Genomic DNA, 72,089 nt, shown 5'->3' with positions numbered 1-72,089 from the left:
AAATCTAGATTATCACAATCTTATTGTACTTTCTCCATTCAGATCACAATATGATTCCGCCTGCCTTGGTACCAATACTTGGGATGGACCAATTAAGGCAAGGGTGTAAAATAAACCATGGTTCTGAGTTTCCAATTAAAAAATAACCTGCATGGAAGGATACAGTGAGATTGTGAGTGTGTTGCCACTCTCTTTCTTCCTTCAGCAGCTTCTAGCACAGCATATTCTAGTGGCCCTTTCCTCTCATATTTCCTTTTGCTTCCCACCCTTCCCATAGGTGCTGCTGATATCTGAATAAGGCATATCCCACCTATCCATCTAACTTCAGCTGCCCTTCCCTACTTCCCTCCCTGCGACTGTCAATATTTCATCTTGGCAATCCCACCAACCCACTACCACCCCTCCAATCTTTTAATCTTCAGGGTTCCTTCCCTCCATCACTGCTGCCACTGATGTTCTAGCAATATCAGATCTCACTGGCTTGCTTGCCCCAAATCATCCCTGAGTCTTTCCTTCCTTCCTTCCTTCCTTCCTTCCTTCCTTCCTTCCTTCCTTCCTTCCTTCCTTCCTTCCTTCCTTCCTTCCTTCCTTCCTTCCTTCCTTCCTTCCTTCCTTCCTTCCTTGCCTTCCCCAGTTGTAGAGTTGTAATTGCAGGAATGTTCCTATCTCGGATGGCAAACCTCAGATAAAGAATGTTTTCAAGCAAATACAACTCAGGCAAACAAAGTCACTAATCTAAAGGAGGATTAGAGAGAGGAAGTAAACATATGTTAGACTTTAACTAGAGATAATTAATTGTGTTATTTACTATGCTAAACAGTAACGAAAGTTAAGCAGTGACCAAAGTTAACCAATGATTGAGGATAACTAAAAATGTGTATAAATGCAAGACTAAACTCCAATAAAGTTCATCATGATTCAGTTGATCATGATCAAACAACTCGACTGCCTCGTCATTACAACACCCAGTATTGGACCTTGGTTTTTGTCCAGCTCCTCCCCTCTTCTCCTTACTGCCTTCTGCTTGAAATAAACCAACCTGCCTTGTTCAAGCACCAGAAATACAGGTTTTGGTTGGAGACTGCCTGAAAACATTATTTATTTTATTTATTTATTTATTTTTATTTATTTATTTGATTTGCCAATTGTTTACAAGATAATAAGTATAAGCGTATACATAGTTGTGAATACATGAAATGGGTACATATAAGAAAAATAAAAGAATAAGAGAAACAATAGGACAGGGACGGTAGGCACGTTGGTGCGCTTATGCACGCCCCCTACAGACCTCTTAGGAAGGGGGTGAGGTCAATAGTAGACATTAGTTTTGTGCATGGAACTGTTTGTTCATGAATGTTATCTACAGATCCTGATCAGCACTGCTCCATTTTGTCTATGTGTCAACAAGGAAAAAAACAGGAGAGAAAGAGAAAATGGAAAAGCAAACTTATTCATTATAGAACCCAGTTCTAAGATTCGTTGGCCTGTTACTGTCTACCTGGCCAATGGGGAAGGCATAAGGATGTTATGAAACTTAGTCAATATTCTTCTGATGCAAAAGATTGGGGCTATCATGTGTTCTTGGAGCAAGTGTGCAGGAATCTGTGCTGTCCGAACCATCAAGAAAGATATTAGTCTGGGCCAGAGAACACTGGAACTTCATTTACACAGTATTTTTTCTTTTACAGAGTGTTTATAAAATAGTTCATAACAGATGTTTGCCAATGAAACACTCACTTATGTCTACTGCTATCCATAACATTTAGATAAGAAAGCCAGTTTGGTGTAATGGTTAACCAGGCTAGAAATTTGAGAGCAGTGAGTTCTAGTCTTGCCTTAGGCACAAAGCCAGAAGGAAGCAATGGCAAACACTTCTGAGAAACTTTGCCAAAAAAAAAAAAAACACTGCCCAGGCTTGTTTAGGCAGTCACCAGAAGTCAACCCTGACTTGAAGGCACAAAGAACTAAATCAATAAAAATAAAATTCGTATATGAAAAGGTAAAACAATTTGATGATGAAACCACTCACACAATCTTACCAAAACACTCCAACTCCAAAGAAATGTTATTAGTAAGAATTGTGTTGTTTTTTCCCTCCCTAAGAAGCATGACTTCTGATCTTTTTCTTTTTGGTCTTGTTTTATTTTCAAGAAAACAATCTTATTTATCCACCGGTTAAGAGTCAATTTTGTGTAGCATGTAGAACTCTATAAAGCTGACCGAGGTTTCTAATATCAATTAGTTTGTTCCTGCAACCAGTCCTGAACAATATACTGGTAAATTGTAAAGTAGTAGTATACTATCTCCACAGGAGCAACCTCAGGCAGGTTAGAACTTGAAGACATGTTGAAGAGCACTTGCAAACAATGCTGTGTATATGTGTAAAAATGAAGGTTCAAAGGCTTTCCCTTTAAGAAATCTTATTACCAGTGGTTCTTATTATTCTCAGTGTTCTCAGAGAAGGGTTGAATAAATGGCTTTGTAAACTTGTCTCTCTGGACCTTTTGTTGTGTCAGGAAGTATTGTGCTAAACATTTTCTCATTTAAAGCAGGATTCGTTGCTTTCAGGAAAGGTGGGAAAAGATTGGTTTTAAGAAATTCCACGTTGATTAATAGAGAGCAAAGCAATCCTGTTAGAAAATTTGGAAGGGATGGAAGGGGGGGGGGGACAAACCAATTGCCTCATCTCAAAAACATTAAAATGATGGTATACCTGACTAATATTGGATTACAGACCACTATCCTAAGTTGAAGTTCAAAAGTTTAGGATGGAATTAGGAAAGAAAAAGAGAAATATTATTATAATTTTGAAAATTTGTAGCTTTCTCCTAGTCTAGATATAACAAATGACAAATGGAAGAAAATATTAAAGCATATGTTGTTTCTGGTGTTTGCTGAAGAAATGTCTAATTATTATCAACAAAATTTGAATGATTTCCTCCTATTTTATGATGGGAACCATTGGCCTATATTTGACCTGATCTCTTCCCGAGGCTTTAAATTTAAGACGGTGACAGTACCTATGTTATTATTATGGTTCTTCCCAAGAAATTTTCATAAGGCTGCCTTTTCACCAAAAGCTTTCTTGCCTGTGAAAATAATTAGACACTATTGTATAAGACAGACAGACAGAGATAATCCTTAACTTATGGCTGTACTGTATTATGTACTGCATGACAGTCGCAAAGCAGGTCACCCACATCACCAACCTATTTTAATGAACCTTTTTGTAACAGTCCCCATGATCACTAATTGTTCCCTATGGGCTGGTTTTGCTGAAGTAAATGCTAGTTTTTGGCAATAACATTGTAAAATGTAGTCACAGGACCGTGGGATGCTGCCAGTGGCCTTGAATGAAGACTGGTTGCTGACTACCCAAATACGGTCATGGCTGTCACAACATCAAAGTGTAAAGGCACTAAGCAACCAGTCATAAATTGACCACTACCTGTAGTTAAAGCCTCTTTCGAGTTAAGTTAGCATCCTGGTGGCTTCATGGCTACATTGATATAATTTGCTTAGCAACAAAATAGTAGTGGTCAGCCACTCTTTCTTCCCAGCATATCTATATCTGTATCTGTATCTGTATCTGTATCTGTATCTGTATCTGTATCTGTATCTGTATCTGTATCTGTATCTATATCTATATCTATATCTATATCTATATCTCTGTATCTGTATCTGTATCTATATCTATATCTATATCTATATCTATATCTATATCTATATCCATATCCATATCCATATCCATATCCATATCCATATCCATATCCATCCATCCATCCATCCATCCATCCATCCATCCATCCATCCATCCATCCATCCATCCATCCATCCATCTATCTATCTATCTATCTATCTATCTATCTATCTATCTATCTCCCACATCATAGACCCTGATCTTCTTCCAAATATTAACCAGATTTGATTCTGCTTATTTTTCAAGACTGGAGAAGATTGGTTAGGAGTTGCTTTCGAGCCAGGCAAGATGAAGTCAAAATCAATTCCATACCTTGCATCAGTTCCCTAGGTAATCAATTTTCAAAGATTATTTTTTTTATTGAGGTAACAAGATGTGAGCATAAGGTGAGATGTTTAAAACAATAAAGGAATCAGAAATTATTCTCTGCTCTTGTTTGTGACCCAGTCATGGAAATCAATGTTCCTGAAAAGGTAAATCATTAGGTTACATACCTGAGCATGGTCAATGTGCTATTATTAGCCTGTTCAATTATATTAGCAACCAGAGTTATATTTACCAGCACACTTTTTTTTTGCCGAGAAGAATGTTTTAAAGTATTGATGGGGATGTCTAATAGCTGTGACTGTCAGCACTGTTGAGGCAGCTTGAAAGCTTCAACTAAAAGAAGTAGGCACCAGGTTGGAGTAGAAGGCAGGAAGAGAGGCACAAATCACTTGAATGTCAACATCCTGAAAGACAGCACAAGTGTAAGGAACATGGACTCATTACAGAATGGGAAAAGAAAGTCTTTGATCTGTGACTTTGAAACAGGAATAGGAGTCATTGATTTGGTGTAGTTCATTTATATGTCTGACTCACCATCATGAAAAATCCTCAGCAAGAACTGTAGTTTCTTCCTCGCAAGGATGATTTAAATAAATGTAACTGCATCTGAAGCTTTTACCAGCAAGACATCTAACACACAGCAGTAGCACTTAGACTTATATATCGCTTCACAGTGCTTTACAGCCCTCTCTAAGCAGTTTATAATGTCAGCAGATTGCCCTCAACAATCTGGGTCCTCATTTTACCGACCTCGGAAGGATGGAAGGCTGAGTCAACCTTGAGCCTGGTGAGATTCGAACTGTCAAACTGCTGGCAGCCGGCAGTCAACAGAAGAAGCCTGCAATACTGTATTCTAATACTGCGCCATCATAGCTCATCTATATATATAAAAGCAAAAAACCACTCACACATCATCATGAAATCTCCAGAATTGTAAAGCTTACAAACTTGAAATTTGGTCTGTATGTTCCTCTTAGCTTCTAGGTGCTCGCCAAGAAAGGATTTTTCAAAATGACTATCAGATCATTAGTATTTCTTAATACAGTAATTAACATGCTCTGATGCTAAGGAGTTCTACTCCCCCGCCCCACTTGAAAAAAACTCTGTTCCAACTGCCAGTTCCCTTACATTCCATTACCTCACATTCCATTACCTTAACATTCTGTTAACTCCACAGCTATTTGCACCATTCAGGTGACCAGAGGAAACAGACAAACCTCCATGTTGTCTCAACGATTCTCTAAAAGGATGCAAACTATATTTCCAAACCGGAAGCTACTTTGGCATCAAAGGTTGTAGTATTTTTATTACCCACCATCCAGTCAGAGATGAAGAAGCTCCTTGGATGAGAAGCAAAACACCTTCAACAAAAAAAAAACAGAAAGTCCAGTTGCCTCCTGAAAAAATAAACCACCTTTGGGACAACAGTTGGAAGATTGTATTTTACAACACTTTTGCTGGATAGATAGATAGATAGATAGATAGATAGATAGATAGATAGATAGATAGATAGATAGATAGATAGATAGATAGATAGATAGATAGATAGATAGAAAATGAAAAAGGAAGGGAAGGAAAGAAGGAAGGGAAGGGAAACGAGGAAAGAAGGGAAGGGAAACGAGGAAAGAAGAAAAGGAATGGAAAGGGGAAAGGAAAGGAAAGGAAAGGAAAGGAAAGGAAAGGAAGGAAGGAAGGAAGGAAGGAAGGAAGGAAGGAAGGAAGGAAGGAAGGAAGGAAGGAAGGAAGGAAGGAAGGAAGGAAGGAAAGGATAGGAGGAAAGAAGGAAATGAAAAGAAAGGAAAGGAGAAAGAAAGGAAAGGAAAGGAGGAAGAAAGGAAAGGAGGAAGGAAGGCAATGAAAAGAAAGGAAATGATGAAAGGAAAGAAAAGAAGGAAGGGAAGGGAAAGGAGGCAAGAAGGAAAGGAAAGAAGGAAGGTAAGGGAAAGGAGGCAAGAAGGAAAGGAAAGGATGGGAAAGGAGGAAAGGAAAGGAGGAAGTGAAGAAGGAAAGGCCGGGCTCCTACATAGCCCGATCACATCGTTTTGTTGCAAAGCACACGGGTATCCAGCTAGTAATCCTATAAACAGCAGTTTCAGTCTTTTTTTATATGCTAACTACTCTATTGTCACTCAAGGTTTTTATGGCATTCCACATAGACTCGGAGCTCGCAAGATAGTACTGGTGAGTGCATGGTACTTGAGAATCCACTCAATGCCATTCAGAGTCCAACACCCCAAATTTTACACAACCACCCAGCCTTGTGAGATTTCAGTATTTTAATACAGAATTAAATGTTTCAGAATTTCAGAACTTCACCATGTAAAACATACTTCTTATGTACATTCTGAAAAATACTTTTTTTTTAATTTATGAAAATGGCAGATTAGAAACACGAATACTACAATAAAAAGATATATTATTAGGGCTGTCACAAGTAGGCTGCAAAAATCTGGATTGTCGGTAGATGGCTGCAAAGAGGCCTAAAAAAACCCCTGAACTCTTTGCTGCCACCCAGTGGTTTTTTGTATCTTTGTGATCCAGATTTGGAAGCTGAACTACTAAGCCTGGAGGAAAAAATATAGTCCTTATGTATGCTTTGAGCATCTAAGGTGCATAAATCAAAAAGTTATTTTTGTCACAAGTTGTTAGCTAAGTTGCACATATGCACTGCTAAATAATTTGATAAGCAAGAGAGCCTGCTTTTTTCCAGCCTTTGGCAACAGCATTTTGCAAAAACTTTCAAATTACTTTATGTCCTATCTGCCTGTCATTTTCAGCTTGGCCCAATTGTAATCTCCTGGGACATTTTCTCTCTTATAATTATAGATACAAATCCTAAACTAGTGTGTCTCATACTGTGAGGACTTCTTTGGGGAAAAAGGTATCTGCTCTTCTAATATTTGCTTTTTTCTAAAAAATCTGTTTGCGCAAATCATCCTTGCCCATCTTCATTACATAGCCCAGGCACATTTATTTGCTTATTATATTGATATCCCACCACAATCCATCAACTCTTGGTGGCTTGCATGATGCATAATACAGTAGAAACATAAAATGGCCATTGAAGGATTCAAACACTAATGAAAAAAATAATCATAAAATCCCAAATGAAAAAATGTAATATAAACAAAACAAAATAAAAAAGAGCAAGAGAACAAAAAATAAGGAATAAAAGATAGTACAGTGCTTGCTAAGAAATTTTCCAAAATAGTTCCATTTTAAAAAGACTACCGAAAGACTATTCTAGAGCACTGGGGCCACCATCAAAAAGCCACTCTCCTTCTGACTTCATCTCTCAGAAGTGTAGGCCAGGAAAACATGTCCCCTGACCTAGGTCAAAACCAGCACTTTAAATTGTACCTAGATATTAATCAAGCAATGCATGTGCTTCCAGCATTGGGTGTAAATGACCAACCAGGCTGCTGCATCCTAGACCAATTGTAGATTCTGAATACTCTTTAAGACAGTCCCTGAAGAAGGGGTTGCAGTAGCCTAACCAGTGGTGGGACTAAAAAATTTTTTGTACTACTAGTTCTGTGGGCATGGCTTGGTGGGGGTGGCAGGAGAAGGATACTGTAAAATCTCCGTTCCCTCCCTACTCCTGCAAAATCCCATTCCCTCCCCACCCCACTAACCTGCTTTCCAGCTCTGTTCTCCTGTGCAGGGCAACAAAAGAAGACCTTGGGAGGCAGAGAAAGGGGGTTGGTACTTACCTGATACGCCCGTTCTCTGTGAGCTGTGAAGAGCATCCAGAAGTGGGAGGTGCTTCAGTCTCTTCTGGAAAGGCTGGGCTTAAAACTCCGGGATGCTCCTCCTCCTCCACGGGACACCTCCCCAGCGTCCCCCAGTTTTGCGAAGACTGAGTGCCAAAGTCCGGAACTCATCACCTAATCTAGATCCCTGACCGGAACAGAGCCCCACCAGATGGAAAGAAATGGGTGGGGCTGGATGCTCTTCACAGCTCACAGAGAACAGGCATATCAGGTAAGTACCCTTTCTCCCATGAGCTGTTCAGAGCATCCAGAAGTGGGACGTACCAAAGCTTGGCCTGTCCTTAGGGAGGGACTCCATCTGGATCGAAATCCACTTCTAAACTCTATGGACCCTCTGCAGGACTCTTCTGCCAAATGAAGCGTCCGCTGAGGCATAGACATCAATTTTATAATTTCTGACAAAGGGCAATGGTGAAGCCCAAGTTGCCGCTATGCAAATTTCATCTATGGAAGCCTGTGTGGCCCATGCTGCTGATGTTGCCGCACTCCTTGTTGAGTGGGCTGTAATGCCCTTAGGAACTGAGATGGACTGGCATTTGTAACTTTTAGCTATGGTGGCTCTCAACCATCTACCAATGGTCGTCGACGACACCTTGTGTCCTAAAGTGGATGGGTTGAAGGATAGGAATAGAGCCTCAGATTTTTGAAATGCCACCGTGCGGTCTAGATAGATGCTTAACGCCCTTCGAAGGTCAAGTCGATGCCATTGATGCTCCAGTCTATGAGATGGTTTTGGACAAAAAGACTGAATTTACTTTAGGGGTGAACGATGGATCCAATCTGAGAACCACTCTGTCCGCATGAAACACGCACAGGTCCTTTCTCATTGACAATGCTGCCAATTCGGAAATCCTCCTTGCTGATGTGATCACAATTAAGAAGACCACCTTATATGTCAGGAATTTGAGACTAGCGGTTCTTAAAGGCTCGAACAGGCCAGTTGTAAGTGCGGTTGACACCTTGTTGAGCTCCCAAGTGGGATAGCGGTGAATTACAGGAGGTCATAAGTTTGCAGCACCCTTAAGAAAGCTGCAGACATGTGGATGGTGTGCTATGGAATGAAGGTCACCCCAGGATATCACCGAGGCTAAGGCCGCCACCTGTCTGTGTAAAGTATTTGGAGATAGGCCCTTGGTCAACTCCTCCTGTAAAAAGTCCAATAATTGTCCTATTGATGGGGCGGTTGGGTCGACGCCCGGCACCAGCGACAGAAAGCGGACCACGTGGCCTCGTATATATGATTTGTTGAGGGCCATCTGGATGCTTGTATGGTGGCAATGGCATCCTCTGAAATCTGTTGGGTCCTTAAACGGCTCCACTCAACCTCCGTACGGCTAGGCTGAGACATTGTGGGTCCAGGTGAAGTATCGGCCCTTGCGAGAGGGAAACCTTAGATGGTGGAATTTTCCAAGGTTGTTCTCTCGACAGGTCCTGTAAGTCCGCAAACCACGTTCACCTGGGCCAGTAAGGGGCGACCAATATCAATTCCGCTTGTTCCTCCAATAAATTCTGGATCAACCTGGGTATTACAGGGAGTGGAGGAAAAGCATATAGAAATCCGGGAGGCCACTGACATTGCAGGGCATTGACGGCCTCCACCCCATGAGTCGGGTACCTTGAAATATACCGTGGCAATTGGGCGTTGAGGGGAGAGGCAAATAGATCAATCACCGGTTGCCCAAACCTCCGCACTGCTTCCTGGAAGAAAGACGGGTGTAGGCGCCACTCTCTCTGATCTATCGTGGCCCTGCTGAGCCAGTCCGTGTGTGTGTTTAAGGCCCCTGCTACGTGCTCTGCCTTGAGCGAAAACAGATTGGCATCGGCCCACTTGAACAACCTGGCCGTCTCCAGCATCAGAAGTTTGGAGTGGGTACCCCCTTGTCTGTTTACGTGGGCCTTGGTTGTGATATTGTCTGTCAAGACCAGAATGTGGCGGGATTGGAAAAGGGGTAGAAAACTGCGTAACGCCAGATGAACTGCTCATAGCTCCAACAGGTTGATGCTTTGTGATTGTTCGGAAATAGTCCAACTTCCCTGTGCAGTGTGGGATTTGAAGTGAGCTCCCCATCCTACCAGGCTGGCATCGGTTGTGATTGTTGCCCTGCAAGATTCCTTGAAAGGACACCCCTTGTTTATCATGTTTTCTGACCACCAGCAGAGTGATCAGAGAACATTGTGCGGTACCTTTATCCGGACGTTGGAAGTGGCTCTTCCGGATCACTGGAAAGGTAGCAGGAACCATTGCAGATCTCTAGAATGGAATCGAGCCCAAGGCACAATGGAAATACAAGAAATCAGTTTCCCTAACAGTTGAGACAGAACTGCCAGGGAAACCCTCTTTAAGGCTCTGATCTCTCTGGTCAAAGACTGGATACTATTCAACCTGTCCTGAGAGAGAAAAACCTTGCCCTCCATGGTATCTATCACTGCCCCTAAATGAACTAACCTAGTTGAAGGGATCAAATGGCTTTTATCCCAATTTATGGAAAAGCCGTAACCTTGAAAGGTCTCCAGAGTAATCTTGGTATCCAAATTTGCTTGATGTCTGGAAGATGACAAAATTAAAATATCATCCAGATAACATTGTAAACGAATAGATTTGATCCTGTGGGAGGCAGCCAAAGCCACTAGGACCTTGGTAAAAGTCCTACGAGCCGAAGCCAGACCGAATGGTAGGGAGATATATTCATAGTGCCGATCACAATAGCAAAATCTAAGATATTTGTAGTGAGCAGGTCTAATTGGTATATGTAGATAAGCCTCTGTCAGATCTATAGAGGTCAGGACATCGTTTTCTCTGATGCTGAGCAGAATGGACTGGAGAGTAGTCATCTTGAATTTTCGATAAACCAATGATCTGTTCAGACGTTTGAGGTCCAGAATTGCCCTCCAGCCCCCTGAACTCTTTGGGACCACAAACAATAGGGAGTAACAGCCTTGACCCCGTTGTTCAGATGGGACCTCTCTAATGGCCCAAATATGCAGAAGATGATTGATAGCCTCCTGCACCAACGCTCTCTTAATGGGGTCTGTGGACCTAAGGCTCCTAATGAAAAAGTTCAGGGGGGAGGATTGAAACTCTAGCGCCAAACCAAACCTAACAAAGTCCCTGACCCATGCATCAGAGGTGGAGCTGTCCCATTGATCAGCAAACAATTTTAGCCACCCTCCAATGGGAGCTGCTGTCAAGGACTCACTTGGGGCGACGAAAAAATCGGCCTCCGGTACCTCTGGGGTTTCTTCTGTTTTGGCCTCCCCGCTGACCTCTATCAGAAGATTCCAACCTATCCTGTCTAAAACTGGGCCTGTAGCCTGATGTTTTCTGCGATCTGGGAATGTTTGGGCGTTGATAGTAGGGCCGAAAGGAACCCCTTCGAAACGACTGGGGCGTTCTGTTTTCAGACCTTCGAAAAAGGGAGGGAAGCACTTTTTTTTTTGTTTCTATTCTCAGTAAGCAGGGGCTCCAAGACACTGCCAAATAATTTATCCCCGATATTGGGGCTGATGCCAGTCTGCATATATGCTTGGTATCCGCCTGCCAATGTCTGAGCCATAGCAGTCTCCGTGCTGATACGTGAGATGCTATAGCTCTAGACGAGAATTTGACTGCATTAAATGTGGCATCGGCAGAGAATTCTGCCGCTGCAATAATCTTAGCAATGTCCTGGTGGGCTCTGACATTTGACGCTGGCAATATGTCCCTCAAGTGGAAGAACCATCGTAGGGAGGACCATATAAAAAAGGATGCAGCTGTAGCTGCCCTAATGGTCCAGGCATCAGAAACATGCGCCCTACAGAATGCCAACTCTGCTCTCTTTTCCTCCGGTCTCAGGGCTTCCTCGGCCTCATTGGGAAAGGTTGAAGAAGAGGCCAGTGCCACAATGGGCTCATCTACCTCTGGCGTTCTGAGAAAATTTGAAAACTCTGGTGCCAAATTATAATATTGTTTATCGTACCCTGTTGGGGCTGGGTAGGATTCTGCTGATGCCCATTAATTTTGTACTAATTCAGCAAACATACGAGGGACAGGAATAGTTTCTGCCTCATTAGCCGATTGTGAGAATATTAGATCCTCGGATTCGTCCTGAGAGCCTCTTGACAATGGATGAGGGCTTGATGTGCCTAGTTTAGCGGTGTTCTTTGCTTTGAACAGTAAAGATTTAAAGAGGTGCGGATGAAAAGGCCAGAAAAGGTAGGTTGGTCTGGAATGAGGCCTTTGTCATCTGACATTCCTCGTTCTATTGGGTCAGCCTCTGATAACCCCAAGTCCATCTGATGGATCGACCCCACCTCCATGGGAACATCCTGGTCATCTAATTCCACCTCCTCCCGAAGACCCTGGACTGGTATGTCAGGAATATTGGGGAATACCTGAGTTTGATGATGTCCCATATGTGCAAAGGATTGAGCAGACAGGGATCCCGCTTCCAAAGTAGCTGAAAAGTGTCTGGTCTGGATGGATTGCTGAATTCCAGCCGCAATGCCCTTTTGTATGGCCATCTCCATCCATTGCCTCATTTTGATGGGAATAGTCTCAGGTAATCCCTCCTCCTGTCTTAAACCGGCGACCGTAGGGGTGAAGGTTGCCTCTGGGATTCGCCGGGCAGTGCTCATTGGAGGAGATATGCCTTTGGGAGGCTGTCCAGAAATAGCCTGTCTGGGCTGGGTGGATAAGTCCAAGGGCCGCAACAATGTACTTGGGCCCTGATCCGATTGTTGTGTCATAGCCATCTTGTCCACCTCCCTGGCCCATTTCTGCAGCTGCCTTTCCAAGGTTTGGTGCCGTCTATGGGCATCCTTATCCGCCACCTTAGAGGCCTTTTTGGGGCCCACTGACTTATTTCGGGACTTATTTGTCTTGGAGTGGAAGACGTTGTCACCTTCCATTGTGGAGGACTGATTCTCGTGCCTCTAACTTTAATTTTTATAATAATAATAATAATAATAATAATAATAATAATAATAATAATAATAATAATAATAATAATAATAATAATTTGTACTTAGGGGTGATGCCTACCCCTGTGGTTGAAAGTAGAACGCTTCTCCAGGAGTGTAAGTCTATATATATATATCTACACACACACACACACACACACATACACACACATACATATATCTGTATCTCTCTCTCTCTCTCTCTCTCTATATATATATATATAGATAGATAGATAGATAGATAGATAGATAGATAGATAGATAGATAGATAGATATAGATACACACACACACACACACACACACACACACACACACACATACGTGCCTATATCTACATGTAAAACTGTGTATATGGGAAACAGTATCTAAGGGTCCCCCAACAAGGGAAATCCCCAAGCGCTCCAAGCAAGAAATATTCTGGATCCCTGGTCCCCAACAAGGGAAACCAGCTATACAGAGCCTGGATGTTTCCTTTCCTGTCAAAAACGTCCCACTGTTTGAAATGGCACTTGCGGCTTCACTCCAATGTAATGATCCAAAACCAATTGCAAAAAGAAAAAAAATTCCTGTTTAAGGACTAGCCTGCTTATCCAATGCCAGCAAGATAAAAGAGAAATAATGCCAGGGAAGTGGAGTGGGAAGGTACTTGCCCCGGTCCCCAAGAAGGGAAACCAGTGGGGAATGGCGTCTGTGATATTTAGGCGCGAACTTGAAGCAAGCCATTGAAAATGGCGAGAAGGCAGAATCTCCGATGTTAATTGCCTGAGCAGTTTAACGAGCCACTGCTGCTGACTCTCTAAATTGTCAGGTAAATGATCCTGTCAGTCGAAACGGCAAGGAGAAGTGAGCTGCGGCTGCGAGCACTCCACTAAGATCGCAGAGATAAGACGATCGGGGGATTAGATAAGCTAATTGCCTGAAGCGGCTGTCTCAGGCTGCCTGCGGAGTGGCAGGCTCCGCCAGCCACAAAGAACTGCTCTCAAACTGATCGGGGGGATGACCTAATAGAGCCACAAGCCTTGAAGTCGCCAAATTAATTGGGGAAAATTTACAAGCCGAATTAACCCAAGAGAAAACCTGAATTTTGACTAGCTGAATCAGAAAACCATTCCAGTCAGGGAGTGCACAACCTCTTACCACGAAGGCTGAGCTAAAACTGGGGGACGCTGGGGAGGTGTCCTGTGGAAGAGGAGCAGTGTCCCGGAATTTTAAGCCCAGCCTTTCCAGAAGAGACTGAAGCACATCCCACTTCTGGATGCTCTGAACAGCTCATGGGAGAATAGATGGGGGGTGGGGCCAGTCTAAGGTGATATTTGCTGGTTCTCAAACTACTAAAAATTTCCACTACCAGTTCTCCAGAACTGGTCAGAACTGAATACCACCTCTGAGCCTAACCAAGGGATTATGGGGTTATGCACTATGTAGCCTGAACTTCCTGCAGAAGACAGAAGACCTGCTGCTGGAACACGAGGCATAAATCCAGAAGGACCCTCAAACTATTGATTAGCAGTTTGAACATTATATTACTTAATATTCACGTTAGATTTAACATAACACAATGTCACAGAGACACGTTTAGAACCTTGATTAAACCTGCTATGGTTCAACCATGGTTCAATGAATAAACCATGGTTGGCTGCATTTACATATCACACTAAGCCATTAATTATTTTTCCAAGATACAGTGGCCAGATTCTCACATTGTTTTTTTTTTCTTTTTTAATATTATTGAACTATAACCAATATAGAAAAAATGCCATGGTGCTTATAGGTCAGGAAAGAAATTAATGTGTAATTGTAGGTTAATGAATCAAAACTGGAAAACATAAACCTTGCTGAATGCCAAACTGGACCATTCCAGAATCCCAAGAATGACTTTCCCCTTCAATCTAGATCTGGATTATATTGAGACCTGGTTTAGAGCAAACCATGATATATATTTGTTTCATTTTGTGTCGTACAATCCCAGCTATTTTGGTAGATGTTCTATGATGAATGATTTAGTTAGTATATGAACTTGATAGTTGTGGTTTATCCCATATATCTTAATTTAAAAAATAAAGGATTAGCATGACATGTAAACTCAGTCATTGGCTGAAATGGAGAATATCAACTTTAATATCCACAATTAAAACATAATGCCAAAATGGTATTGAAAATTATTAATATATTTTACTAAAGTACAAAATAAATTATTAAAACTATTTTTTTCCAGAGGAATATTTTATTTCCTTTTGTGAACAGATACTACATAGTCACATATAAATGGACTATAATCAATTTATAGTTCAGAATTAGAAAAAAATAACCAGGAAAAGAAAAAGAAATGGATATTTTCATTGATGCCAAAGATTCAGATTTCAAATACCTTATCACACATCATCAGCTCTCTTTATTTCCTATGGGTTCCTATTAAATGTTAAATATTCGATTCCAGTACTGAATTGAAAACAGTCTTGTATCTTGTTTTTCAACAACTATATTTTGTGGTAGTTCAATCTTCTACGTCTGTGTAAGGTACAGTTTCTCCTTTTGCTGTATTCTATTTTTCTGGATTCATTGATTTTTATAGTTATACTATATTTTCCGCTTCCTAATGGATTTTCAGTCACCGTTCTTATATCTAAATCAATGTTGTTGCTTTTTACACTGGAAAAAATTAATCAGTGGTGGTACATTTACAATTTAAGCTTTCTGACCAATATTGTTATACTGATCCTAATGTGATGGTCATCTTGGATAAGTCTTGGACGAGGAGGGGGAAAAGCAAGACTGAGTAAAGAGCATATAAAGTCTCATTCTGTGGTGCCAGGAATAGAAATGTGCAGTTGGTAATGCCATTCTGCTTTGTTTTAACTCTAAACTTCTCTGGCCTTGACACAGTCATTCCTCTTCTAAGGCTATATGAAGATTGATGCCATCCCATTGTGGGAAGAAATATTCATCAGGTTCAGTTCCAAGCTGGAAAGAACACACTGGAAATAAATGGAGGCTGATCGGAAAGAGGGTCCATTTATTGATGAAGCAGAACCACCAAACACATATGATTCTGGGCAGCTGACAAAATGGAGTTGAGAGTGGGTGGTTTTTATACCTTCTTTGGGCTTTGTATTTGAGCTTCCTGTTCCTGTGCAAGAACAATTCCTTTAATATTCTATTGGCTGATGTCAGATTCTTATGGGGTCATGTAGAAGTTATGTAGGGGCCACAGCTGGCTCTATAGGCAAAAGAGGAAATGCAATCACTAAGTGTTTGTCTGAGCTAATCTGGTCAACCTCTGGCTTATTGTTTATCTGAGCTCCTAGGTGAAGTTTGAACTGCTCTGGGATGATACAGTGAAGGGTTTTGGACTGCTCTGGGCTGCTTCTAATCCTACCACTCTGCCTTTGTTTCAAAATATCTTGTCTTGAATGGATTACCAAATCTGCATTTCTAAAAGGTGGTCTCATCAGTTTCTGCTTGGGGACAGGGAGACTGCAGCTGCTTCCTGCCTCTAAAAAACATTTTTCATTTAGGGAAATATAATATTCTGCCTTTTTAAATAATCCTCAAATATTTCATTCTTCTAGGAGAGGGGGGCTGCCAAACTGCTTTGAAAAGCACCTGAAATGTAGTCATCTATTTGGGAAAAACATATTGTGTGAATAAGGAGTCATTCCTGAGTAAACCAGCTATTGTGATTAGCTCAGATCAATATCAGGTTTCTTTGAATGGAGGCAAAATACTGCTAGTGTTTAAGCCTCTTCCTGAGAACAATTGAATGCTGAGACAAGTTCTCTGCTTATATTGTTGTGATTGTAACCATTTTCCTGGTTTGGTGGTCTTCAGATGTGGTGGAACTCCAACTTCTAAAATTCCCAAGCAGCACATTTTGGGGCATGCAGTCTTCAGAGTGATGCATTGCAAAAATAGCTAAGGCTGGTGGCCTCCTTTCACCAGGGTCTTCTCCAGTTTAACAGTTGGGAAGAACCAGGTTAGGGAAGGCTAATCCAGAATGTGCTTTTTGAATAGGAACTATTTATTTTTTAATCCATTTTTTATGGCTGCACCCAGCCAATTTTGGTTGATCTGAAAAAGCTAAGTAGGATTTGATAGGTTAATGCTTTGACTGGGAAGTTGAAAAAAAAATCTCAGGAAAAGACCGTGGTAATAACCTTTCTGCACAGATGCTAAGAAAATTGTATGGGACAGATCTCTGTAACCATCAGGAGTTGAGCTTGTTTCCAAGTTTTTAGCTTTCATATTGTGGAGTTCTTGGTGGTTTCTGAGCTCAGTTGTTTGCCTGCCAATGTATCATTATCTGAGTAGGTAGCTAGTCAAATAATAAAACATCAACAGGCAAACAACTAAGCTCTGAGACCACCAAGGACTCCTCAGTTCAAACCTGAACTACACACATTCTCCTTTGTTGGATATATTGTGTTTGTTGCCAAGGCTCCAGCTGTAAATGAACAGGTCTGCCTTAATGTCTGCATATTTCTAGTTTGATATGCATTTTGACTGCAGTTATCTTGAATGCTACCTAGCAGAGTCTTCTTCTTGCTATTTCACAGCTTAGAGAAAGGTATGATCTGCTTCGATAATAGAAAAGTCTTCAATGGGCTTGTAGGAGTGCTGCTTCTGCACAGCTTTCCTAAATCTGCTCATACTAAACCTGGTGGATTTGATCTTCTGAGAAGAGTCAACATTGACCAGTTTCATTCAATTCTGAATAGAATAGAATAGAACAGAATAGAATAGAATAGAATAGAATAGAATAGAATAGAATAGAATAGAATAGAATAGAATAGAAAATTATGCATATGCCCACATATATTATATGACACGGAGAAACAACACAGTCTATTTTAGATGTATACATGTATCTGGTGAGAGAAACAAATTTTGTGAGTTTACCAGATGGATGGCATAGGAACCAAAGCTGTTACAAAATCTGGTAGTCCTGCTAGAAACACTTTGAAACTTCCTCCCAGAGGGGAGCAACAGAAATAGACCATGAAGTGGGTGTGTGGGGTGTCTAACAAAGCTTTGAGCTCTAAACACATAGCGCTTATAAGCCATATCCTGAAGTGAGCTTTCTATAATCTTCTTGGCTGTCCTTACCACTCTGAATTGACTTTCCATCTGAAGCACTGCAGCCACCAAACCAAACAGTGATGCAGTTTGTTAAAATGCTCCTGACTGTGCCTCTATAAAAAGTGGAGAAAGATGTGCTCTCCTTATCCGATGCAGGAAATGACGATGCTGGTGTGGAGAGACCAGTTCAGATTGTTAGTATCTGTACCCCTAGATACTTAATACTGTTGACCACTTCTACAGCTGCATCCTTGATATTGAGTGGAGTATGACCAGGTCGGCTCTTTCTAAAATCTATGATGATCTATTTTATTTAATTAACATTATGAACCAGGTTACTTTTATTGCACCAGTCCACCAGAGCCTTCACCACTTCCCTATAAGCATCTTCATTGTCATCCTGGATAAGACCCACCACTGCAGTATCATCCACATACTTCGCAATATGATTTGTATCAGATTTGGCACAAATCTGTCAAGGTGAGCAGTAACAGAGTCAAGACACAATCCTGTGGGGAACCTGTATTCAAGGAAATGGAGTTGGAAACTCTTCTTCCAACTCGCACAAACATCTAATCCAACCCCTGCTCAAACAGCAAACCTTATACCATTTCAGACAAATAGTTGTCCAATCTCTTCTTAAAAATTTCCAATGTTGGAGCATTCACAACTTCTGGAGGAAAGTTGTTCCACTGATTAATTGTTTTGTCTGGAAATTTCTCCTTAGTTCTAGGTCGCTTCTCTCCTTGATTTGTTTTCATCCATTGCTGCTTGTCCTTTCCCCTCAGGTATTTTAGAGAATAGCTTGGCATTCTCTTCTTTGTGGCAGCCCCTTAGATATTGGAACACTGCTTTTCCAAGACATTCCTTCCTTCTATATAAACGGAAAGATGCTAAACATGGAAACCTTTGTATTTAACTCCCTGGAAAGAGTGAGAGAGATTTGGATTTAGATTTTGGGTTGAACTGAGCTCTGTCCAAGGAGATAGCCAGCACTGTCAAACTGATTTTTGTCAAGGCCTGCCGTTAGAGAATAGAATAGCAACTTTAGAAAGCCCTAAGGTTTGAGATAGCCCTAGTCAGTATGGCCAAAGGTTCAGCTATTGTAATCAATATCATCAGAAAGTCCATACATTTCTATCCCACTAACATACCATTGACTATCTAATAATCACAAAAAGGTCATACTAGCAAGACTCAACATAGTAGTTTCTGATGTCAGTTTCAAAATAGTTAAGCATTTAAAAAAAAAAAAGGAAGTTAGCTTTTATTTAATCTTCTCAGAATATGCATATGTTAGTTGTATTTGCTTTTATGTAGATATTCAAGAAATATTATAGATTGCCTGTGCATATTCAACAGGTTTTCCACTTTGTGTGTATTTTTATTTCTCTAAATTCTTCTTTCCAGGGTTCATATCAGAGGTAGTATTCAGCAGGTTCTGACCAGTTCTGGAGAACCAGTAGTGGAAATTTTGAGTAGTTCAGAGAACTGGCAAATACCACCTCTGACTAGAGATTTTACAGTATCCTTCCTCTGCCATGCCCACCAACTCACGCCCACAGAACTGGTAGTAAAAAATAATAATTGAATCCCACCACTGATCCATAAGTAGTCTGATTTACTCAGAATACTGCTTTTAACCCTCCATTATAGATTGCTAAAGCAGCAGTTAAGACAAGTGAGATTACAAATGGATACAGCCAGAATCACTTGCAAAATGTGGAACACTGTTCCTAAAAGCATGATTTCGCCTTCTGCACTACCAGTTGTCTTTATAAAGAAATATTTTATTTGAATTGTGTTTTATTGAACATGTTCACTTCACAAAACAAAGTGCAATACTGTTATCCAGTTCTTTAGAGGACCTAAAAGCTGGATGGAACTAGATTACTTTTCTACTGACAAATTAATTAAAATTGATTTTGGCCAAAATTAGTGAAAACATAATTAAAGTGTTTTATAGATGATGCTTAACACCAAGGAAACTCAGCATGATAAATGGTTGCCAATGTGCCAGAGAAAATATACAGAAATAAGCTCATATGATCATAGGTGTTAGTCCTATAAAGCTGAAGTCTGTTTGAATTGTTGTTTTTATTAAAATAGGACAAATCATAACCTAAGTTCTTATATTATATTCTAAGTTGGCCTTTTATTTTGTTTTATTAATACAAACAGTACTTTGCAACATAAAAAATTAACATTTTCCTTATTGCCTATATACCACAGTATCTGCAGTTGAACAAATACTAGGAAAATCCTGGAAAACAGGGAAGGATTTGAATATTTTCATTTAGTAGCAAATAAGCTGGAAATTTGTTACATTGGAAGAGAGAGAGAGAGAGAGAGAGAGAGAGAGAGAGAGAGAGAGAGAGAGAGAGAGAGAGAGAGAGAGAGAGAGAATTAACACAATAACACAGAAGACTGCTTCCAAATTCCAGGTTCCTAGATTATTTATTTAAATAAAGTTGCACACATCCATTACTACTGTGGCATTACCTTTATCTGCTGGAAGTATGATTATGCTGCTGTCGTTCCTTAGGGTTTGCAGGACTTTTAGTTCCTAAGGAACAACAGCAGCATAATCATACTTCCAGCAGATAAAGGGAATGCCACAGTAGTAATGGATATAAAAGACTACGAAACAAAATTGACAGACCTACTCCAGGACTCCACATACAAAACCATAAACACAGACCCAACCACATAACTGGAAAAAATAACCAAGAAGAAAATCATAACCAGCAACATGAGCAAAGAGATCCAACAGACGATCATCCCAAGAGAAAAATCTTCTAGATTCCCCAAACTATATGGCCTCCCCAAAATACACAAAGAAGGCATACCTCTCAGACCCATAGTCAGCTCCAGAGGGGCACCACTACAAAACCTAGCCAAATACCTAGCAAAGCAGCTACAGCCCCATGCTGAAGCAGCAGCTTCACATGTACAAAACTCATACCACCTCTTGGAAATGATCAAAGATCTACATGTGGAACAAGAAGAGCTGCTTGTAAGTTTCGACGTGGTTTCACTATTCACTCAAGTCCCAATAAAAGAGACCCTAGAAATCATCAAAAATAAATACCAAGCACCCAAACACCTCATGGAACTAGCAGAACACTGCTTAACCAATACATATTTCATATACAAAGGACAAAGATACAAACAAATTGAAGGAGCCCCTATGGGATCAGCACTGTCACCTGTCATTGCAAACCTGTTCATGGAAGAATTTGAATCCAGAGCCCTAGCCAATGCTACCCACAAACCCAAATTATGGTTAAGATACATCGATGACACATTTGTTATTTGGCCCCATGGAAAAGAAAACCTAAACAATTTCCTAACACACCTAAACAGCACATACCCCAAAATCAAATTCACCATGGAAACGGAAACAAACAAACAACTACCATTCCTAGATGTACTAATCTACAAAAAAACAGATGGCACACTAGGACACACCATATAGCAGAAGAAGACACACACCAACCACTACCTCAACACCCAATCCCACCACCACCCAGCACAGATAAACTCTGTGGCCAAAACACTAATTGCCAGAACCAAACGCCTGGCAGACAAGACCCACATAAAGACTGAACTATGCACCCTGACTAAAGTACTGACAGCCAACGGCTTCCACAAAAGCAAAATCACAGGCCTGACCCACAAAAACACACTGAGACATAATGAAGACCTAGAAGATGAACAGACCTATGGAACAGCTGTCCTGCCCTACATAAGAGGTACTACAGACAAAATCAGTAAGATACTATGCAGGCATCACATCAAGACTGCCTTTAAAACAGACAGAAAAATAGCAGCCATCCTAAGAAACCCCAAAGATAAAATTGACCTGGAAAACCAAGGCATATATGAAGTCCCCTGTGCATCATGCCCTGCCACATACATCGGACAGACCAATAGAAGAATAAGTACCCGCCTGGATGAACACAAAAATGCAGTAAAAAAGCTGGAACACACTTCCTCACTAGTCCAACACATGAAAGCCACAGGTCATAGCATCAACTTCAATGGCACCAAAACTGTAGCCACTATAGAAAACCAGAGCTACAGAATTATCAGAGTATCCATAGAGATTGAAAAAAGACCTGAAAGCATGAATAGAAGAGATGACTCCACCAGACTGTCAATTATCTGGAAGCCTGCACTCACAAACAAAAAAATCTCTACACCACAAGCCAAGCAAACACTTGAGCACAGACAGACACACACACACCCCGATACTTCCAGCTCAAACACACCCCAACCAGGCACCCAGATGAAACCTAGCTTCCTAATAAGTGATAGTCGTCCGTTTACCCGAAGCCAAGCTACACTAAAAGCCTCCAATATAGGAAACACAATGTTGCCAGCCAATCAAGACAAAAAATATGCTACAAAACAGACAGAAGATATTAGAAACACCAATCAAGCAGAACACAGCAAACTCCAAGACCAATAAACACAGACCAAGACTCTCAACCAATCAGGATGAAGAAAAAACCATTCTGGCACAGCAGTAGGCTAGCCCCAAATTTAAAACTGAAACCACTGTAAAAGTCTGACTCACAGACGAACACAATACAGAAGCCTGATGATGGCAGATGAGATTCTGCCGAAACGTTGCTACAACTTTAAAAGCACAATTATAATGACGTGGGAAAATACACGAACAAAGCTGAATAACATACATGTAAGTACCCGCGAAAACTTAAGAAAACATATATGTATGTATGTATGTATGTATGTATGTATATATAATGGGAGTTATGAAATCAATAAATGCACTATTCAGGAAACTCACTATATATAACTTAATGGCTGTGTAAAGTCTTAGCTATTAAATGAAATGGCTCTAAATTGGTCAGAGACTAAGATAAATTTTATTCCATCAAATATTTCTTCAGTGACCTCAATATATAACTTTCCTGTTTATATACTACTAATATACAAAATAATCAAACTCAATGTAGTATTTTCAGCTTATGTCCATGAGCCATGGTGGTGCAGTGATTAGAATGCAGCACCACAGGTTACTTCTGCTGACTGCCAGCTGCCTGCAATTTGGCAGATCAAATCTCACTAGGCTCAAGGTGGACTCAGCCTTTCAACCTTCTGAGATCAGCAAAATGAGCCAGATTGTTGGGGGCAATAGGCTGACTCTGACTCTGCTTAGAGAGGGCTGTAAAAGCACTGGGAAACAGAATATAAGTAAGTGCTATTGTTATGTTCGGGAGGTCGGGCTCATAGAGACAAGAGACTCAGATTAAGTGAACAACAGCTCTTTATTTAACAGGCTAGTTCTGAGTAAAAAAGCAGCGCTCGCGGCGGCTCTTCTTATAGAGCTCGCCGCGGCTAGGCGGCCAATGACATCGCTTTGAGTTTCCCGCGATTGGTTTCATCCAATCGTGGTAGACTCTTAGCGAACCAATCACAGCCGTCCTGACTGTCCAATCATGTAGCGGTCTTAGTGGACCAATAGGAATGCAGGGTTTCAAGCCTGCTAATATGGAACAGCTATTGCTATTCCTCTTATTAAATGCTCTGATCTAAAACAATATTGTAGGATATGTTATTTTCCCTCATGCATTTGTTAGTTTTGAATATCCTAGATTTGAATGTCTCTTCTTGCTAAACTGACACCAGTTTTGCAAGTCACATTTCAGATTTCAATGGAAGATCAAACATAAATACATAATAGATTTCAATGTTTTTTTTTAAAAAAAAAAGAACTTCAAAGAGTGAAAGCTGCCTTATCTCCCTCGGACTTTCATTATTAATAATAAGATAGTCATGATTAGCCCACTGCTGGGTTAAATGAAATGAAATGAAAATGCTGTAGAGTAAGTTGATCTATTTTTCATATAGAGGTGATATATCTTTATTGAAAATCAGAGTGGCATTCCTTGTGCCATATTTGTATGTTTGAGTGAGCAAGCACAAGTAAAAGTTGGTTGGAGACTTAAGTGAGTTAAATTATTTGAATTTGTGAGTTCATGTGGATAACAAATGGAGAGACCAGAACTGAGTTCTCATTGATTTTCAGACTGACGCCAGGGAGGCTTATAAATAGTAAATGTGGAATCTTTGGATTATTGACAAGGGAACAGATCCAGACAATTATTGAAGAAGGACTGAGAACACTGGAACACAATGGCTCATCAGGTATGCTGCTATACAAAAAGGGGGATCATCCAACTATGACTACACCTGTTATGGTGGTGTACCTTGAATGTATCATGTTGATGGGCAAACATTTTTTCAGGCCTAGTTGTGCTTATCAAACAGTCAGAGATGTTTGGAAGAAGGAGTCAAGGGGATCAGACTTTGGAAGAAGGAGTCAGGGGGATCAGAAATATCTCAATAGGGGCCATATTTTTCCTTTTGAAAGAGTGATGTTATGAAATGTGTATATGACCACTTATCACACACGTTTTTAAACCATTACCTCCTTTGGCCTAGCAATAGCATGCTGTGATTTAGTTTGCTGTTATACTGAATAATTATAAAGTATGCTGTGTTCCTAAAATTTGAAACAAGCCTAACAAAAACTTGAACATGCTGTCAAGAATTTGGCACCCTGCTCAAGTACACAATAACTGTTTAGAAAAAATATTGTAAGATGTTGAATCAAGGGCTTAGTCTTTTTGCATTAATTGCAATTGGGTGGCCGTTTGCATAGCATATTAGAGTACGTTTCACTGGTAGCTAATGGTTTGGGTTTATTTGCTTCCTTGGCAGGCAGTTAATATCCCTGTGTACATTCCAGCCATTTGCTATTCTAATATTTATTTATGAGAGTTCCTTTCTTTGCAAATTACCTCAATTTTGTATTAAATAACAAATGTAACTCCTAAACTACAGCTGGAAAACAAAACCCAGATGCCAATGAAGATCGGAATACAAGGCGAGCTGACAGTGAAAAGGAGATTTAGTGTCTAAAGGCTTGTCTTCATGCAGCATTGAATTAAAAGAGTTGGAAGCCAAAACATTTCATACAACTAATACCTAAAAGAGGAAATAAATACAGAATCTTTCAGGAAAGAAGTAATAACATAGAAGAGGTCTCTGATAGCCCAGCATCCATTTATAATTGTGGCCCTAATAAAGACATGAGAGTTAAATTAGTTTCTTAAATTTGTTTCATGGGAGAGGTATTATTGGATACATCATCCCAACCCACCAACTTGTTAATAGAAGGAATAGAGGAAGGATCACCTGTTGTCCTTTTTTCTGTCTCTATTTTGCTGCTATTATGTGCATTAAAAGGCTAAGATTTGAGTAAGCTAATGACACTTTCTTAGGGACTGTCCATGCTATTTACTGGCAGTATTCTTTGCAATGGCTCTGGAAAGCTCAGAGCCATTTGGTAGAGATAAACAGAGAGAGAGAGAGAAAAAGAGAGGGAGGGAGGGAGAGGAAGGGAGGGAGGGAGGGAGGGAAAAGAGAGAGAGAGAGAGAGAGAGGGAGGGAGGGAGGGAGGGAGGGAGGGAGAGGGAGAGAGGGAGGGAGGGAGGAGAGGGAGAGAGGGAGGAGGGAGGGAGGGAGGGAGGGAGGGAGGGAGGGAGGAGGAGAGAGAGAGAGAGAGAGAGAGAGAGAGAGAGAGAGAGAATATAGATTACTGATATTATTTCCTCTGTCTTTTAAAAATATCTTTGTCACTTCACAGTTTTGCCTACTTTTGTCTCATTTTGCCAGCTGGCTTTTAAGAAATGTTTGCTGATATTTAATAAATAAACAAGAACCTGTATTATTTTTTTTAGCTGGTTGAACTGAATCACATATGTGCTTCCTCAAATCTGCATACAGGGATTGAGTGGGGCTATACTTGGTGTAAAATAAACAGGAAATTATGCACAGTAATTTTCCAACAAAAGGGTTACAGGTCTAGCAGAGAGCCAGGACTAAAAACCCAGCATCCAACCTAACTCAACATCATGAAACATCACATTTTATCTAAATAGTACTCAGACCTCACTTATCATGCATGCTCATTACAACTTAATTAATGCTGGCTATATACCTAAAATCAAATCACTTATACCTTTTTAAAAAGTATTACAATTTGCAATTGTTGCATGAATTATACAAACTCTCTTTTCCAGAATCTCTTTCCCCATCCTCATTATAAAGAAATGATGTAAGAAGGGTTCTATTCAGTGAGTCCCTTGACTCACTGTTTTGATACTGACTTCTGGACATTCTTCTAAGCTTTTGATGGAGAATTTCCTCCTCTTCCTCCCCCTCCCCTCCCCCTCCTCTCCACTGCCATGGATTCATGATGAGCAGTGGTGGGATTCAAATATTGTTGTCACCGGTTTGGTGGGCGTGGCTTGGTGGGTGCGCTTTGTGCACATGCACACACTCTGCACAGGCGCAGAGGCGTTTGCGCAGGTGTAGAGGCGTTCTCACTTGTCTCCTGCAAGCCTGCATGATCCCAGTCGCTTCAGCAGCTGCCATGTGACACTATTCTGTGCCGCGCAAAGCAGCTGCGCTTCAGATTCAGTGGATAAAGGTGAGTATGGGAGATTGGTGGGCGGGTGGGCCCAACAGCAGAGCGGTGGAGAGAACCGGGTCGGTCTCCACTGCTCATCATTCTACTGGCTCACCAGAACCGGGCAGAATTGATCGAATACCACCACTGATTCTGAGACCTCATATTGTCCCTTGAAAAGAAATGCTGATATTTAGAAGAAGTCTAAAGTGTATTGGATTTAGTGGCTACATGTGGCTTATGGATTGCCCTGAACAATACTTTATTATTTGTTTTAATTTGGTTTGTCAATTGCTTACATGGTAATAGGTATAAGTAAAAACATAGTTATGAATACATGGATACATATAAGAAAAATAAAAGAAACAATAGGACAGGGATGGTAGGCACAATGGTGTGCTTATGCACGCCCTCTACAGACCTCTAAGGAAAGGGGTGAGGTCAATAGTAGACAGTCTAAGGTTAAAGTATTTGGGGTTTGGGGAAGAAACCACAGAGTCAGGTAGAGTATTCCAGACATTAACCACTCTGTTGCTGAAGTCGTATTTCCTGCAATCAAGTTTGGTGCGATTAACCTTGAGTTTGTATCTATTGTTTGCTTTTGTATTGTTATGGTTGAAGCTGAAGTATTCCTTGACAGGTATACTGTCAATGAATACTATTACTGTTCAATAGAATACTTGTAATGGATAAGAGACATTCACTTGGCAAATAGTCTTCTTTTTAGACAAAAAAAAAGTTAAGGTTTATGCTTGGTTGAGCATAAACCTGACCTAGCTCTAAACCATTAAACTGGACTAAGCAGTCTCCACATGAGAACAATCACTAAGAATTTGCCTTGAGTTACTGCTGAAAGAACCTGGAAGCTTTACTGTTGCTTTCTCAACCCAACTCTGTTAGCCAAGTACATATGTTTAGGGAGTAGGTAAGGATTAAACCAGTATATCTCTCATGTCTGTTTGACTGCTTATAACCTTTAATTGGGTGAAATTGGAAGCTACAGGACAACAATTATTAAACCAAATGATTCAAATGGGCTAATTCACAGAATGTCTGGATGGATCCATGACTTCTGTGGAAATGAAATTTGGAGAAGTTCTCTTTCAGCACCACTATGTGGCTGCTGTTCAGTCAGTAGCAGCCATCATAAGATTGATCATGATTACTGATGTTCCTTGCCACCTTTCCATTAGCAAAGTCTTTGCTTGTAGGAGGTCAGCAGGGAAGGTCATAAGTTGCTCAAGTAACTCTCTCCGACCCCTGAAATCTCCCCAGTCCCTTTCCACTCATGCTGTGCACCACCATGGTCCCTCTTCCATCTGACAGCGGCCATATATATGAAGGAAGAAATGAGGAGGGAAGGAGGGAAGGAGAAAGGATAGGCAAAAAATAAATTTAATATACTTTAGAGCCTTTCCAAAGACCAGCCTTTCCTTTCAAGGGACAGTGGAGACATCTTTTGACCATCCCTGCCAATTTCCTACAAGGAAACTCAATGGGGAAGCCAACAGGAAGTTAGAAGTTGATCCAGCTCATACTGATTATTATCCACTCATTATCATTCTTTTTCTCTGTTTAGATAAGGTAATTCTATGAAACAATGACCCAACAGGGCACAGGTTGCCTAGTATATCTTTGGTTATTTTGGAGTCGTAAGTATTTTTTTTTTAAAAAAAAAAATTAAAAAGTATTATTGCATAAAAGATTTATACTTTTTTAAAGAAGAATTTGAACTACCATGCTTTCTCTCATTCTGATCATTTATAGAACTGAACAGACGAACACCACTGGCATAAAATAAATAATTCATGCATGCAAAATTAATGATTAGTTTGCAAATGTGCTATCAAATATTTAATTTGATTGAAATAGCTAGGTTGCCACTCACATTATGCATTTGAGATAATAAGAATTTCAATCAAACAATAAGACAGTTATGTTTGTCATACTGTTCATAGACTCTTTCCTAGTTCTAATCTTTAATAAACAATTTTGAAATCTAAATTACATGAAAATTGTTAAGGTTGATTATACAATTTTAGAAAACTGATTGCAAGGCTAGTTGCTTATTTTTCCTGCATTATTCCACATTCAAGTGTTCCTAAAGAAAAACATGTAGCTTTAGAAACAATATTTAAAACACAATGGGTAATTTAACAATGCAGAGGCTGCTTCCTGAACATTTCATCAAAAATCTTTCTCCCCCTCTCAAAAAATAAGATCTTTCATATGAGACAAAATTAGTTTTTATTCAATGTGGCATCCTAAAATGTGAATTTAATAGCATCTGCTCTCTATCAGTACGGTCTAGATTTTCTTGATATGGCTAGTTAGAATGATGGTCCTAGTTCTGAGCAAGAACCAGTAAAATGGTGTAGGAATATCATATTTTGAGGGGAAAAGTGGTGAGATTGGGTAGGAAAAAAATGATGTTAGTTAATCAGGCTTATTATATTTGGTTTTAAAAGGAGACTGGATAATTCCTGGAAGATAGGTCTACTTAAGACTATCAGTCTTAAGGATTCTATATATATAACCAGATGTGTGGTTTTTTACTTCACTTTGAACTAGATATTTTTGTCAATGTTGGGTTATGAAAGTGAATTAGTTAATTACTTGACCCATACATTTTCTCTGGGTGTATTCAGGCATCATTTTCAAGCAAGCAACCAAATAATGTTGACTTTAAATTTGTTCTGGATCAACAGCAAGTGAAAGTAGTTAAGTATACTAGTGAGACTACAGAATACCTGAACACTATGTATAAAAAGAGAAGTACAGAGCTTGATATTAAAAAAAAAAGTCCATGTCAAATGAAAATGTCTAGTTTATCAATAAACTCATGTTTGTTGTCTCTACCTCACTTTTTCCAAGTAGCAAATTAAAAAGCATTATTTATAAGTATCATTGTTCTATTTTTTAAAGGATACAATATTCATATAGAAGAACTCATTCACTATTGGAAAATTTATCTTAAGGTATACTTTTTTTCATAATTTGTGACTGTCAAATAACTTTTACTTGTTTTTGTAGGTTTTTGTTTGTTTGTTTGTTGACTGGCACTGGAGAATAATTTGTAAAACAGGGATAGAGCAGAGAGGAAGATGTGCCAATATAACTACATGCAATTCTTTCTGACATTTAACTGCCTCTTAAATCTGTTGTATTTTCCACCACTTCAGCAATCAAATATTCAGTGCGCAATATAGTGAAACTATTTAGAGTGGGAAGCATTCATCTTTTCAATTTATAAACAATCCGAGACAATTCTGTTATTGTAATTTTATTTACATACCAGTCCTATCAAGGAAAGATTTTCATCATAGCATACACTACAGATTCAAAAGAACAAACAATATTAAAATAACCTACAACTATCCAAAGTCCAAAAGAAAATTAGGTAAAGTATAATATTAGAAAAAGAAGAATAAGGAAGGAAAGAAAGGGGGGGGGGGGGCATAAGGATTTATACAAACAATACCTAGAGGGAGGGAAGGGAGAGTTTCAAATACCTAATATAATACATCATAATTAATTTCCATTCAAGTATCAGGGGGAGAATGGATATCAGCAGGAAAAAAACTTTTTCCATGTAGTATCAGTCTGATCATTGATTCAAAGCAAAATGTCCCTCTCGGATGATCTAAACAATAACCTAGAAGACCATTTGTAGAATAAATTGATCTCAAGTTTTTCAGTGCCTGAGTTTAGCTCAGTTTGTTTGTTTGTTTGTTTATTGAATTTATATTGCCACCTATTTGCCCATGGTGACCCAAGGTGGCTTACAGAATATAAAACCACTTTTAAAACAATAAAAACTAACAAAAAGTATCAAATAAATTAATATAGTACAATATAGCAAAATCACTCCCCAACTCCCACCCCCTGCTGCTGGCAGAATCAGGTCTTCAGAGCCTCCGGGAAGAGTATTAGAGTGGGGGCTGTTCTCTGGGGGAATGATGTAGAGAGGGAGCCACCACAGAGAAGGCCCTTCTTCTGAGTACCGCCAGATATATCTCCTTTGGGAATGGAACCCACAACATTCCCTGCCTTCCCGCTCTGATGGGCCAGGTAGATGTGACTGGTAAGAGACAGTCCCTCAGATAACCTGCTCCCAAGCCATGAAGGGCTTTATAGGTGACAACCAGCACCTTGAATTGCACCCGGAAGCAAATCAGCAGCTAATGCAGCCCCTGCAGAAGAGGTGATATATGTGCGCACCAGAGTCTGAACAAAACCATGTGGGCCACTGCATTTTGCACCAACTGGAGCTTCCAGATGCTCTTCAAGGGCAGCCCCATGTAGAGCAGGTTGCAACAGTCAAAATGGGAAGTGACTAGGGCATGAGTGATTGTGAGTAGGGACTGTTGGTCCAGGAAAGGGTGTAATTGGTACACAAACTCCAGTTGCACAAAGGTCCTCCTGGCCATGACTGCCACCTTCGAGCAGGAGTTGTGAGTCCAGGAAAACCCCTAGATTATGTACAGGGTCTGCTTGGGGTAGTGCCATCCCATCCAAGACCAAAGGTGGCAATTATTGGTCTTGCAAGGGTTTGGTTTCAACCCAGTGCTCCCCATCCAGCCCCTGACAGCCTCCAGGCACTGTGAGAGGGAGGACATGGCATCATTTAACTCACTACAGGCTGAGACATATATACCTCAGTCCATGGTGATGGATGATCTCACCCAGCGGCTTCATATAAATGTTGAACGGAAGCGGAGAGAGTACCGAGCCCTGCAGAACCCCATAAAGCAGTGGGTGAAGACTGGATCTCTCCCCTCCTATTAACACTGACTGAGAGTGGCTGCAGAAGAAGGAAGTGAACCAGGACAGCACAAAGCCTCCCATCCTCCCAGGAGAATCCATGCTCAATGGTATCGAAAGATGTCGAGAGGTCAAGTAGAGCAAGAATGGATGCACTACCCCCATCCCGTTCCCACCAGACATCATCCAAAAGTGTGATTAAATCCAAGTCTGAATCCCAAATCCAAGTCTGAATCCTGACTAGTAAGGGTCAACATGATCTGTTTTATCCAGAAACCTCTGAAGCTGCCATGCGACCACCTTCTCAACAACCTTCCCCAAAAAAGGAAGATTGGAGACAGGTCGGAAATTATCCAACTGGGTGGAATCCAGGTATGGCTTCTTAAGAAGAGGGTAGACCACTGCCTCCTTAAAGTGCTGGGGCACTGCCCCCTCCTATAAGGAAGCATTAATCACCACCAGAGTCCACCCACCTGGGAACCTTTCACAAGCCAGGAGGGACAAGGGTCTAAAACATAGGTGCTGGTGCGCATACTCCCTAGGATCCTGTCCACTTCCTTGAGAGCAACAGGGTCAAACTGTTCCCAGATAACTGGGCAAGAACCTGCCTCAGGGGCTTCCACCAGACCAGCAAACACACACGCATCTAACTGGGAATGAAGTCTTCCAGAAAACCTGCAAATTCCTCAGCACGTCCCTTCAGATGGACCTCAATCTCCTTCCCCAGGAGGAGGAGGCTTTTCTTAAAGAGGCCCGCTGGGTGATTATCTGCAGACACAATTAGCATGGAGAAGTATTTACACTTCGCCGCATGAATCGCCATAAGGTACACCTTAGTAGCACCTCTTAGCCAAATTGCCTTATCAATAGTGCATATAGGTAATCCTTATGACTCCAGTTGGAACCAGAATTTGTGTTGTTAAACAACGCAGTTGTTGAGAGAGTCATGCCCAATTTTGCAGGTTTTTGCCCCCATGGTTGTAAAGTGAATCACCATAGTTTTTGAGTGAATCATGGGCTTGTTAAGCAAACCCGGCTTCTCCACTGGCTTTGCTTGTTGGAAACTGGCTGGGAAGGTTGCAAATGATGATTATATAACCCCAGAACACTGCAACTGTCAAAAATACATGCCAGTTGCCAAGTACCAGAATTTTGATCATGTGACAATGGGAATGCTGCAACGGTCATAACTGTGAAGCCTGGTTGTAAGTTGCTTTTTTTAGTGCCTCAGTAACTGAAGTTGCTAAATGGGTGGTTGTACGTGCAGGATTACTTATAAACTCTACTCTTCCAAAGCAGGACAGATATCCCCATTTTAAAAAGAATCTGTGCAAGTAAACTGTCCACTCAAGAAACAGAAATACATATTTTCAAATGCAATTCAGCTATACTAATCGTAACTCTATAGCAGGGATCCCCAACCTTTTCGACGCCGCGGCCCGGTTCCGACATCAGCTGGGCGCTGCCCAGTCCGGCGTCAACTGGGCGCCGCCATCTTTTATGACGAACGCAGCGCTTCGGTGGCGTCACGAGCGCTGTTTCGTCATAAAAAGATGGCGGCGCCATAGCGCTTCTGGTGAGCTTTTTCGGGTAGAAATGGCTTTCTACCCGGAAAAGCTCACCGAGCTGGCGCCGCCATCTTTTTATGACGAAACAGCGCTTCCGGTGAGCTTTCTACCCGGAAGCGCTTTTTAAAAAGATGGCGGCGCCCAGCAACCTGCCCGGTAAGGGTTGTTCCCATGCCGGTGCACCGGTCCGCGGACCGGGGTTGGGGACCCCTGCTCTATAGGACATTTTGTCAATCCTTAAAGAAGGAGATAGAGAATGGTGCTTGCAAGATAGTTCTTTCTGGCTATGCCCATTGAACCAGCTTAATAGATTGGTTGTCAGAAATATAGAAAAGGTTTGTGCTGGTTCAGAAGGAAAACACATCTGAGAGATGTTAATAGCAAGAATTTTGTGCCCAGGATATATAGCAATTGTTTAAAACTCAGTCCTTCTTGAGATGACCCCCCCCCTTTTTTTTTTTTGGAAGAACCTGCTATATCAGTAAGAGAAAGTACAATTCTATTTTATATCCCTTTTTAATAGGGTCATTCTGTGCCTCTAATATATGGATGTAGGTGACCTCATGGTTCACTTTTATATTTGGTTTTGACAGATGTATCCTGCTACCTTAGTGACTCCTCCGTCAATTCACAGGCTTAAGAGAAATCACTAGCAGAAGCATGAATGTCATTGCTCACATTTCAAGAAAGGGTTCTATGTGAACACATCAGGAAGTGCCGTAATAGCGCACAGTCTCATAGCATTCTCCATTTCAACAAGTTTCAGATGGACAAAGCTCCTCCAGCTGAAAGTACCAGTGGCATTTAATTTGATCCTCCTCCTCCATTTCCTTTCCAAAATGCAAAAGGGAAAAGGAGATAGATAATTGATCTACAGTACAAGACCCCTTAAGCAAAGACTTTCCTTTCTCCTGGTAGGCTTATTTCCCCCATTTTTCCATAAATATTTTTTAAATGCTTACGCCTAATAGGCTGCATACCAATACCTTGTGTAAGCAAACCCAGCTGATAGTCCTAAAATAGACAGCTAATTCTCTAACCCAATTAGATGTTGATGAAACGGGCTGCTTTACAAATATCAGGCACTATGCCCGAGAGATTATATTTTCAAAAATAAATATGTCAACATGTGCTGTATTTTTCTACCTTGTACTGTGTGACAATATGAAGCAACTAATGAGAAGGAACTAATGAGAAATCAATATTTGCTGGTTTTATAGAAAAAATAATATGGAGGAATGACAGCTGAATAATTCATCTTCCACCACTTCTTCCATCACAAAGTTGGCAAATAAAAAAAAGGAAGCCATTTATGCATGAATTTGGATGATTGGGGGGGCAGGGGTGGTAGTTAGAGCCATACAGGATAAGGCAGTAAGATGAAACAGACAAGAGCATATATAACAGTGATGCTGAACCTTTTTGTTGTGGTGTGCCAAAAGCATGTGCGTGTGTGCTGGCACTCACAATGCAACTCCACCCCCCACTCCTTTACCTGCACTGCGCATGCGCATGCCTCCTGGCTGATTTTTGGCCCGTTTGAGGTCTTTTTCGCCTTCCCTGATGCTTGAGGGAAGCCTTTGCAGCCTCGGGAGGCCGAAAAACGGGCCTTATGGAAATACCAGAAGTGCTTGTTTTCAGCCTCTGGAGGCCTCTGGAGCCTGGGAGAGGCCATTTCTGCCCTCCCGGGGGCTTGAGGGAAGCTTCTGCAGCAGTAGTGGGATTCAAAGTTTTTTTTTACTACCGGTTCTGTGGGCATGGCTTGGTGAGCGTGGCAGGGGAAGGATACTGTAAAATCTCCAGTCAGGGTGGTATTTGCTGGTTCTCCGAACTACTCAAAATTTCCACTACTGGTTCTTCAGAACTGGTCAGAATCTGCTCAATACCACTTCTGCTCTGCAGCCTTTGGAGGCTGAAAAACAGGCCCGTTTCGGCACTTCCGGTATTTCCGGATTAAAAATAAAAGTTTGGCTGGGGCTCATGTGCCTGCACAAATGGCTCTGCATGCCACCTTTGGCACATATGCCATAGGTTCGCCATCACAGATATATAGCAATAGCACTTATACTTATATATTGCTTCATAGTGCTTTACATCCCTTCTCTAAGTGTTTTACAGAGTCAGCATATTGCCCCCAGCAATTTCGGTCCTCATTTTACTGATCTCAGAAGGATGGAAGGCTGTCAACCCTGAGCTAGTCAGGATCGAACTGCTGGCAGTCAGCAATTAGCCTGCAATTACTGCATTCTAACCATTGTGCCACCATGGCTCTTATAGATTGGTATGACTGAGCCATTCACTCTCTCTCTCAGCACAACCCATCTCACAGGGTTGTTTGTTGTAGGAAATACAGAAGGAAGAAGACGTATTAGTCATCTTGGGTTATTTATAAAAATAATAAAGCCAGGGTTAAAAATGAAACAAATGTACATCTTGTACTGCCACCACTTAAAAAAACAACAATAAAGATTTCAATGCTTTATTTTTTTTGGGGTGGGTGGGGGGTGGGGTGGGGGTTGGAAGTAAGTTTGGGAACTTTAGTCTTTAAAACATTTAAAATTTTTGCCTTCCTCAAAATGTTCCAATTGTAGTTGGAGATGGATACAGGAGTTCATGCCTGCAACCTTTCACAAAAAAGTCAATTATTAGTGCGACATTTATTTATTTACATTTCACTATTTTCATCATTTCTCTAAAGTTGATAATTTATTTGAGCTACTTCTATTTTGCATTTCTTGACTACAATTACAACAGCTTTTCTTTTAGTTTTTGGGGGAGTATGTAGAACAGGCTTTGAATATTTCTTCCTTTAGTTCCTTGAGTCTGTGAGCATGTTTGATGTTTTCTTCTAACATATTTGTAATATGATTTGTATTAACATTGGCCTGCCAGTATGCTTCAGATATGTGTTCTTCTACCTTTTCTATGGATTCCAGAGTTTGTTTAATTTCAAAATGTAAGGTGTGGAAAATATGAATTTAATCTGAAGAAACTTATGAAAAGTCACAAAACTCCACGAAGAAGTTAGCTTGGACTTTTTTAAAGGAAGGAAGGAAGGAAGGAAGGAAGGAAGGAAGGAAGGAAGGAAGGAAGGAAGGAAGGAAGGAAGGAAGGAAGGAAGGAAAGAAGGAAAGCTATATGTAGATGAAATAGAAACTGTTTGTGAAAGTGCCATCATTGCATTTAGGAATATATTATATTTTTCAGTGGTAAAATAAATAGAACATCTCTGTCTGTTTTAAGATTTGGATTATTTCAAATCATGTCTCATGAGTTTTTTGTATTAGTGTGGTAAACAAAATGAGGCAAATAGAAAATGTCTTTATATATGAATATGTATTTATGTGCCAAGAATACCTAGCAATCTTTAAATCATACCTACTGCATCTTCAATATGGATGATGTGACTAATATCAAAATATTGATATGATTTGCTTATGGAATGTCTGTGTGACTTGTTTAATATGTGTCTGAAGGCTACATCTGGGCCTGATAATGTTAGAATGCTGTTATTGTTCTCCTGTATAAAAAAGAAAGGCAACAAGCAAGAGTGAATGCAAAAACTACTGCTAGAGTTGTACATTTTCTAAATGTATCTTAAAAATAATTAGCCAAATTATGACTGAGAAGAAGGTATAAGAGCAAAATCTGAGAAGTACAATATGATTTTATGCAAGAAAAGAGCTGGATTATATGCATATAAGCAGGATTTTTCTCATTGCCAAGTTGAGAAAAGTATGTATGAGAAAAAAAGGCATTTATTGTGTATGTATTGATTTATCAAGCATACATCATAACATCCATAACTTTGAATTAGGAAGTACTTTCCACCAATATAGAGTTAAAAATGGTTGCTGAATATTTGTGTAGGATGAAAGTAAAGCATGCATAAGAATAAATGAAGTGCATAGTATGCAGTTCCACATAGCACACAATTCTCCTAGCAGGGAAAATAGGTGGGTTGTTTCATTGGTCTATTGGTGTATTACCCATGTATTTTTGGATACATTTATAGGAGAAATGTAGTGATGTTGGAAATGGGTAGGGCAGGGTATTTGAATATGAGTATATATTTTGCATGCAGATGATGTTGTAGAACTGACTGGTTGGTAGCATGTTAGAAAGTGGCACAATTCAATCAGTGTAAGAAGCGGTTCATGTGCCAAATGCGCGCTCCACATTTTAAAAAGCCTCTAATATTTATCTTCAACTGCAGCCTTTGTGAATGAAACAGCTGAAGTGCGGCAAACTGCTCCACCATGTGAATCAGCTGTGCTCTAATCAAATGAAATAAAGCACAGGAAAGAGCAAGGGGCAGGCGGGTGGGCCCACATGCTCATTGCAGCAAACCGGTTTGGAGCCAGCTGATCATCGGAACAAGGGGTTCGCCCAAACCGGTCCAAACCGGGAGAATCCCACCCCCGATGTTAGACTATATTTTATCTATCTATCTCTATCCTGTGTGCGTGTGTGTGTGTGTGCGTATGCGTATGTATTATTATTATTAATAATAAGGGGAGAGGAAGAAAAAGATTGAGCCATGATTGGATTGAGTTCTAATTACATCTTACACAAAAAGCTAGCTGGGTGACCTTGGGCCAGTCAAATTGTCTTGGCCCTAGGAAACAGGCAATGGCAAATCACTTCTGAAATCTTGCTAAGAAAACTGCAGGGACTAGTCCAGGCAATTGGCAAGAGTTAAAAACTGACTTGAAGATACGTGTGCACCTATGCTATGACATACACACACACACACACACCATCTGTTATTTTTGTCCATCTGTTAGTTCCTAGTTCCTTTCTGTGTGCCCATAGAAAAAAGCTAGTAGATCACTCAGGATCTCAGCCACCCACACCAGGTGAATTGTACTGTAGTTATTCCTTTCCAGAATTTATTTGATACGTTTCCAAAGACTAAGCAAAAAGTGATAACTTATCGGCCAATTCAGAGAAGTCAACTGTAAATGGCAAAGTTAACAAAACTAGCAAAAGGTAACTACACTACTATATATAGCAAAAGCCTATACAAAGACTACATTAAACATCCTACTCTAAAGTCTAATGATGGTTATGGATTTAGATAACATCAAAGAAAAGTGGGTGGCTGGTGGGAAGGAGGCTTAATAAGTGGTTCTTAGCCTTGATAACAACCTGGGAACTCCTTATTGAAAGCCCACCAATTACTCCTAACTGAGAGGGACAGACAGAAATGACTAATGACTATGAGATACTGCAGCAAACAGGATACTGTATCTGAACTAAATGAGGTTGAACCAGACTCACCTGGATTTAGCAAGGTTTTTCTTGTGCTCTTATCAAATGTTATCACTGACTCTGTGCTATCTCTTAAACTTGGGGTTGGGGGATAAGTGGGTGGGAAGGCCTATCTTGGCCATGACTGCTACAGTTTGTAGCATCATTCACACATTTATATGTCTGTGCAGTGTGTATTGAGCCATAGGAGGAATTATTTCTAAGACCTAGACCACTGAATGTCACAATGTCTATGCTTATTCAGGTGTGTGTGTTTGTGTGTGTGTGTGTGTAAATTGTTTGTTGCTCACCTTGCCACAAGGCGACTCTGGGAGGCTTACAACATTCTTGTTCTTCCAGTCGTGTGGCAGTCTTATGCTACCTAATCCTTCTTCTGATGGTGCCAAGACTAAATTCTAGTCATACCGAGGCATTTAGCACAGCAATAGGTCTGCTAAGAAAAGAAAACAATAATGAAATAGATAGGAGTAGGAAATGTGCCACTTGCTGCACAGACATATTTTAATAATGGAAGTAATTACGTTTTCAATTTTGATTTAATGAGCCACCTTGCTTGATTGGCTTTGTTTTTATCTCTGTTTTCGTTGTTGCTTAGCCACTTATTGACAGTAAGTTGGGATCTAAATTCAATCAACAAACAAGCCAGCAAATTAAAGAAATCAGCAACATTAGAAGTCTGAACAGATAATGTCTGCGAGTGGCAATAAAAAAAATTTTTTTTTGAGCCAGTCCCATTCTGAATCTTTCTACTTCTTGGTGGCTAAATTGGGCATGGATGAAAGTTCTATTTATTTCCAAATTTGGGTGTATATATAATGCTTACAAAACTGAGATGAATTACAGCGGCTCAAGTTAGGTGCCACTTTGACAGGTTCCACATGCCAGTTTAAATCACTTTTGAATGGTGAGCATTATTCCAAGTGAAGGAGATGATGCCAAACCCGCTGAACTGTTTAGAGCGTTATGGGTATTTGGATGATGAACCTAATAAACCTTCCAGGAAGAGAGCTGCCACCAAATGTGAATTCAATTGCTGCGCACGGGTAGCCAATTAGGAAGTTGTAGGTTAGAATAAATACAAGTAAAATCAGAATCTGACCTCCATTTTTATCAGTCAAATACCAATATAAATTTCTGGAAGCAGAACTCTGCCTGGCCATGTTTGTGTGTATACAGCTACAATAAAATACAATAAAGATACATTTTCCTAGTGCATCAACCTTATACCTTGACTCTTAATTTACAAAGCAAATTGAACACATCAGCAAGTGGAATGGGAGATTTTTCCTGGAAGAACAATTAAATGGCTATTAAAAGGTCAAACCTTATGTGCCATTATTCCTGCAATTAGTAGTAATGTAGTGTTTCTATAAGGAAAATAGCCCAAGAGTGGCTGATCTGCATTGGCCTTCTCTTATACATAGAAAAGGGGGACTTTAACCGTTTATTCTCCTAGAGAGGCCCATAGTCCAACATTTTGCTTCTCATAATGGCCAATGTTGGTGGCCAAATTAAACATCTGTAGATTAATTATGCATTGAAGAAGGATTTTCTTCCTCCAATTCTTGGGGTCCTTCTAACTAGCTTCATTGGTCCTGGTTAGAATGTTTTGAGTGAATGAGTGAGTAAAGTTTTCCTGCCTTCTTTCCCTATGCTTTGCATGCTTTCGTACTTCCAAATCATGTCCTCTGGGCTGTGTATTTTTTTCCTAAGCGAAAGGATCAGAAACATCCTTGCATTTTCTGATAAGGCAGGCGCTCAGGGACCTCATCATTTGCATTGCCTTCTTTTGCCTCCCCCCCCCCTTGCAAGTCGATTTGAGTATCCAGGTGATTGCAACTTGCATCAAAGACTTCTGTTCTTATCAGTGACAGAGTCCCTCCAGATGTAAGCATCAGCCATTGGGTTTCAAGATTCAGATAAGTCGAGGGTTCCCATTACATTTCCTTTTATCTCAGGTGAGACACTCTTACATCTGTCTACTTCTTTAAAATAAATATTCTTGCATATATCAGTGTTGCGAATGCTGCAGATATTTGGGAAGGAGGGAAATGAAACCAGTGACTTTCCAAGTTGTGCTGACTTTACCATCAAGTATGTTAGGCAGGATGGCCAAGGGGTAGAAGGTTTAGGTTAGCATGATATGGATAATATCTGCATTTCTCTTTTTGGCTAATTGGATTTGGGATTCAAACAGCTGAAGTTTGCCTATTCGCCTCTTAGCTGATTTGCTTTATGATTAAAATGGTTTTGATTGAAACTTATGCTCCTGTCCCAGACTGGGAACCAACAGGCTATTTGAGAGACCCCCTATTTTCCACAATATTTGCCTGGCTGATTTGATCAGGCAGTTTTGATGTACTCTGAGTTTCTGCAATGAAACAATGGCATCTACAAGGACTATAGAAGCAGCCTGATTTGTTGCAACCCCTGTCCTCTGGAATGAAGTTCCTTACAAAATTCAAGTGAGTCTCACACTTCTGCCATTTTGGAGAACCACGAAGACCTGTCTCTTCATCCAGGCCTTTGGTTGTAGCTCCTTTGGAGGAGTTTTGTTGTTGTTGTTGTTGTTGCTGCCTGGTTGTGCCATCCTTTTTTTTAAAAAAAGAATTTTATTAATTTTCAATAAACAAACATACACAAACAAAACACAAAACATAAAAACATAAAACTTCTTTTTGGAAAGGGGCTTAGTCCCGGGTTACTTCTTTTGGTACAGACATAAATGAAGTTCATGCTCACTTTATATACCATTTCTTATCTTATTTACCATTCTATATTTTCTATATGGCTTCTCCCCTCTTTTCACTCTCTTAATTCTATTTTATTTATTTCATCTCAATTTAGATCATTATGCTTATATCTTTTGTCCGTTCTGTTTCAATTATCTATTTTTCTTTTCTCATTAACACAATATTTCTCCTGTAATCACTGATTGAAGTATTACGCTTTTATATCTTTCCCCTAAATTTAACACTTAAAATAATATATAATTTTCATTTTGATTCTGCTTAGCACATTCTAAGCTTCATACTACATTTTAAAATAGAAAAATAATAAGTTTATAATATAATTAAAACAATAATCTATAGCAGATTAAACTATCATTAAATCTTAAGCATTTTACACATTCCCTTTAATATTTTATTAAATCATATAATGTTCCAGTTTTCTAACATTGTTTCAAATACAAATACAACTATACTGTCTTATGTACTTTTGCAGAATCTCTTTTTTAATTATATTTTTACCCATTATCTCTGAAAAAATCCTGTTTCTTTACACCTTGTTTCAAACCTTTATAACTTCTCTTCCCTTTTTTCCCTACCTCTCTTCTCCGATCTAGCCTTTTTACCCCCCCGTCTCTTGATCTCCACCCTCTTAGTCTCCACTCTCTTCTGTATTTCTCTTTTCTGTTGCTTCCTGACATTGTATCGATTTTTCACCTTATTTTTCCCTTTTTTTTAAGTCTTAAATTCTCCATTCTCTTTCCCCTCTTTCCCTTTTCTTCCCCAGCTAAAATTGTTTGTTCATTAAAGATGGCTTCTTCTTCATCATCCCAACCTTCTTGTTCTTGTAATTCCTGATAGGTAGAAATTGCCATTTCTAGAAAATGAAAAACAGTTCCAGAAGAGCCCTTCCCTTCTTTTTCCTCTTCTTTTAGCTTTTTAAATTCCATTTTCAATTCTTCAACAGATAATGCCATTGTGAAAGTTTTTTAAACAACCCAAAAGTTTTTAGTCTTTCAAATAATAATTTCCAAAAGTCCCAAAGTCACCAAGCAATCCAAATAAACACAAGCTGTTTCATTTAGCACTTTCTTCTTTTTAAACTTTCTCTTCCTGGGGTACAGTTCAATTGTAAAGTTCCAAAGTATATCTTTTAGAAGTCTTATAACAATTCAACTCTGATCTTATAAGCTCCAAGCAGTCTCCTCCAGCAAAGTCTTAATATTAATTCTGTACCTCTCCCTTCCCACTTATAGCAAAAGATTTTTTTTTAATTCCAATGTTCAGAAATCTTTAATGACCACTTGACTTTAATTTTCAAATTTAATTACCTTGATGCCAAAAAGGGTTTTCCCGATTTCCACCTGCTATTTCCATAGGGAAGGAGAGTGAGAAAAAAAACCTTTCCCTTTTAACTTTCTTCCGCTGCTTGTTACGATCTTCTTTGGGAACAATGTATCTTTAATGAAATCAAGTTTCCAGGGTGTTTAGATGTTATTGGTTATCCCGGTTCAGCCAAAAACTTTCACTTTCTCAGCTTCCTCCTGCACATTCTTGTCCGGATGAAAGCTTCTTTGTGACGGCCATTGCTGACCGCTGCTCCACCGCTTCTGGAAAAGGGAGTTAAGCCAGCTGAGGAGGGGGGTTGCGATATCCCCGGACCCCTGCTGGATCTCCCCTATCTTCAGTCACCTCTACGGGGTGACCATTAACCCCCAAATCCAGCTGGATCGGGGCCACTCCACCGGCGAGTGCAGCAGGAACCGCGCACGATCGCGGATTCCTACCGCCACCGAAGCCTTGCAAACCGGAACTCTCTGGTTGTGCCATCCTTTTTATTGTTGGATTTTTATTGTTGTACAGTTGTATGCCTGTGAACCATCTAGAGTTTTAATGATTCTGCCTTCCTCTCATATCATCTCTCATATTACCCTAGAGAAGAGCTTTTCCCCTAGCAGATTTCTAGGAGCTGCAATGAAAAAGAGAATAAATGTTCCTGTTTCTCTTGTAAGAATTTCCCCTGAGTGGAGTTAAACTTTCCTCCAGATGAATACAGTGTGATTCCTGGCTAAAGTTTTTCAGCTGAACACCACAGACGACTCTGAGTAAATACCCCACTCTCAGCAGACCAAAGAAAAACTTAAAGGAGAGAAAAGTAACCTTTGTTTCCAAACAAGAGTTTTCAAGTTCAGATGAGGATGTATTATATGCCCCTATTTCAGGGCAAGGCAGATTTAAATGACTTTGATGCTGATGAAGTCATTTAAGCTTAATCTTTTGGTTGCATAAAGCCCTTTGACAGAATGCTTTATTATGAGAATTTTGAATGAAATGTCTAGTTCACCCCATTGGGCTGCAAGATGTCTTCACCTAGCATCCTTCCCAGACATAACATGACCAGGGTGGTCCAGAGATGTGAAGATTTGCAATTTTTTTTTAATTATTCAGAAGGAGAGATGCCTAAGGTACAATAAAGCTTTGAAACCCTAGGCAGAAAAAACTTCTCTTACTATGGTCAGTGGGTGGTCAATACTTCTTCAAAACTTTTAAATTACACACACACACACACACACACACACACACACAAACACACACACACATCTAACTGATGTGGCACAAAATTCTCTCAAAATTCCCTCCTCCTCCTCCTGCACCTCTTTTTCATCTTCTTTATGATGATCATTGTGATCAATATCAACTAGCCATCAAAATGTAACATGGTCAGATGACCATTGCAAAAAAAGAAGGAGAAGGAGTTGTGGTATTATCTTGTTCTGAGCATGCACTGGGTATTTTGTCTATTTTTTTAAAAGGAGAAAATATCAGTCACTCACTGGACAAGATTCCTTTCCCTCATCATCATTCCTCATTCATCCCATTTTGTGATTGTTCCTCTTCGTGAACAGGACAAATTTGTAGTAGGACAACTGACTGACATGGCAATAATTTCAATTAAATTAGTAATATTTTGGTTCTAATTAACAACACAGATCTGTTCTCCATATCTTAAGGAAAGAGAGGGTACAAAACTGTTTAAAAACATAAACCCTTTTCTTTAACATCCTACTGGGAAGAATTTGTATGCCATCACATTATTAGTGTGACATTTAGAAACACTTGAGTGAATTTTGCCCAGGTTACATAATAAAAGGCTCCGTTCAGAATTGGGCCTTTATGGTCAAATCTACCATAAGGCACTAAACATATTCATTCAAGTCTGTAATTTTATGTTGCAGGAACACTTCTATTAATTTTTTCCCCCCAACAATCTCTTGAATGTTTAAGCTCAATTTAATTATAAAATTACTTTTCAAGGGGCAAAGATCTCTTCAGAAAATTTCAATATCACAGTTACAGGACTGGGAAGCAGCATTTTTGAAAAGACTTTCCTGAGCTCTGAAAGTTTAAGCTTGATGGAGATCTCTTAGCCCCACCTGAGATTGCCAGGTTCACAATCAATTCTGTATTGTGGCTTTCTGATATTGGCCATTGGCTTCTTCCTCGCTTTAGAACTTTACACAGTTATTCTAAAAAATGACTGATTATTCTTAAGGAAACCATCCACGGAAGATGCAGTATAAGACTATTTACCACCAAGGAGCATGAAAATATGCACAAGTATCATTTTTATCAATCATCCTGATTTGCAGCCTTTCTGGAATAATTTTTCACAATAGATTCCAACGAGTCTTCTAAGAATATACATTTTTTCTCTTTTTCCCTTTGCAAAGGAGCCGTGCCTTTCCTTCCCCCACCCCTCCCCAGAAGAAGGCAATCTACAAGTCTTTTGTAGAGAAAGCGAGAGAAAAGCAACATTAGTGACAAAGAAATTGCGGTGGAAAATTTCATTCATCATTACTACCAGCAGTTTAAATGAAGTAGTTAATAACATCCTCTCCACACTCATTCCGAGTCATCTTTTTTCTTTCAGATACAGAAATTGAGCTGTCTCCTTCCTCCATCCCGGACAACCCCTTTTTCAATACATCAGTAAGGCATCTCATTTAGATGATGCATAGCAATAATCCATAACCAAGATGCAATTACTGTGATGATAAACCATAATGTGCCAGGAGCCAGCTGCTAAGGATGTCTTTTGTGTGTCTTAGTGGTCGTGATGCTGTTGTTTAAAAATGATGATTTGGTGTTGGGGGGAAGAAGGGAGCATTTTTGTTGAAGAGCAGGAAGGGGTAAAAAGAAGTTGTATTTCTCCTGCCTGGTAAATGCTTTCCTTTTAACTTAGTTCATTTGTCCTTAAAGCAAAACATTTTACTAAGCTTCCCTAACAGTCCCCTGGAAATGCAAGGTGCTGCCATATATCTATGATATAATAATAATACATTGGATTGGAGCCCCACTGATTGTACAAGTTCTTGCTTGTGTAAATTTTTAGGTAATGTTAAAGAGACATAATAAAGGAAGGGAAGTTTTTGTGTAGGTATAGTTTGCTTTTCAGTTTTGATGAAGGAAAAAAAAAAGCTACACAGATATACAGATAATTACCCATGAGCTAAACATTAAGGGAAGCCAAAGAGATAAGATTGGGATCACAAAAAGGTTTCAGGTGAGTTTTATCCAATTTGTTTGCAATTTTCTTGGACTGAAAGGGATGTCATGCAAGGCACCCTAAATTCTGCATAAGTAGGTGTGCACACATACAAAGACACAGGTATGGACTTTTTTAATTTTAGATTTTTTTAGTGCTTTCTATTTCTAATGCAGGTTTTATTTTCAATGAGGGTTTTCTGCTTTAAATGTACTTTTAACAAAATGGTTTATGCTGCCAACTCAGTACAGATATCTTCATTTCTAAGTCTTCATTAGATTATTTATTGCTAAATAGGATTATGGGAAGCAAAGAATTAACCATGCACACCAGAGGTGATATTCAGCAGGTTCTGACCAGTTCTGGAGAACCGGTAGAGGAAATTTTGAGTAGTTTGTAGAACCGGCAAATACCACGTCTGACTGGAGATTTTACAGTATCCTTCCCCTGCCACGTCCACCAAGCCACGCCCACAGAACCGGTAGTAAAAAAGATTGAATCCCATCACTGAGGCACACTTGTCTTGTGTGTTTGGAATTTGATTTTACATTTGTCTTTTAAAATTCCTTTCTCTTCCTTCTAAGATAGGATCAAAATAGTTTGATGGTCAAGCTTTTTCTCTCAACATGTTAAGAAAATGTTTGAACAATTTTAAATAGATTATTTCTATACATTAGTGGTCCACAGGCTAATAATTTTGTCTCTCTCATATTATATTTATTTTATAACCTTCAGCAGAAAATAATGAAAGACTACTTCCTGCTTTCTTGTTAATAACCCAGAACAAAAACATCTATTATTTGCATTATCTGTTTACCATCTGTTCTTTAGATGCTAGTAGAGCTCCTACTTGTTTAACAGCTTGTGCTGTGTTTAGTTTTTCTGGTTTTTGTCAAGAATCAATTTAAAAAATCACCTTGCACATATGTTAAAAATGAAATATATCAACAAAACCTTCCTTCTGGAAAGCCATTAAATTTTTTCACACACACACCCCAGTCACCTTGGGGTCCCTTGGGGAGATTGTGAGGTGGTTATATGCTAATAGATGACTGTTATTCCATGACTTTTTCATCTTTTATTTTGATTTACATTTAGTGTTTTAGGATTGGCTATGTTGTTTTAATTGTTGCTGTATTTGTATGCCACCCAGAGTCATATTATGTGAGACGGGTGGTGATATAAATTTGGCAAACAAACAAACAAATAAAAAGACACATCTCCTCTGTATTTTAGACATAAAATGCTTTTGAATGTTCTCCCATAGTTGGTTATGGAGACCTTCAAAGGGCACTCCATTTACTGATGTTTTGATCAAAGCACCCTTATAATCAAAGGGGTGCCCCACTTCTATTCGAAGAATGTAAGTGAAACCAAATAGGAAATAAATTTTTCATGTAAAATTATGACAGCAGTTTCTAGACAGTACATGTTTTTGTCTTTATTGTACAAGGTAGTCCTCAACTTATAACCATTCATTCATTCAATGATCGTTCAAAGTTACAACGGCACTGAAAAAAGTGACTTGCAACCATTTTTCACACTTACACCTGTTGCCATTGTCACATGATCAAAATTTGGTTGCTTGGCAACTGGCATGTATTTGTAATGATTTCAGTATCCAGGGTCATGTGATCACCTTTTGCGACCTTCTGACAAGCAAAGTCAATGGGGGAGCCAGATTTGCTTAACAACTGTGTTACTATCATAACAGTGGCTGTAATTCACTTTACAACAGTGGCAAAAAAAGGTTGTAAAATTGAGCAAAATTCATTTAATAACTATCTTGCTTAGCAACAGAAATTTGGGGCTAAATTGTAATCATAAGTTGAGAACTACCTGTTGATGCTTGATAGTATCAAGCAAAAATCATTATGCATAATTTTTGATGATGGTTTGCTCACTCTTGGGTCATTTTCCAGTTCAGATTTATTTGCAAGTGATGATGACTTAGTCTGTGAATAATATCTCAGAGCAAGGCCAATTCTGCTGCTAGGAACAACAGAACTAGGAAGAAGTAACTACCTCAGAAACCTGATGCTGACTGAGGCAGCGATGAAGTGATGGAGCCAGATTTCTATGGATGACCTATAAACTCCCTAGCCTATTGTCTTCTATGACAGTGGGAGATATGGGTCTATAGAAGTTACATTCAATTGTTGGCTCATAGTCAAAACATGAAATCCTCACTGGATGGATAGAGGAAATCATATCCTTTGACAGAGGCAGCACATTCTTTGGTCCTGGAGATGTCTTTGATAGTATTTAAGGCCAAATGTACTTTGTGAAAAAGGGCAGTGAAGGATCATTTTTTACAATGAATTCAAAAAGTATAACATAGTTCCCATGGAATAATGAAGCCAAGTTTAGATGCAGTTTAATATTGAGTGGCTAAACAAATAGCAATAGCACTTAGCACTTAGACTTATATACTGCTTCATAGTGCTTTACAGCCCTCTCTAAGTGGTTTACAGAGTCAGCCTATTGCCCCCAACAATCAGGGTCCTTGTTTTACCCACCTCAGAAGGATGGAAAGCTGAGTCAACCTTGAGCCTGGTGAGATTCAAACTGCCAAACTGCAGACTGCTGGAGATCAGCAGAAGTAGCCTGCAGTACTGCATTCTAACCACTGCGCTATTGCAGCTCAACAATCATAATATAACACAACAACAATCAAATATTGATACTAAATGGTATCAATGATATTACATGATATCATCTGTGTCATTAAATGCATTGTTTTAAAACTACAAATCCATTTGTAAGTTTTGCTGAGCCATGTATGAATGTGGACTGTTTCTTCTTTGCAAAACTTCCACAGGCTGGCAAACCTGCCCCATTGCCCTTTGCTGAGCAATGCCTTCCTTTAAAAGAGCAGAGTTGAAGGCTTCTCACTTTGGGTCAGGCCAACCATTTTGTTTTGCCAGTGGAAATATCTTTGCAGGCTCACACACGTTTAGTAGACCACTGAAGAACCTTGAAGCTTTGCAGAGCTTTCAAGGGCCTCTGACTGAAACGAGTGCTTTTTTTCACGTTTTGTCAGCCATGCATAACAGTTACAGCTACAATCAGAAAGATCTGGGGTGGGAATGAAATTCTCAATCATGCTTTTAAAATGAATCTCCTGCAAATGTGGTAGGTTTTCAATATCACTGATTAATTAACTTAAATTTCCAACAAAAATACAAATGTATTTTTTTTAGAAAAAAAAAATATTGCTATGGAAGTCATGTCTGAAATGCATGGGAATAGTCTTGTAAAGCATATTTTAGATCAGCTTCAACACATGCATAAGCTTTTCAGGTCTTAACCTTGACCAAGGCATTTAAATTTAAATTAGAAACACTGAACCAAATGTGCTGACCCTGACTTTGATATTTTCACTGCACGCATCCCAAACTTTCAGGGCCCAACCTTGCTACACTGAACAGGATGAACTCAAGTGGCTTTTATGTATATTCAAGTGAATACGAATAGAATTCTTTATTGGCCAAGTGTGACTGGACACACAAGGAATTTGTCTTGGTGCAAATGCTCTCAGTGTACATAAAAGAAAAGATACATTCGTCAAGAATCATAAGGTACACTTCATAATAGTCATAGGGTACAAGTAAATTTGCAATCAGAGCATCAGCCTTAAGCAACGTGGCCCATATTTTTCAATGAAAGCATCCTGCCCAGTGTAAGTCTTACACAGTTTAACTAGAAGTCAAATCTGCACAGGATTTCTTTTGAAACATATGTTCAGCTTTCATATATTATGAATGGACAAAGCCCACTTCATGGAAGTAATCCATAACTGTACAGGTATAATAGCTATAATGCATCAGAGCCAGGGGTGGGATTCTACCAGTTCGTACCTATTCGCTAGAACCGGTTGTTAATATTCTAAGCAGTTCAGAGAACCGGTTGTTAGAAGAAATTACTGGCCTAATCCTGTAAGGGAGGCAGGAAGGAAACATTATGGTGTTGCTTACAGAAACTGCCTCTCCATTAACTCTTATTACATTCTTGGCAGGACTAGACTTCCTGTCTCAGGAACATCTCTGGATTTCCCCCCCCCCCCTCTTTTGCTGGTACTTTGCTTGTGTGGAGTGATCATTCAAAGTTACAATGGCACTTAAAAAAGTGACTTATGACCATTTTTCACACTTATGACTGTTGTCATGAGAGGCCAGGTGAGGAGATGCGTACCTCGAAGTGAGTGATATTGAGTTAGCCACACCCAGCCAATAACATGACCACCAAGCCACGCCCATCACCTAAGCCATGCCCACCACCTAAGCCACGCCCACAGAACCGGTTGTTAAAATTTTTGAATCCCACCCTGATCAAAGCTCTTCCCTTCTCATTCCTGCCCAAATAATTTCAGCAATCCTCTGTAATACTACCTAGTGGGAAACCACAATTTATTTTGTGTCATCTTATATAGCGCAGAAAAAATAACACAGAAAAACAACAAGTTAGTTAGTTGCATAATTTCATTAAATTTAACAGGCCTTATATTCAGTTAAATGTATATAGGATTACAACATCCCAAACCTAATTTCATCTGGTAATTAAGGTGCTGGCCTAGAAACAGGAGACTGTCAGTTCTAGTCCTGCCTTGGGCATGAAAGCTGGTTGGGTGACTTTGCCCCCCCCCCCTCTCTCTCTCTCCCCAACTCACCTCACAGGGTTGTTGTTTTGGGAAAAATAGGAGGAGGAAGGAGTATTGGGTACATTTATTGCCTTGATTTACTTATAAAGTAATACAGACAGGGTAAAAAACTAATAAATGAATGACTAGAATGTCATCATCAGTGCCTATAAGGAAATCAATACAATTGATTGTATTGAGATAGAATTAGAATTGTAGCATTGGAATTAAACTCTTATTTTTTTGTCCAGGTTTATGATTATGATGCTGCAACTATCATCTTGTCTATTTTGATCCCCTTAAAGACATAATTGGATACAACTGCTTTTCTGAAATAAGTCTTTAACTACTGTGTTTCCCTGAAAAAAAAAGTGACCTACTCAGAAAGTAAGTCTTAGCTTGATTTTTACACGTGTACCCAAAATAAGCCCTAATTAAGACCTGCTGACTCCAGGGTGCACAAGTAAAAATTAAGCAAGGGTGGGGATTGGGGGTGGTGGTGGAGCTATCCTACTACTTATCTTTGGACAGTTGCAGCCAGGCCTCACACACCTCGGCCCATTTTTTCTGAAGCTTTCCTGAAGGCCTCTATAGCTGATGACAGAGCTCCGGATCTGTCAGAGGCCTTCAGGAAAGCCTTGTTTTCTTTGCTGGCTGAAGAAATTCCTGAAGGCCTCTGACAGTGAAAAGGAGATTGGGGGTGACGCGTGCAGGTGAGGTGACTCAATGGACGATATCACCACACAAAAATAAGACCTAATATCTTTTTTTGGTGGCAAAAAAAATATGAGACAGAGTCTTATTTTTGGGGAAACATGGTATTAAGTCCTTAAGGCTGTTTCCAAATCTTATTACTTATCACATTCTACCATTCTACTTAGATTTGTCTGGTATAGGTAGTCCTTGACTTATAACAGTTCATTTAGTGATAGTTTGAAGTTACAACAGCACTGAAAAAAGTAACTTATGACCATTTTTCATATTTGGAACCATTGTAGCATTCCCTTGATCATGTGACCAACTGATTCACGTGACCAACTGGTTGCAGTGCCCTGGGGTCATGTGATCCCTTTCTGCGAACTTCTGACAAGCAAAGTCAATGGGGAAGCCAGATTCACTGAAAAAGCATGTTGCTAACTTAGCAGCTGTAGTGATTCACTTAACAAGTGTGGCAGGAAAAGAAAACGGGGCAAAATTCACTTGACTGTCTCACTTAGCAACATAAATGTTGGGCTCGGCTGTGGTTGTTAGTCCAGGACTACTTGTAATAGGCTCTATTAAATACAATAAGGTATAAAGACAAAATTTTGAGGAAATGTGCGTAGGTCTGACATGTTCATAGCAATAGCACCTAGACTTCACAGTATACTCTAAGCAGTTTACAAAGTCAGCATATTGCCCCAACAATCTGGGTCCTCATTTTACCAACCACAGAAAGATCGAAGGCTGAGTCAACCTTGAGCCGATGAGACCTGAACTGCCAAACTACAGGTAGCCAGCAGTCAGCAGAAGTAGTCTGCAGCACTGTATTCTAACCACTGCGCCACTACGGCTCATATTGCATGCATATGCATAAATATCATTGCCAGAAGTTTCTTCTCCTGTTTTGAAGGATACCTTTTCAATTTGGCACTCTTTTCTCTTCACTGAAAGTACCACTTAGCAAATGTACTTGCTACCTAACCTCCTGTTTCAACGTAAATTTAAAAAGGAGAGGGAAATGAGAAGCATGGATTGCCACATGGTACTTTGAAAAATTCCAAAGGGATGCATTCACTAGAGGTCAAAATAACTCTACCATTTTAATACCATTTGCTCATAACAAGGGGGAAAAAATCTGAGAAAAGACAATCCATGAGAGAAGATGGGTTAGAATTTCTTACCACAGAAATGGTTGAAGTAATTTTCTGGGAGAATTAGACAGATAGTCTCTGCTGACCCTTTGTCAGCCCGTTGCTTAAGATGAAGAATACCACTTTTAGATTGGTAGAAACTTGTGCAGCTTACCAGCAGACAAACATTTTGATTGGCTCCATCTCTTAATAACATTTGAGCAACATAATTTAAATACCCAAGTCCTATTGTTCTGGTAATGTGATAATGCTAAATCTTGAATCTCAATTCTTCTCATCACTGCTGTGTCCCAGTATTTATATGTTGCATTTGTTTGCAGGCTTCAATAATTTTTTTGATAGAAAAGAAGGGGAGAGGGCTAATGCATTCAGAGGAGATTGACTGCAGTGACTTCAGAAAATTGAAAACTTAAAAATAGAAAAAGATGAAAGTATGGTTTCATTTGTTGTTACAATGCTCATTACATCCTTAAACCCAGAACTGGTGAAAGAATCCAGGGCACACCTGACCTAGCCAAATATCCAAAGATCAAAATACCCAGAATCATGGACTTCATCAACCTCTGCCTCACTACCTACTTTCAGACTGATAGACAAATATACCAACAAAGCAGAGGAACACCCATAGGATAATTAGTCTTAGGACTAATAGCAGAGACAGTGTGTAGAAGTTATACACGCCCCACATATACTGCCAAAAGTATGAATCCAGTATTTAAACAACACTTTTGTCATAATAACTATTGTTAAAACTAAACTTTTACGGCATTTCCGGATCCCTTCATAAGTGGATTACTACATTCCTGTCAAACAGGCAACAAATAGTAAAAATAGGGAGCGCTTTATCAACCTGCTCCAGTTAACAGTGGTATCCCCCAAGGCAGCGTTCTAGGATCCACACTCTTTATACTCTATATAAATGACCTTTGCAATCACCTTATAAGCAACTGTGTCCTCTTTACGGATGATGTTAAACTATTCAACAGCACCAACAATGCTACTGCTCTTCAAAGTGATCTTGATTATGTGTCTGAATGGTCAAACAATTGGCAACTCCAAATCCCTACTAACAAATGCTCTGTCCTACACATTGGCAAAAAAAAAAAATCAGCACTCCAAATACAAACTAGGTGGATATGACCTCATTGATGACCCTCACTCTGTCAAGGACCTAGGAGTACTCATATCTAATGACCTAAGTGCCAGAGCTCACTGTAACAGCATTGCCAAAAAGGCATTAAGAGTTGTAAATCTAATCTTACGAAGCTTCTCCTCTGGAAATATTGAATTGCTAACTAGGGCATACAAAACCTTTACTAGACCAATACTCGAATACAGCTCATCTGTCTGGAATCCGCAGTGTATATCAGACATTAATACAATTGAGCGAGTCCATAAGTATTTCACGAGAAGAGTACTACACTCCTCTGCTCACAACAGAATACCCTATATCACCAGACTTGAAATTTTGGGCTTGGACAATCTTTTTTTTTTTTTTGAACAAATTTTATTAATTTTTAAAGACATACAAAACATAAACACACAGAAACACAAAACATAAAAACATAAAAAACCTCTTTTCTGAAAGTTGCTTAGTCCCGGGTTAAAACTCTTGGTACAGACACAAATTCAAATTCATATTCATTTTGCATACCATTCATTTATCTTTCTTCTTTAAAGAAAACTTCTCCTGTACACTAATTGGAGTATGATGCCTTTATCTCTTTCCCCTATATTTATAATACTTAATATAGAATGCATAGCTTACATTGGGATTCGGTCTGGTACATTCTAAAATTATACAATATTATCAATACCAATACAAATCTATTCATTAATATTAATATTCATTTATATCTTAAACATTTAACACATTACTTTTCAGTTAAATCACATACTTCTATGGGAGCACCTATTTTCCATAATTATTCCCCCCCACATCACATATTATAAATCATTATTTCATTAAAATGTTCCCCCTTCTCCTACTTCAAATCTCTCATTTCACAAAAAATTTCACTAGAATAACATAGTCTGATCATTAATATTAACAATCTTTTATATCTTAAGCATTTTACCCATTTCAATTAAATATCATGCCTTTATGGGAACACTTATGCTTTCCAAAATTATTTCCCCCCCACATCACATATCTTAAATCATTGTTTCATTGAAGTGCTCCCCTTTTCTTAACAAAAATTTCACTAAATTATACTAAATATTTTATCACATTTTAAATTACATATTATTTCCAATTTTCTAAGGTTATTTCTAAGTACAAATGTAAAAATACAATCTTATGTACCTTTCTAGAATCCCTTTTTCAATAAAATTTACCCATTATCTCTAAAAAACTTTTGTTTCTTTGCATCTTGCTCCCCACCATTAAGGCTTCTCATCCCTTCCTTTCTCCCTTGCTTATTCTTCTCCTTGTCCTCTTTAATCCCTTGTCTCTCCACCTCCCTTTTATTCTGCTTTCCTCCTTTCTGTTGTTTTCTAACATAATATCCCCTTTTCACCTTATTCTTCTCTTTTTTTGGTTGTTTTTCCAAGTCTTAAAGTCTTCTTTTCCTTTTTCTCTTTCTCCTTTCCTTCCCCAACCAAAGTCACTTGTTCATCAAAAATGGCTTCTTCTTTGTCCCAGTCATCCTGTTGCTCATTCAGCTTTACATAAGTGCAAACCGCCATTTCTAAAAATTGAAAAAGAGTGCCAAGAACATCCTTCCCTTTCTTTTTCATATTTTTGGTATACAAGTTTCAATCCATCCACAAGTGATGCCATTGTGTAGAGAAAAAGTTTTTCCAAACAACCACCCAAGTGCTTTTAATCAGAAATAATTCTCAGAAGTTCCAAAATCACCAAACAATCCATACAAGCTGTTTCTTTTAAATACTTTTTCCTTCTTCACTTTCTCTTTCTGGGGTTAAAGTTTAGTCACAAAGTTCCCTTTAAAATATATTTTTTAGAAGTCTTATTGATGTTTAAGTAACTCTTTAGAATTCTAGGCAATCTTCTTATTTTCAAATTTTGCTCCAATTTTTTTTCCCCTCTCCCTTCCCACTCACAGCCAAAAAGATTTTTTTTTCCTTTAAATGTTCAGAAATCCTTATCCCTTCAACATTCAATTACCTCCAATGCAGGTTTTCGGATTTCTCTTATGATTCCATCCGCTGTCACGTTAGGAAGGAGAGTGAAATGGAAAAAAAAAACTTTCCCTTTTAGGATATTTGCCGCTTGTAACTCTCTCTGGAAACAATGTATCCTTAGCAGCCTTCAAGATTCCAAGGCACTCTCTCTTACTTTGTCCCGGTCAGAAACAACTCTCACAACTCTTGCCACTTTCTTCCTCCTGCACGATCTTGTCTGGTTGCAGGTTTCTTCGTGGCGGCCATTGCTGACCACCGCTCCTCTGCCTTGGGAAAAGGGGGTTTTGCCGGGTGGGGAGGGGGTCTGCGACACCCCCAAACCTCTATCTAGATCCCCCTGTCTTCAGCTGCCTCTACGGGGCAGCTATATCCCCCAAATCCACACGGATCGGGGGAACCTTGGCAGCGAACGCAGCAGGGATCGCGCAGAATCGTGAATCCCTGCCGCTGCCGAAACCTTGCAAACCGGAAGCCCGGGCTTGGACAATCTTGAACTACGCCACCTACGGTTGGACTTAAGCGTAGTACACAAAATTATCTGCTACAATGTCCTACCAGTCAATGACTACTCCAGCTTCAACCGCAACAATACAAGAGCACACAATAGATACAAACTCAATGTTAACTGCTCCAAACTTGATTGCAGAAAGTACAACTTCTGCAACAGAGTGGTCAATGCCTGGAATGCACCACCTGACTCTGTTGTTACATCCTCTAACCCCCACTCCTTTAACCTCAAACTATCCACTATTGACCTCACCCCATTCCTAAGAGGTCTGTAAGGGGCGTGCATAAGTGCACCATACGTGCCTCCTGTCTCTGTCCTATTGTCCCCTTTTAATCGTATCTATTTTCTGTATTCATACTCATGTTTATACTTATATCTATTATTTTGTAAGCGATTGACAAATCAAATAAATAAAATAATAAATAAGAAAGAACTAGGGAAGACACCTGAAACTATCAATAACATATTCAAAAGGAAGAACATTAGCAAAGGAAGAAGAAAACAGCAACACACTACCTTTTGTGCAGAGAAAATGGTGGCTAATTAGAAATGAAGGCCTGAAAAGACATGGAAAGACTCAACCCTAATTTAAACTGAAAAATTACGAGCAACCTAGACCAAGCTACATTGAAAAAAATGTTAGGGAATTCCTGGAAACTTGGCATTCAGACAAATCATTAGAAAGGATAAGCATATCTATACACCATTCACAATAATAAAAAAGAAGTAAACAAAAAGTCCAGAACACATTCTCTGTAGTGCAATATTAGCTAGCCAGGGATTAATACTGGACAAATAATCAAGCAGAAAGCAATATCCTAGTCAAGGATCTACCAATAAAAAGAACCACAGCCCCATCAAAACTGGCAGGGCAATCTATTTTATATAAACAGGGAACAAATCTGATATTCACTAGCACTGATGATGTTACCTATTTGGGTAATGAACTGTCTACAAGAAAACACCTAAGTTGAGAGACATCAAAGACTCCGAGTTACAAATATTCTCTTCAGTTGGAAAATCCACAATGGAACTATGGAAAATCTACTCACATTTCCCTCTACTATCCCACATATTCTTTTTGAATGGGAGTGTATATCCTATAGTATAAACCTTCCTAAGTGAATGGGTTTTTTTAGGACTTGAAAATGTTAACCAAGACCTGCAATGTAAAAATGAAATCAGATAAATACATTTGTTAAAAGGCTCTAAAGAATAAAGTTTGAAACAACATAGAAACAATACTGCTGTCAGAAACAAAAACAATTCAAATGGGAGTATACAAAAACCAAACATAGACAATGACCCAATCATTCTTCAGTTGGTTAAATTAAAAGATGTAATTGTGATATAAAATAACAATATATAAAATTACAACATATATAAATTGGGAGATCCAGTTTTAAGAATAAAATGGACATAGCACTTAGGATTGATGATAAGTCAATTACCTTTTAGCAATTTTAAAAATCAGAATTAATGGTCTTAGAAATAGAGAATTGCTGTCTCAGTAAATATTACCCCTCTTAATTTCCTTTTAGCTTCACAGCAGGAAAATCATTTGACCAACAAGAACAGATATAACACATAAATCTGCAATTTCTGCATTCCCTTAGTGTTTATGACCAATTTAATAGATTTCTGCACTTAGGAAAATGTCATTAGAAAATCTCAGCCTACATTAATGTCATTTTAGAATCAAAATTCAATCCATTACATTTAAAAATCATAACTTCTTGTAAAATAAAACAATGGAAGATCTAATAATGCTTCTCTGAGAATCAATTCTGGTTTGTGTGTAAATGTACACTATATATTACAACCATTTATAAACATCTACACTAAATTTATATATTGTATTACATCCATCTCTATTGTATTATATCCATCGCTATCCACCTATACAACTTGTATAAGACTATGTCATTGGTACCACACTTAAAACTAAATAGTATTAGGATGGCCTAAGAAATATAAATCTGACATATACTCTGGCAATGGTGGTGTTAATTGCAAATCTTGGATTAATATCTGGAATTTTGCATAAATGCTAAGTATGGAAGTATCTAAAATATGCACTGCAACTGAACATAATCAAGGATCACTTGGTCTCACATCATAATATTAAACTAGGTTATCATTCATAAGGAAAAACAGATGGGTATCATGTAATCAAGAAACACTCCCAAGTAAAATAAATAGGGACATTTAATCACCTCCAATCAGAATTCTGAAGAAGAAAATGTTCTTCTGGCAAAAGACTAGGCTCTAGAAAGAAATATTGCTATTTGGATTTAAAAGTGTTCATATAGAAGGCAAGTACTGCACCTTGTAATTATCTTCGCCAATTTGATTTTACAGAAAGAATTTTCATTTCGCTACCCAGTTTCTGCTTCCTGCTTAATCCTGAAATTAAACCTCCATTTATGGCATCGGCATCTGTTGCCATGGAAATGAATGTGATAATCCCACATTATGGATTCACCAAAGAGGATGTAGGAGGATAAGAAGCCTATGAAAGAGCAAACATTGGCTTGTGTGATTTTTCGTTCAAGAGGGAAAGAACTTAAATAAGTGGAGAGGGCAGAAAGAATGAGCGGGTAGTATTTTGACTGTGGTTCCCAATTCTGTATGGGAAAAACATCCATTTGAAAACCTAAGCTAAGATGGAAATAAGGTGAAGCGAAGATCATAGCGTCAGCCTAGTGCAGTGCACACTTCCATAAACTATCCAATACATGTTTTTTTTTAAAAAAAAAATGAAAAGTGGTTTTGAAAATGAATGTATAGCCAAGAAGTTTCTTAGAAATCTGTGGGAATTAAAACTTTCAAAAATGTAGGTCAGGCAAGTGTTCTCCAGACGATTATAAGAGTGTGGTTGGTAAGAGCTGCTGAAACAGGTGTGGGATGCAAATATTTTTACTACCAGTTCTGTGGGCATGGCTAGGTGGGTGTGGCCATGTGACTGGGTGGGTGTGGCTTCTTTCTTTTAGCACCCCCCACGTGCCATTTTTTTTTGCCTCCTGGGCCTCAGGGAGGCCGTTTTGGCTCCCAGGAGGCTTCCCTGAGGCCCAGGAGGCAAAAAAACAGAGCGCGGAGGGGCCACGCAGCACATACACCTCTGTGTGCTCCTTTTTGCTTCCTGGGCCTCAGGGAAGCCTCCTGGGTGAAGAAGCAGTAAGACAGTGAGGGAGAACCTGGCACAGCTGATTGTCTGTCCCGCCACAGCTGATCATTGGGAGGGGAAAAAAAGAAATACCGCAAGAAGTGACTGGGTGGGGTGGGGTGGGGCAAGGCGGGCGGGGGAGAATGCAGTCGGCGATGTCGTGCATGCGCCTGATAAGGACTAACTGGGTGGGGAGGGGAGGAGTGGGCAGAGAGGGGTGGGGCCAGCCAGGGGCACGATTTGCTGGTTCTCTGAACTGCGCAGAATCGTAACAACCGGTTCTACTGAACTGGTCCGAACCAGTAGAATCCCACCCCTGTGCTGAAGTAATATCTCCCGCATCTCTCTATTTTGGCTTTAGCTTGGATGAATAGTAATGGTAAATGATGAGAGCTGTAGGCAACAAAATTTCCTTTTAATGTATGCCGAAGACTGTACATTCAAACTGACAATAAAGTTCTTCTAAGTTCTACATTCTATTGTCTGCCATAGGAGATATCATCCTCATCTTGCAAATTGCCCAATCCCCAAAATTGATGAGATGTTGCAAAAGCTTTCAGGTTTTGAACCTTGAGGGGTAGAAAATACGGTGGGATAAATGTGCAGAGGAAGCTTTCAATTGCATTTCACCCAATACTGGTTAAAACTTGATAGGGTTATCCTCAAAAGCATCACATCTGCAACTAGATCTCTGATGCAGTATAAAGCATGGGACCCTTTAAATTGTTTAGGATTCCTGTCACTCAATGTACAATTCATGTTGGTACCAGGGCTGAAGGAACTTTGGGGTGAGGCATCTGCTGTGTCAAGGAGTTCCCCCCCAAAAGATACTCATAATGCTTTTGCTGCCAACCTTTGAAAGAATGTTTAATGCTGAGGAGAGATAGCCAGGAAAAAAATATTCTTTCATTCTTTTTGTAATTGTTTCCTCAGCCATTCAGATTTAGGATCCTCTCCTTCCCTTAAAAAAAATGAATATATTCATATATATATATATATATATATATATATATATATATATATATATATATATATATATATATATTAAATAAATGAATATATTACTTGAAAATATATACTGTACATGATGAGAGACTACATTTGTTTTCCTTTCTTAGTTCTGACCAAATGCATCTCTTTTTGAAACGTAACAATGCCTGGGCAGCAAAGTAATTACTACTAAAAGACTGTGGAGGTGGAAATTGGACTTCTATGGCCTTGGACTTCTTGATTTGTGCAACATTAGCCTCTTCTCATTGAAAATAAATTAAGCTCTCCAGACTGGCAGGAGAGTGAACTAGTCACATTAATCACTCCCTTTTCAAGTTTTGTTGATAGGGAATGAGATACTAGATAGGGGCAGTTGATTCCAGATAAATGAAACATTGAATTGAATGGCCGCTCAATTTAAATTCATCTCTAAATTAAAAAAAAAAACTCTAAGTAACAAATTTGTTTAATGGCTGTGGCTATCTTCCATCTTTCTTTGTCACAAACATGAGTCTTTATTTGTGTATGTGTGTGTATGTATGGATAATGTGTTTTCTCTCTTCTCTTTCCTCTCTTCTCTCTCTTTCCCTTTTCTCAGTTATTTTTGAGGAGAAATATGTCAGCTTATATGCACGCACATATGCAGACCTCTACATACAGACACAGCAAAAAGTCAATACAGAATGAAAGACAGAGACAAATTAGGAGTGAAAGCAAATGGGAACACAGATGGAGGAATAACAAAACAAATGTGATCCCTTTAAAAAAATAAATGAATAAATAAAGGTTTTAGGTTTTCATAATGTAGGAAAGTTGGACAGACATGGGGTTATTACAGGACAGTATTTACAAGGAAACCTCTTTTTCATACACTCCCACTCCTTTAATAGATGTAACCTTTTGTTTAGGTTAAATGCCATCGCTGCCTTTTAAAAGGATAAACTTTCATTGTTAGGGGGACTGAGAATATTTATTGTGCAAAATTACCAATTGGATTGCAAATCTCACAAATGCTAATCACCTGGAGTGCAAGAGGAAGTGAATGTTTGAATATTTTTAATCAGGATTGGGTTTTTTTTTCCTGTGAATTTGCCCATGGGTGGCAAGATAACTCAGAGGCCCTTCTGCATAAGCCATGCTCAACAGACGCAGTATAAAAAGCCTGACTCTGGTGCCAGGTACAGACAAGGAAAATCTCATTTTGAACACTCCCCCTCACCAAACAATAGTTGAAGTGAGGAAGAAAGTGCAGTTCTCCTACTCATTGCAAGCCATTACCTTATATCAGACAAATCTCTTTGAATCATCTAAGACTTGGCTTCCGACAGATGAGTTGAGCCCAGCCACCATGACTAGAAAATGGGCAGTTATATGGAAGACTTCCACTAACCAAGATTTGCGTTTTGAGCCCCAAGGAGGTGGGCTAAGCCTTCCAGAAACTGAGTTTATTCTCTTCATAATCCCTTTGGGTCAGTGGAGCAGTTCCTGATAAGATTTGCTTTCATGATCTGGAAAGACAGCTGGCTTTATCTGTGCTGTTGAATTTAGTTTCAGGCACTGAAGTTGTATGTCATTACCCTCTCTGACCTGAAACCTGCAGGAAATCAAGGCCTATTGCTCCCAAATTCTGAAAAGCTCTGTTAAGCAACTGTGGTTCAGGATTTCCGGCTTTCCTTTCAACTACTCCCATAAATGTATGCTGGCTTTGTCTACCACCAATTCTCAGAAACCAAAACCATTCAATCAAATGTTATATCAACCCATCTCCTTCTCCCTTCTCCCCAATCTTTTAGTTAAAAAATAGTTGCAAATTGATCCCTGCTAAGAGATTATCTTTCTGTAATAAATATATAAGATGTTGTTTAGAAATCTCTACACTGGATCTTTGGTTGGGTAATATATCTTTCTACCTTATCTTTGGTCATAGTTTTTCACTGCACTAGCTTTCAGCCCACAGGATCATTCACATAGTCCTCATTCAAGATACTCCTCTTCAGTGTTTCGTGGTAGTTTTTGAGGACTTTTCAGGAGCTTAAAATCTTGGTTTTAGAAATATCTTCATGTATGTTTTATGTTAGCCCTCTGAATAATTATGCCCCACTTCCCAGTGGTCAAGTTATAATTTTTTCCCAAAGGCAGCAATTTGATATAAATAACTTCCTGCATTGATTAACTGCCTAATCTGCATGCTGATGAAACAAACTTAATCAACTATTGATGATTGGATTTAAATAATAGATGATGTATGCATTCAATTAAATTATAGTCTGAGAATGCTGAGTAAGCTGATTGATAGTTAGATCTTTTTTCTTTTGGAGGAAAAAAAGACAAAAACATAAGAATGAATTATCAGTCTAAAAGATACATTAGGTTTTTTTTTTTAAATTATCAGATCAGCTATAATTAAAAACATTAGCAATCATTAAATTACATAACACATTAAAGACACTAACCATCATCTTTTATTCTCTCTGTTGCAACTGTATCATTTTTTTCTTAATTAGAAGCAACCTGTGATCTGTGAAATTGTAAGGGAATATTTAAAACACTCTAAAAAATGAACATACTAGAAGAGACACACAGGATACAAAACTCTGTGACTACTGATATGAAGGTGCTTTCCATAGTATTATTATCAAGCTACAAAACAAAATTGAAGTGCAGTCAGCACACATTTAGCTCCAGATGAATGCAAGAGCTTTACAAATTCAGTTGTAAATATATAGATCTCTGTGGCTTCACTCTTTTTTTAAAGGTAGCTCAAGTTAGTAATGATCAAAATGAGTGACTCCATCCTTGGTCCTATCAGGGATAGGTTTTATCCCCCGTGCTGTTTGACAGCTATATGAAACCACAGAAATAACAATGTATTAGTTCAGAAGGAAGCACCATAAGTATATCACTTGAAGGCTGTAAATTGTTCAGTGTGAAATAAGGTAAAGCTGAATCTAAGCAAGATGGAGTTCCTGATGCACAAAACTATCTAAACTTTCTTATCAGTCCCTACTCTGCATTGCCCTGAAAGGGGAGATTTGCAACTTGAAAATACTCTTAGATTCATGGCTCATAACTGATGATCAGGTGGAGTCCTTGGGTGCGGGAGACCACCCAGTTTTGACAGATGTATCCTTGTGGCCCTTTTGGGGGCAGCGGTCCTACCTCATTATCTCAAGACTGATTTATTGCAAACAACAGTATTAGGAGTTTGCAACTTTCAGTTGGTGTAGAAGGTCTCAGCGAACATTCTAACATGTGAGATCCACTTCAGCAAAGTAACATCCAGACTATAAGCTCTGCATTGGTTGCTAACATGTTCCTGAGAATAATTCAAAATTGGGTTTTTTTTATGGACATGTCATGGACTATCTTTCTGAATAGAATTTGTCCAGGTGGAATAATTAGCTTGAAAAGGGACGTCCTGTGTTTCTTCCCCTGAGGAGGTTAGGATGAGGGGCTTCAAAAGCTTCAAAGGCCAGATTTTTTGGTCCCTTGGATGACCTAGAAATTGTGTCAATAAATAACTGCACACTTTTTTCACCAAACTAATCTGTGGGAATAATAATAACCTGTCTGACTGTGTGACGAACCATAATAAGAACAGGCTGACTTCACATTTACTCTAGAAAGTCTAATAAGGGGGAAAAGGAAACCCCAGAACCATTGTGGTTGCTTCTGAACTTTTCCATGTTTGCACCAGCTTATCTTTCAGGGTCCTATTTAAATAGCAGTTGATTATTCTGTATATCAGCTGGGACATTGGGAACAATGTATATGAACCAATAGGGTTTTGAAAGATATGGAGTGAATGCTGTCTAATATATGCTTACAATTACTCAAAGGCAGATAGCTTTGAAAAATGATCCCTCAAGCCACTTGCCCAGGAAGGTCATACTGAGCAATTATTTTGCTTTAACATAACCTTTCAGTAGAATGTGATTACCTGTCAGTATAATATATATTGCTGCAAGCAAGTTTGCACTTATGAATCTTATGGTGGAACCAATAATAGTCTAGAAATGAAACAGCCCCAATACCCCAAAAGCATTGCAGGTTTTTAAGAAAAAACTGGACAGCCACCTCTCTGAAATGGTATAGGACAGTGATGGCTAAGTGTTGGCACCAAGTTCCCAAAGTGCACACATGTGCACCCCCAAAATGCAACACCCGTGCCCGCACATGCATCCTGTGCATGCGGGCATAACCCCTGAGCATGTGCACATGACCCCCTCATGTGCGTCCCATCACCATGCATGCATCCCCCCCCCCCCGGACATATTCCCCACCGCTATGCATGGCAGAGACCCAAAGATCAGCTGGCTGGTGGGAAACACATGCATGCATGTGTGGTGGAGCTGAGCTGGGGCGACGGCTCATGTGCCCAGAGAGAGGACTCTGCATGCCACCTCTGGCACACGTGCCATAGTTTCTCCATCACAGGTATAGGGTCTCTTGCTTAAGCAGGAGGTTGGACTCGAAGGCTTGAGTGACGTAGATGATACTGTAATAAAGCTAACTTTCTTATGTGCAGACAATATATGATACTTATGTCTGTATAGGGGCTTCTCAGTCGCTGATCTAGCTGTTTAATACCCAGACAACAGTCTCTATATACAGCCTTCAAAGTTCTGTTAGCTATAGATGTAGCTTAATCACAAGATAGATAGTAAGGTACGTGGTAAGAAAGAGCACCATGAATAACAGAATAACAGAGATGGAAGGGACAGAGTTGGAGGTCTTGTAGTCCAACCCTCTTTCTCAGGCAGGAAACCTTATTTCAGGCAAATGTCCGATCTCTTCTTAAACGATATGCGTATATTTTTGATTGTGCAATCTTTGCTTCCTTTTAATATAGTAACCAAGTTGTCGTACCTTACATGCTAATAATGAATGACAACCTGTTTAGGTTGATGGAAGCATTTTGAATGTTGAAAAAGTCTAGTAGGTGCTAATATAAATGGTTGCCCATGTGGTTCCCATTTAGAAAATGGCTGTCATGATTGGTTCATCCACATCAAAGAAATGTGTGTCCTTTCCTAAATGTGTTGCCCCTATTTAGAAGCTTAAAATTAAACATGTTATGGCAGTGATTCCTACTTGGTTCTGTTATTTTGGTCTGATAATACGTTGTTTTTTTTGTCTCAGAATTAAACATGGATAGTATATCTAGGAACATGTAGACTTTCCAATTTCCTCTGAGTGCTTCATCCTTAAGAGAGCAAGGAATCCTATTTTTTTTTCATCGCAAGCATCCAGAGATTGATTGCTCTTTTGATCAATTATTTTTCTAATTATGAGTTGTGTAGATGTTCTTTGAATAAATAGTTATGCCTTAGACTGGATTTATTCAAAAGACATACATGTCATTTCATATATATTAATTCTGAGGGACAAAATAAAAAAAAAAACAAGTCCTTTTGCTCTCTAACACTTAATAGGTAGTTCTGAGAAGGATTAATTTAAATCTGGACTCTGTGACTTCTTGGGGCCACAGTTCTTGAGAAAATTCCTAAGTAAGTCACAGATTAGTTTTGTGTTTAAGAATGATTTGAATTCTTTTATTCAAATATTTTTAAAAAACAATTAAAACATTTGGCATGTGAAAAAGGGATGCAAAAAACCCCGTATACTGTATCTATTTACATTTATTCAGCTATTATTAAAAATATCAGCCATATCTTTCAGCTAGTTGACAAAGGTCATTTTCAGTTATAAAAGCCATCGTTTATTCCTGTTTTGTCTGCAAATTGCAATCACCTTATTTAAGTGACTATGCTATACTCGCTTTACAAATGAGATAATCTGAATCTCTCTCGGATTCCTTTCCTTTCAACATCGTTTGATGCTCACCGATGCCATTATAAGCTGCCTTCTTGTTCATTACTTCAGTGTCACACAAGAAATGGGAGGTAGATTCCAGTCCATCCTTTTGTTCTTACTGTAGTAAGACTTCAAACAAATTTGGAATATGAATCTTCACAGAATAACAAAATTGGAAGGGACCTTTGAAGTCTTCCAGTCCAACCCCCTACCTAGTCAGGAAACCCTATACCATTTTAGACAAATGGTTGTCCAATCTCTTCTTTAAAATCTCCAGTGTTGGAGCACCAACAATTTCTGGAGGCAATTGGTTTCACTGATTAATTGGTCTAACTATCAAGAAATTTCTCCTTAGTTCTAGGTTGGTTCTCTCCTTGATTACTTTCCACCCATTGCTTTTTGTCCTGTCTTCATGTGCTTTGGATAATAGGTTGGCCTTAGCCCCCTCTTCTTTGTCCCTTAGATATCGGGAACACTGCTATCATGTCACCCCAGTCCTTCTTTTCATTAAACTAGACATACCCAATTTCAGCAATCCTGTTTTTAATTTGTCATTTTATTCACCATCTTGCTCTGGTGAATAATTCTGTCCAATTGGGCCCTTTTTTTGGGGGGGGGGGGATTGGAACCCTGCTGTCTAGACATCACTTGGGAACTATGTTTCAGAACTTATCTTGTAGTTTTCTTTCAGCAAAATATTTATATTTTAATCACACTCATTCCACTTTTCTGTGGAATGAGTGCTATTATAGTTGCAAAGGTGCAATATATAATGGACTTATTCTGCATCTAGTAAATCAAAAGAACTATGATTCAATAATGAGTTATTTATTATAACCAAATTTTACAGGCTATAGGGAATACATTGTAGGACGGCTGAGTTTAAAGATTAAACTGGGATTATAGATGTAAACCTTTAGTTTCAAAAATTCAGAAGCATATTGCACACCAATATATAAAAACACAGAACTTTATAGCATCTTCTCAAAGCCACGTTAGCAATACTTGCTGGCCCTAAATGTTTGAACAGCCATGCAAAATTCCCCAATCCCATGTCTAGCATGCGCTGAATTTGGATCTAAGATCAAAACACTACAAAATATAGAACCAATCCTCGGGACAATTACCAACAACAACCCTCTTCAATATTCAGTTATTCCAAATGTATGTAGTCAGGAACCTGTGGGGTGAGGAGAAAACCCTTAGTACATGTTGGTGCCCAGCATAAAATATGATTGGCAGCTCTAATTGGGCATCTGTAGCAAATATCCTTTCCCTTGATTTGAAATGCCAGAGAGCATTGGAAAAGTTCTGAGAACTGATGATAATGAATTGGTAAAACCTGATGTAATAACATGCACACTGCATTTCTTTAGCAGACAGACAGAATCAAATTCCTGCTAGAGGGTGGGAATGGCTCCAGGCAAATCCTATTGGAAGCCATAAGGTAGATCAGTGAATGGAGGCATTTTATTGTAGGCATGCAACTTCTGAAGTGTTTTTCCAACCAATGGATAGCAAAATGATTGGGCATACTGTTCATTTTCTGATCAGATAGAATAGTGATATTTAAACTATAGCAATAACATCTAAATTTGCATTTATATATGTAGTTTAGCATATGCACATAGCTGATGACATGTGATGACTTCTCTTAATTATATTATACTAGTGAGGCTCATCATCATTGGACAACTAATGAAGCTCACTATCATTGGACAACTCAAGTGGTAAAATAAAATAAATATAAAACAGTAGCAGTTTACTTTTGTGAGAGGATGAAAAAAACAGGAGCTCAGTGATTCCTGTTCTATAACAACAGAGCAACATTGTGCAAACCTCCCACCATTTCAGGTCTGTTTAATCAAATTTCCGTTCATAATAAAAAGTGTTTTTAACCTTCTCGATTTCTTAAACTGTTCCATGGTGGGTGGGGGGAGGAAAGGGCTGTGGGAGATAGTCTAGTTAAAAAGGTCATTGAATGTCAGAGGAGAATCTGAGATGATTCTGGTGAGAGAATTCCAGAAATAGAAAGCATCTCTGGTGGAGTGCCCACATAAAAAGATATTGATTTTTTTCTTCTCCAGATAGTCACTTGTGGGTATTAACAAAGCAATCTCTAAACAGCAGAGAGTGAAGCAATAATGGGCAATGCGTTGCAACAGAGAGAGAGAGAGAGAGAGAGAAAAGGAGGAAATAGGTGTGGAAAGGAGCACACAGAGGCTGACAAATGAAGGTCAGAGTCTTAACAAGAGAACACATCAAGGAGTAATTAAAAAGACTATTCAGAAAGTGTTCTGCATCCATAAGAGACAGGTGGTGTTAACATTAGGGGAATACTATTAGGAAAAATGGAAAAGGATAAAGCATTTGAGAACCCATATTGTTGGGGGGCAATATGCTGACGCTTAACGAGGGCTGTAAACTAAAGCACTGTTAAGTGGTATAAAAGTTTAAATGCTATGCTAGTTGAACATTAGCTTTCTTCTTTAAGGAATCGGTATCAGATAGACTCCTCTCAAAAATAAATAAGTAAATTTGGAAAAGCAGATGACAAACTTGAGTCAAATAAACAACTTTCTCTTCTTTCTTTGTTTAGTACCTTTGGTACCTTACCTTGACAGCGTGCAAAGCAGATCTCCCTGTCAGTGAATCACAAAATCTCACACATCAGTCATTTTGTGCTGATTCATTTGTGTGAACTTTGCCAACATTTGCCCATTTATGTTACCTATCACAGCAAGCTGCTTGATCTTTTGTGTAACCTGGGTTTCTTATGAAAACCTTGACATGGTTTATCAAGAATGGTATTCTGCAGGCTAAGACTTGTGTGACAAGAATTGGAAGTGACTCCCACCATTCAAATCTCTTGATAAGAAAGGGCAGACTGTTTCCCTGCCACTTTTGGGCCCATTGCTAAAGTGTTGCCTGCAATCTGAGCTTTTTAACCAAAGGCCTGCCTACAATAGCAGCAACTGAGTAGCTGTGGTCACCTTTTGCAATGGGAAAAACAAAGTCTTGTGTGTCATTAAGGATTACCAAGTGTATTGCAGCAAAGGATTTGTAGACTACAGGTAATGTGGGGTATTCTGAAACGACAACACGCAAACATTTTGTGATTTGTTAAATTGCATATCCTAACCTTCCTCTAGGACTACAAAGGATTTCTAAAAAGTCATTCTACCAATAAAGAATATGGAAATCACAAGTTATCTGTGGTCCATTTTTTATAGCAGATTTTGATCATAGGTAGACGGAAATCCCAGGAATTGCAAACCCAACATATCTGAAAGCTGTACTGCAGCATGATTGGCAGTGTCTAAAGTCTGTAGATTGACCATTTCAAAAGTAATCTTTTCCCCACAGTATTTCTTTTACTTTTTAAAAATAAATAAATTCAGAAAGCATCCCAATGCAACTGGAAGCTTTATTCCTTTCTCTCTCTTTAATGAGCAAAATCATGATCAGCATCATCATTTCCAAGACAGAAAGAAAATTGGACTTTTCTGTAAGTGACATTTGGCTTGTTAGATTTTTCCCCCCTCCCTTTCACACTAAATTCTTGAAATGAGCACCTAAGCTCTTAGCTGTTTATACATACTGAATCTCAATGCAATTCTTTCATGAATTTTTCAAGGTGTGCTTTATTTGCAGCAAGAACTGTTTCTGGCCTCATTCCAGGCTATTTTTTTTTTTTATATAAAAAACGACAAGTACTACATAGTTCTCTTTCTCATTTTGGATTCCAGGACATAGGAAAAGTATGATAATGAATTAATTACTACAACAATCAGGTTTCTTCTTGATCTTCATTTCTGCTGAGCTGCACCTGCAATAAATATAAGATCTATTAACTAACTTTAATGGTACAGTTCCCCAATTGGGGTGGGCTGGGGTTTTTACACTGGAAGTGATTGGTGCAGTGACAGAGAAGGTGGCACTTTTGCATCGCTAAACTCGTAGCTTTTAATCTGTATTTAACTCTTGCCATTTTAAATTCTTTTTATATTTAGGCTTTTCTTTTATATTGTAAGCCACCAGAATTGCTTTGGATGGTGAGATGGGTAGTATGTAAATTTAATAAGTAAGTAAGTAAGTAAGTAAGTAAGTAAGTAAGTAAGTAAGTAAGTAAGTAAGCAAGCAAATACAAGTTTCAGAACAATATGCAGAGATTTGGTCAAATGTCAGTGAACCCTAATCTTATTGAAATGAGATTTTGATGGTATAAATTTCAATTTTGTTAGCCAAGTAGCATAATGTGAGTTCATCTAAAAAAAAAAGTCACTACTAATGCCATCTACAAAAGATGTTCTGATCAAGATTGAATAGAATGGTATAAATCTGATGTATTATGGTGCCCACTTTGCGGATTTCCATACTGAAAGATTATGTCCATTAAAAAAATGAACATAAGTTTATCAGAATGTTAGGAACAGAGGAATATCAGCTTTTGAAACTATGAATTGTTTAAAAGTACCTATCTCCCCCTCTCCCACCTAGGCCAAACAAAAACAGCTTCCATGTGAGTTATATGAGGCTGTTCTGAACAGTTGCTGGATGTCACTAAAATGAGAGATAGTTACACAACTCTTGTGTATTTATTTTTTTCTTTGAAAATAATTTGTGCCTTAACAGGCAAACCTTTGAAGGTGTTTTTAAACATGCAAAGGAAAAAGCACAAGTCTTCTCTGGAAATCATAAGGTGAAACCATTCAGATGTTTCAAGGTCATCCATCTTGCTCGCTGGCTTGCTTGTTTAGTTAGATAAGGAAGAATTGGATTGGATATCATGCTAATGAAGTTAGGGCTAAATTAGATACACCAAGTGATCAGGAAGTGACATTGGCTAAGTTGAAGCAGCATGAAAGGAGTTATTTATATGAATATTCAGTTCCTTGGCCTTTCAGTCCCTTCAAAAGGACCTAGTTGAGCTGTATTTTGCTGCTTCATGACAGGTTTATTCCAATCTCCAAAATGGAACTTACCATAAAAACTGAGGTTCTTTTTTGTAAATGCCAGGCTACATCCACTGAGAGTTTGATATATCCAGCAGGATGTATGATCAACAGATTGCCATGACTGTACAGTAATCATACCCTACCTTAAATATATTTCCAAATGCATATTTCTCAGAATAGCATTTTCATATTTCAAGCATTCACTTGTTCACATTTTAAGCATACATCAAACTAATAATGTGGATGACTGTAATGTCATCCACATAAGGATTAGATGGTTTAGAGTCCTAAAACGATCTAATCCTGGCTAACATCATCACATGTCATTTGACTTTAATCTAAATATTTTGGTGTCTGCGGACTGTAGGCTGGGCTGAGATATCAGTTTGATATCTTTTGTGTCATTAAACCTGAGTCGGCAAGAGCTCATTGCCCATCTAGCAGGTTATGCTTGCAAAGGTTATTTGCATCAGCTGTCAGGAATGAGATACCAATTAGAAAAGTCAGCTCCATGATGGCCTAGTTATTTTTAACATCAGCTAGCAAATATGACCATCACTCTTGGGGCACCTGTCATACTTATCAGAAGAAAAGATTAAGAACTAATTTTTTAAAAAAATGAACCAGGAATCATGCAGAAATTAAATCAGTCACTAAAGTGTGGAAAATACATATGTAGGAACCAATTTTGGAAGAAGTTAGTACTCCAATATGTCAAAACCAATTTTAGAGGAAGTATATACTGTAGAATAGAAATTATATACTGTATAAGTTATCATAAGATAGCAATAACACTTAGACTTATATACCACTTCACAATTTTCACAACCCCTCTAAGCAGTTTACAGAGTCGGCATATTATTCCCAACAATCTGGGTCCTCATTTTACTGACCTCAGAAGGAGGGAAGGCTGAGTCAACCTTGAGCTGATTGGAATCAAACTCCTGAGAGTCAGCAGAGTTAGCCTGCAATATTGCATTCTAACTACTATGCCACCACATTTCTAATAACTCTCTAATCACAAATTAGTGCTGCTTGCAGTTGGTGTGTGTATTTTTGGGTATATGTAATCACTCTATATAATTATGAAACTGAGTGAGTCAATAGTTGAATAAAATATTAAAAAGAGGGACTTAAATTTCAAGGATGATATCATGAAATTAAACATGGCTTTAAATGATATTTGAATTTCATTATGGGTTCATTTTTCCATATTACTGGAAAGCCTACATAATCATATACTTCTTCATATCTATAAAGACAACTGTGTGGAACGATCTAATTTGCATTTCTCTTACTTCTTATAAGTTTATAAAACTGCTGGGCTACTTAAGGACTTAACATTGGAATTGGACACTTTCTATGAGGCGATCATATGGTTTACTACTTGGGACACAAAGAGAGACAAGGGGAAGTAACAAAGAATGACATTTATTTTATACCTAGGAAACATATAACAAAGTTATAGTACAGTATTTATATATTTATATAAATATATAAGTATTTATATAGGGAGTCCTAATGTCTCCCTTTTATTCGTATCCATTTCATGTAATCATAATCATGTTCTAATTATATTTGTTATCTAATACATGCTTGACAAATAAATACAAGTAAGTAAAAATAAAATGAAATATTTGGGTATAAAGCACTCATTATATTTTTCATATTATGGCAACCAGACTTCTTTTCTTTTGGTTTGAAATGTTTTGTTACCTGGATGACTGAGAATCTTCATTGAGACTGAAGAAATTACTTGGAGAAGCAGCAAAATGTTTCAAACTGAAAAAGAAAAGAAGTTTGTTTGT

The sequence above is a fragment of the Notechis scutatus genome, chromosome 1, assembly GCF_049901735.1.
Source record: "Notechis scutatus isolate UNSWTSFEM ecotype Mainland chromosome 1, rNotScu1.2, whole genome shotgun sequence".
NCBI classification, from domain to species: domain Eukaryota; kingdom Metazoa; phylum Chordata; class Lepidosauria; order Squamata; family Elapidae; genus Notechis; species Notechis scutatus.
The sequence above is the reverse complement of the archived record's forward strand: the minus strand, read 5'-3'. Positions refer to the sequence as shown.